At 37.1% G+C, this 72,089-nt stretch overlaps 3 protein-coding genes across 4 annotated transcripts; 1 reads left to right on the top strand and 2 right to left on the bottom strand.

The window, feature by feature from the left end:
• Positions 1 to 15,404: 15,404 nt before the first annotated feature.
• LOC145156825 (transcription factor bHLH18-like) lies at positions 15,405 to 17,149 on the bottom strand. 2 transcript variants are annotated; one of them, XM_079076059.1, is made up of 5 exons: positions 17,119 to 17,149; positions 16,932 to 17,008; positions 16,349 to 16,828; positions 15,819 to 16,205; positions 15,405 to 15,616 (listed from the first exon to the last, which is right to left on the bottom strand). In XM_079076059.1, exons 2-5 carry the CDS (start codon positions 16,962 to 16,964, stop codon positions 15,554 to 15,556), a joined length of 963 nt encoding a protein of 320 aa, XP_078932185.1. In that variant the 5' UTR covers positions 16,965 to 17,008; positions 17,119 to 17,149; the 3' UTR covers positions 15,405 to 15,553. The 2 variants fall into 2 exon arrangements, with proteins under 2 accessions (XP_078932185.1, XP_078932184.1); XM_079076058.1 differs by lacking the exon at positions 17,119 to 17,149 and having other exon boundaries at positions 16,932 to 17,037.
• A 10,253-nt stretch (positions 17,150 to 27,402) lies between these two features.
• On the bottom strand, positions 27,403 to 28,655 carry LOC145158232 (uncharacterized). The gene is made up of 2 exons (XM_079077154.1): positions 28,089 to 28,655; positions 27,403 to 27,825 (listed from the first exon to the last, which is right to left on the bottom strand). Exons 1-2 carry the CDS (start codon positions 28,653 to 28,655, stop codon positions 27,403 to 27,405), a joined length of 990 nt encoding a protein of 329 aa, XP_078933280.1.
• A 23,641-nt stretch (positions 28,656 to 52,296) lies between these two features.
• LOC145158230 (auxin response factor 7-like) lies at positions 52,297 to 53,412 on the top strand. Its single transcript, XM_079077153.1, has 4 exons — positions 52,297 to 52,310; positions 52,796 to 52,838; positions 52,952 to 53,142; positions 53,216 to 53,412. Exons 1-4 carry the CDS (start codon positions 52,297 to 52,299, stop codon positions 53,394 to 53,396), a joined length of 429 nt encoding a protein of 142 aa, XP_078933279.1. The 3' UTR covers positions 53,397 to 53,412.
• Positions 53,413 to 72,089: the final 18,677 nt, after the last annotated feature.

The following is a 72,089-nucleotide window of genomic DNA, read 5'->3' as shown; positions in this document are numbered from 1 at the left end:
CGGGTACCATGAGTTCATGGTTAGGGAAGTGGACGTGGAGAAGACCGCGTTCCGAACTCGTTATGGACATTACGAGTTCGTGGTGATGCTGTTTGGGCTCACCAACGCGCCAACAATATTTATGGACCTGATGAACCGGGTCTGCACACCGATGCTCGACCGCTCGGTCATAGTGTTCATAGATGATATCTTGGTGTACTCCAAGACCCGAGAGCAGCATGAGGAGCATCTTGGGGAGCTATTAGGAGTTTTGAGGTGAGAGCGGTTGTATGCCAAGTTCTCGAAGTGCGAGTTTTGGTTACGAGAGGTTCAGTTCCTTGGACACCTCGTTAACCAGGAGGGGATTTTGGTCGATCCGGCCAAAATCGAGGCGGTTATGCAGTGCGAGGTTCTGAAATCTCCCTCAGACATCAGGAGCTTCTTGGGATTGGCAGGGTACTACCAGAGGTTCATACAGGATTTCTCCAAGATTGCGGTAGCTCTCACTCGTCTGACGAGGAAGGGGGTGGATTTCCGGTGGGGCTTCGAGCAGCAGAGGGCGTTTGAGACCCTCAGAGAGCGACTATGTGAGGCTCCAGTCTTGACACTTCCGGAGGGATTTGAAGATTTTGTGGTGTTCTGTGATGCATGCATCACGGGACTGGGACCGGTCCTCATGCAGAGAGGATGGGTGATAGCCTACGCATCGCGACAGTTGAAGCCGCATGAGACGAGATACCCTACTCATGATCTGGAGTTGGGAGCGGTGGTATTCGCTCTCAAGATTTGGAGACATTACCTCTATGGGGTCCGCTGTACCATTTACACGGACCACAAGAGTCTGAGGCACATCATGGATCAGCCGAATCTAAACATGAGACAGTGCAGGTGGCTTGACGTGGTCAAGGATTATGACTGCGAGATCCTTTACCATCCTGGTAAAGCGAACGTGGTTGCAGACGCTCTGAGCCGCAAGTCAGCTGGATCTTCTACCCTAGAGACATGTATGAGGATATCCGTGGATTCTCTACTTGTGAGCTTGATCAGGGAAGCTCAGACAGAGGGTATGCGTCAGGAGAATTGGAAGCTTGAGATTATTAGGGGTGAGAACAACCAGTTTGTACAGGATAGCTGGGGATTACTGACCCGTTGCGGCAGGGTCTGGGTTCCGATGTCTGGTGGGGTCAGACAGACTATATTGGAGAAGGCTCATAAGTCTCGCTTCTCTATTCACCCGGGGCCACCAAGATGTACCGGGACTTGCGATTGAGTTACTGGTGGCCGTGCATGAAGCGAGAGATCGCTTGGTATCTTGAGAGGTGCTTGACCTGCAGGATGTTCAAGGCCGAGTACCAGAGGCCGCATGGAAAGCTGCAACCTCTAGAGATTCCCATGTGGAAATGGGAGCAGATCACGATGGACTTTATCACCAAGCTGCCGAGAATGGCAAAGGGGTTCGACGTTATTTGGGTCATCATGGATCGATTGACCAAGAGTGCTCATTTTCTGCCCATTCGGGAGAGCTCATCGGCCGAGAAGCTGGCCGATGTGTATATACGCGAGATTGTCGCTCGCCATGGGGTTTACCTCCCGATTTTGGCAGAAGTTCCACGAGGAACTGGGCATGCGGCTGCACTTCAGTACAACCTATCATCCGCAGACGGACGACCAGAGTGAGCGGACCATACAAACTCTCGAGGATATGTTGAGAGCCTGCATTATTGACTTTGGTGGGAGCTGGGACTCCTACCTACCCCTTCCAGAGTTCTCCTATAACAACAACTTTCATTCCAGTATTGGTGCTCCACCTTATGAGTTGTTGTTTGTACGGAGATGTCGCACCCCAGTCTGTTGGGGCGAGGTTGGTCACAGGGTAATGGGTCGGACCGAGGTAGTCATGCAGACTACCGAGATGATTCAGCAGATTAGACAGCAACTGCAGACCGCACAGAGTCGGCATAAGTGTTACGCCGACCGGCGCCGATCTGAGTTGGAGTTTCAGGTCGGTGACATGGTGCTCCTCAAGGTCTCACCCTGGAAGGGTGTGATTCGCTTCAGGAAGAGGGGGAAGTTGGGTCCCCGATACATTAGGCCATTCAGGATCATTTACAGGGTTGGCAAGGTTGCTTATCGAATGGATCTTCCGGAGGAGCTTAGTCAGGTCCACATCACTTTCCATATGTCACAGTTGCGGAAGTGCATAGCAGATGAGGGGGCAGTAGTATCGTTAGACGATATTCAGGTCTACGAGCGCTTGAATTACGTGGAGAGGCCAGTGGCTGTTCTTGAGAGGAAGGTAAAGGTTCTACGAAACAAGGAAGTACCTCTGGTAAAGGTACAATGGGAGCACAGGAGGGGATCCAAGTGGACGTGGGAGCCAGAGGCAGAGATGCGGGAGCACTATCCAGAATTGTTCGCCGCAGCAGACATCTCGGACGAAGTCTAGTTGAAGTGGGGGAGAATTGTAACACCCCGACTCCCAGGTATATTTCTAAAAGCTTTTTACTCATTTTATTAAAGGAACTCGACAAGTTGGAGGCCCCAACTTGTCGTGTAGAACTTAGTCAGCCCGCATGGATTATTGGATCTACTTGACGAGTCGGAGGACCCGGACTCGACGAGTAGTAGCTGGGAGATGAAACCATAATTTTTAGGGTTTGCACCCTATTTAAAGGACCTTAAGTCCTTACCTCCTGTCCCTTATCACCTCTTGGCGGCCAGAAAGAAACCCTAATCGCTATTAACCTTGTTCTTGAGTGTTGTGAGGTTTAAAGAGTATTTTGGTGCATTTTGTGAAAAAGGTGTGAAGTATAAGAAGCTTGGGGCAAAGAGGAGCTTGTGGATCTTACTCTACTTCATCTTGGCATCATTTTGAAGGTAACAAGTCGTTACCTTGGCTTAGCTTTAGCTAGATCTTTTCATGCTTAGGTTTAGGGCCATCTTTAGCATTTTTGGGAGTCACTTCGGGTATTGGGGGTGATCTTAAGTTGTTACTTCAGATCTGGACTCCTCTAGGTCCCAAATTCAGAAAGTTATTAGGTTTATCTAGTATCAACCCTTCACCATGCCCTAAACCCCCATTCTAGACTTGGTTTTTGTGTTCTAAGCATGTAGGACCTTGCATGCACGTAAAGTTTGCAGCTTTACGTGGAATCTGTGCCTTAGGAAGCTAGATCAATAAGTTGGATCTTTGGAGTAGCTTAAAAACGTCTGGATAGGAATTGGACTGCATGAACTCGACGAGTCGCATAGCCGACTCGACGAGTCGGATGAAGGTTGCCCGTATTTGATTCTGCATGAACTCGGCGAGTCAGTAAGAGGACTCGACGAGTCAGTTAGGTTTTCCCCGACATCTGGACACGCATGGACTCGACGAGTTGGTTGGAAACTCGGTGAGTCAGTTAGGGTTTTATGACTTTCCGAGTTCTTAAGGAACTCGACGAGTTGCTAGCTGCACTCGACGAGTTGGGTCAACATGGACTGTTGACTTTGACCGTTGACTTTGACTTTGACTTCTAGGGGTATTTTGGTAATTTGGGAATTTATGGAAGAGGATCATCGGTGGATGTAGGTGTTGGACTTGGAGCTGCATTTGGTGGAGTTTGACTTTATCACTTCGAGCTACTGGTGTCTCAAAGTATTAGACATGAGATTGATTTTGTTCCATGTCTCATATCCGCACGATATCTTGCAAAACGGGAGATTATATGATCACTTATCTTAGGGCACGTAACTGACTAGATCAGAGTTCGACATCAGCTTTGAGAGCTACAATTTGCTAATCAGTTTTGAAGGATATACTAGAAATTATAGTTATTAGACTTATCCAATTGGGAGACTGTTGGATTAGGTGTCTAAGCCCATAACTATAATTGGTATATACTTAAATTGGTAGTAGCACAATCCTTTTGGGTTGCCCTCAACACTAGCAACTAGACTGGATGATTTTGGAGAAAGAGGTTGATTTATTATTTGATTAATAAATTAGAATAAATGATTTACTAATTTGTTATGAAAATAATATATTAATTAGAAATAGTAATATTTAATCATAAATTAATTGGAATTAATTTTGGGATTAAAGAAATTAATTAAAAGTGCAGGGACTGAAATGTAATTGTTCAATAGTTGAGTAAGAGGCAATCTAGAACCCTCCATTGGCTATGGATAGTTTTATAAGCCTTAGGGTTTCTAGAATAGTCTTTGGTGGATAAGCAGGAAAGTGGATAATTATCCGGTTTAAGATAATCTTGGATGAGGGTTTATCTATGGTTTCCTGACTGCACTATATAAACAACCTAAACCCTACAATTTTTGGCCACTTGTTCTTTGGAAGACCTAGCCGAAAATTTGAGCCTCTCTCCTCCTTCTCAATCATCATCCTTTGCTAGTGTTGGGTGTGAATCACTAGAGGCGTGATATTTGTGACGCTTGCTCTCAAGGCTTCATCAACATAAGGATTTTGATTGTTATTACTATATAATAATCAAGGTATGAATCTTCTAACCCTTTTTTATGTATTTCGTTAATATGCTACGAGATTAGGGTTTTCTATTTTGTTGTTCAAATTGTATGTTCAATTACAGAAAACGTTGATCAAACATTAGGGTTGAATGCACACATAGGATTTGTTTTTTATGCATAAAACCCATCACTTTATACCTCCAAGTGATGCCAAAAGATGGTGTGATTCTGGATCTAAGGTGCTTCACTCCTCCAAGATGATCTCTACTTCCTTCCTTCTTCCTCAAAGGCATAAAACACACATACACAAACTTAAAAATGCTCACAAGGTAGATTAGGGTTTGCAAAAACGTTTTGACAGGATGGAGGCTGGTGAAAGGAATGAGAAGTAAGGCTATAATGGGGTTTATCTATGAACCAAACCCTAAAAATTAGGGTTTGCATTTTCCTCACGTACGCCCTGCGTATGAGGTGTACCCCCAGCGTACTAGGGCGCTCAACGTACTAATCCTGATCAAAATTAGCATATTGCCACTAAAGGCCATTCTAGCAACCTTCCTCATACTCAAGGGTCAAAAATGCAAACAATTCCCATACAAGGGGCTAAATGGTAAATACTTGAAAATCGAGATGTTACACACAAACTCATCCCAAGTCATCGTCTCCAGGGCTTCGCCACCCAAAACGAAGTCTACCTCCTCCCACCAATCTCGAGCTCTGTCTTTCTGAAGACAGGAAGCAAATCTGACCTTCAACCCCTCAGGGCAGAAACTCGTCCGAAAATCATTCACCATGTCCGCTAACCACCTTCTACTAGAAATAGGGTCCTTCTCCCCAAAGAACTTAGGAGCTCCACAAGCACGGAACTCGCGAAAGGAAAGAGTGCGAGCTCCCACAATTGTCATAACCTTAGTGCGGAACGCACCCAGATGCTCATCCAAAATCTCCATAATCCCATCCTTGACCGTCCCAAAGATCACAGGAGTTTGCTCCAAAATACCGCGGGTAATCTCCGACGAGATGAGCTTCGCCATCTTCTCATCAATTGGCTCAGTACCTGCACCTGAGCCTGAATCGGAACCTGAACCTCCTCCATGCGTGCTCATCACCATTCTGAAAAGCAAGAATGCAAATGATCAAAACATACCTAAATAATCCTCATCTGACAGGCTCCCTAGATTCTATGTGACTACCCTCGATTCGAGTATGGATCATGTGCTTTCAGTAGTACGAGCCCAATACTACCTTCCATACATATCCATATTTTCCTCAAGAATCATCATGAATCCTCTATGTCACCTTCTCAAACTGATACACCAAGTACTCGCTAAGCAACGCATCCGAACCTGCTAAAATCACTCCATATACTCTCCTAGGTTCCCGACCTCACCCTGCTATCAGCTGCTGAAGAACTCTCAATAATGTTAGTTAACTACTTCATGAATACAATCACATGCAACAAAGCTTAGATAATCCTTCGAGTAAAAGACTCATCCCTACAATGGTTAGACTCAGACGAGAGCTGAGCAGTAGGGTCAAATACATCACTATGAGATTATTTAACCTTTGTAGCATGCAACTTAACGTATTCATGAAATAATTAGCTCACATTAATATGAGTCCCCCAAATCACAAATCATGCAACATTTGGGCAATGGGAAAATCTAACCGACGAACCAACTAATCAAGCCATTATATACAATCATCTGAGATCCATACTAGCATGCAATTATAAAGCTCAAACAACATGAATACAAAGGCATCTCTCCTAATCATGAAATCCTGAGACGATCCTTAGCCCTAATCTAGCTTGCAAATCTCATAACACATAATATAACAAACATGTATGGGTATTCTGGGAATCACTTACTCGAGCTCGGCTGATTGCATGCACCACCCCTATCTTTTATTAGAAAACCTTATATTAAAACATTTATTTTATGAAAATTTTACCAAACCCTCAGTTTGAGTTCAGACACACCTGAGAGTATGTCAGAATCCCTCAAACCAAGGCTCTGATACCAACTTGTAACGTCCCAAAAATTGAAAGGTAAAAATTTATTTTTAATTCAACCATAAACACCATTTAACATTTCCAATCATTCAAAAGTGTAACAAGGTAAAAACAGTTATCATAGTACAATCCAAAATCATAAAGTTGCAGAAATATGGATGGATGCAGTGCAGTCACGCCGGGTCCTTCCCCTTTGTACCAGAAGTACGTGAAACCATAATCATAAACCGTAAGCACAAAGCTTAGTGATTTCCCCTAAATAACATATACCATACATACAATAGAGATTGCTATGTTCCGACCATAGTCTTTCCATTATGCCACGTGCCATATCATGGTCTTTCCTTTCCAGGCCGTGGCCAAAACCCTAGGTCTTACAGACAAGTGCCAAGAGCCACCTCCTGGTCTTCCATGCCAGTATCACAAAAACAACTAGCATACAATCTATATATATATATATATATATATATATATATATATATATATATATATATATATATATATATATGTCTACCCATTTGCAAGGGTCCGATCCCTGGTCTTGCATACAATTTACCGGGAGCCACCTCCGGGTCTTTCATACAATTGCCACGGGCCACCCCCTGGTCTTCCTATATAACATAAGCCAATGGGCCATCATTGGTGCCTTCGACCCATAGTACAGTGAGGAGACTCACCTCACGTTGCTGAATATTTCAAATAAAAGCTCGGACTACTGAACCGGAAAAATCACCGCGCTAGCATCATCAAATAATACCCAATTAATAATTGGTCCACAACCCATAACTGAAATCCTAGTCCGATTGTCCACCACCCAGGGTAAAATTCCATTTTACTCTTTTCCTCACTTGGCCCAACATCTAAGGCCCAAACCAATAGCACCAAGAAGCTCAATATGGCCCAACTTCCTAATTGGGCCCAAAACCCCTCATGGGCCTAATCCAAGAAGGCCTAAAAACAGACAACTAGGGCCCAACAAGGCCCAAAGCCGAAAATCACATCTCACGTCGTGGCCAGACCTTGGTCACGTCGTGAGAGCTCACATGGTCTGATCCCCAACTCATCACAACTCAACCTAGTCAACTTAGTCAAGGAATGACACCTGAGCTGTCCTCACGACGTGGGAAGCCTTTCTTCATGTCGTGAGTACCCATAAGCTCATCAGACACGACATCAACCGCTCCTCACGTCGTGAGACCTTGTGTCTCACGTTGTGAGAACAGTCTGAGGCGAAAAATCCAACTTTTAAGTCCTTAATTCATTAAGCCTTGAACTCTAACTTTCCAGAAAGTTTTATAACCTCTTAATACACTAGAAAGTCCATGCTTTTAAGACATATATGTCCAATACATGTCTAGATCTCATTTAGGCGCGGAGTTGAAGATAAGACATCCAACTTTCATGCAAGGTTCCAAAACTCAACCATTCTATAGATCTGAACTCCAAGACATCCCTAAGGCCCTCTTAACTCATAAAGTTGCCAACTTTATGGTTTTTTATACTTTCAAACATGCACATCCAAGAAGAAAAGTGGGACAAAACTTAGATTTATCCTTATAAAACCATAAAGATCGGAGCTTTATCACTTACAATGGTCCAGAAAGAAAGCAAGGTGATGATGATGATGATTCCTTGCAAGCCACAACACAAGACCACCTTCTTCTTCTTCTTCTTCTTCTTCTTTCCTCCTTCTCCCAATCCAAGAAAATCTCCAAAACCGCCAAAGATCAAGCAAGGATGGGCACTAGGGTTTTTCTGAGGTGAAAGAGAGTTTGGGGATGATAAGGAACCCTAAAATGAGGTTATAGATGCTTCAATACGAAGGAAACCCTAAAAGATCATGGGTTTGGGTTGCATCGCTCCTCACATCGTGAGCTCTAATTGCTCACGTCGTGAGCTCAGTCCCCGAAAAAATCTTCATGCAACCCATCTCACGTCGTGAGCTATCTATGTCTCACGTCGTGAAGATCATTTTTCTCAAAAATCCAACTTTTGACTCCTTGAAACCCTAATTCGATTCGTCCTGAAAAACGGATGTTACACTAACGAATTTCCAATAGAAACACTTCTTTATCAAAAAATGCAATTTTTATTATTAGTATTAGTAAGAAAAAAAAATTCAACTTGTATATTACTAAGAAAATAATCTTTACTTTAGAAAATATTCCTTTGCCGAATAATTAATATTAGAATTTTATTTTAATTATTAATTAGAACTAGCATTCTTGTTATTACGTATAATTATTTTCCAAATAATTCAATTATCATTATTATTAATTACTATTTATTATAATTATTAGTATTCATAATAAATATAACGACACATATTTAATAATATTAACAAACATAATAATAACGTGCACATGTATATTGTGTATGTGTATTTGTATATGTGTATACGTTTGTATATATACTTATTTAATTAAGTAAAAAAATACAAATTGAAAAACGTCGATAATAATCATGATAATTTTATAATAAATAATAATAATAATAATAATAATAATAATAAAAAAGGGGAAAAAATGCCTATTCCATTCTAGTTTTACAAATTCTTATCAATATGTTTATTCTTACTGAGAGTTGGAAAGAGGGCTGTCCCACAATTTGAAATATAACAAACTTTCAACTTTGTTCACTATTACTCATTGATTTTTTTTATTTACCCATGATTGTTATATTTTATCCTTATAACCGTCTACAATTGGTTATAATGGTAAAATTTGAACAATTTCAAATAATTCATGGGTAAATCAAGTATGAAAAAAAAATTTGTAACTAAATTTTTTTAGTTGTATTTACTAGGGGTGAGCAAAATCGAACCCGAAAATCGAAAAACAGACCAAATCAAAACCTAAGACCCGACAAAAACCAACAAATTAGGTATGAGTTTTTTAAAACGACATATTGGGTTCGGTTTCGATTTTAGAAAATGTAAAAACCGATAAGAACCAAATCGAACCAAATTTATAAAAGTGTATTTTTTTCTATACAAATTGTATATGTATATATTTATTTCGCAAAGTGCAAATTGCAAAGGAGTTGTGGGACACTCTTGAATCAAAATACATGGTTGAGGATTCTTCTAGCAAGAAGTTCCTAATTATGATTTTAATAACTATAAAATGGTTTATTCAAGATCTGTCATTGATGTGTCAAGTGTAATTGACAAACTTTCATCATCATGAAAAGACTTCAAACATAATCTGAGAACATCAAAATGAGGAACTGTCTATGGTTCAACTTGGTAGTCATTTGCGCATTGAAGAATCTCTTTGTGTGCAAGTGAGTGACAAAAACAAAGGGAAAGTTGAATCTGGACAGTCCTCGATTCATGTGGTTGAAAACAAACCAAGAAATCCGAACAACAAAGGACATGGAAAACGCAAACAAGAATATGTCCCAAATAATTCCAACAAAAAGTAAAAGGAACTGGGTTGTTGGTGGTTCTTCAAAGTGGGACATTGCAAGCGTGATTGTCGTGTGAATCTTCAACAATAGTGCTGGAAACAGTGGAGCCAATGGAAGTATAAATGGGTCCAAGGACTAAGTGAAAGAAGGTCATTTTATTACTAACCTTGATAATTCTAATCAGAATTATATTTATTATGTTTCACTTATTCCTGAATCATTCTATGTATAGGATGGTGATGTTTGCTTCGTGGATCGATTCTGGTGCAACAAACCATGTATGCAAGGATGCACAGTTGTTTGAAACATTAACACCACTTGAAGATGGATCTGTGATGCACATGGGAGATGATTTATTTAAACCTATTTGTGGTGTCAGTGTTGTTTGTTTAGATTTTACTTCTGGAAAAATCTATTAAACTTTTTGATGTTTTCTTTGTTCCTAAGATTCGAAAGAATCTTGCTAGTGGTAGTTGTTTGAATTCTGATGGTTATAAACAAGTTTATGAATCGGATAAGTATATCCTATCTCGAGGTAGAATGTTTATTAACTTTGAATATTTGAATAAGAAAATGTTTCGTTTGAATGTTATTGATAAATTGTCACCTATTCAAAATTTTGTTTTTGTGTCATCTTTTTCTTCTAAAATTGATGACTCTATGCTTTGTCATGATAGATTGTGTCATGTCAATTTTAGAAGGATGCATGAAATGTCAAAAAACGGTCTAATCCCACAATTTGACATGAATCTGGAAAAATATAAAACATGCATGCTTACAAAGGTTACAAAACAGTCATTTCCAAATCTTACTAGAAAATCGGCTATTTTGGAACTTGTATATAGTGATTTGATTTGTGTGATTTCCACTCTACTCCATCCTTGGGAAATAAAACGTATATGGTCACATTCGTTGATAACTGTACTCGGTTTTGCTATGTGTATTTGCTTAATGCTAAAAATGAAGCATTGGAAAATTTTAAAATATACAAAACTTAGGTGGAATTGCACTTGAGCAATCTGGTTAAATGTCTTAGAATTTCATCCCACATAATCCTAAGTTTCGTGTAATATGCATATATGATCATGTCTCCTTATTGTATGGTGGTAACGTTTCTCATCAGTTCATATGCCCGAGGTGCATTTTCTTTTCCAAATCGTTCTTGGAGGTCCTGCCATATGTCACAAGCTGTAACAACATACAACACTGCTCTTGATCTGTTTCTTAACAACATGAACTCACCAACCACCCTTGTACCATCACATTACATCTTTTCCAATTCATTAAATCGACAAAATTTCCCCCCAACATAGGAATGGTGGCATTAACGAAACCAATCTTGTTTTTAGCAAACAATGCATTGGTCATCTCGTTCTACCAATCACTGTAGTTACCGTCATGGAGTAAGTTTTCTCCAACAAAATTCTAGCCATGATGATTAGCGGATATAACAAAGTAAGGAGACATGATATCAATGGTCGTCTTTGTCGAAGACAAACCAGGATCAGATCCTGCCATGGTTTGGATAATTCCGGCTAGGGTTTCCAGGTTAGTTCTCATACCATGTGAAATTTGATAGAGAGAAACCATGAAACGATTTTCTATTTCATAATAATCAAAAACTGATTACACGATCTTTATATACTAAACTAGAAAGAAGGATAAGAATTAAGAACTAAGTAATTCAAAAAAAGATGTATCTAAAGACTATTCTAAAACGATTAGGTTTCAAATCCAACACTATTATACATAAATAGTTTTTCGACAACCATACACAAGATTCTACTCCTTGTTTTGTTAACATTCTTAAAGTTACAAGATTTCACGTCCGACACAATTAACAAAATTAAATCGAGCAGTTATCATCAGTTTTGAAGTAACATATACAATAATACGGCACACATGCCAAAAATGCCTTAATTAATGACAAATAGGAATAAAAACCTAAGGAATATATGCAAAGAAGGATCCTGATTGAGAATAATGAAAAAGGAAGATAAAGGAAAAAGATCATGAAAAGCACTTCACTATGCGATTGCCGTAACGAAAACAAGAAGCCAAGAACATATGATAAAATTTAGGGTTTTCTTCTCCAATTCAAGGATATATATTTTATGTCCATATACGCACGTTGATCTAACTTTACGGGTGGTCGCTTTATGGGATAAATTCACATTCACATCATTTGAATATTTGTCTCAAAAAGGTGATTCTTGAGAACTTTTAGGATAAGGCTGTCTAATTCTTTGAAGAATTTCGGAATAACAATATACTGGAAAACCATGGTGTCTATTAAATCAATGCAGATGGAATATAGTGGAGGTAAATAAATCGAAGAAGACAGGACTGTTGTCAGACTTCCCTTTTACACTATTAAGATTTTATTTCTTAAAGTAGCTTTCAAATGTTATCCTTTTTGCTTACTTTTTGACATCGATGGTTTTGGTTTGCTTTTTTGTTGGATATTATAAAATATGAATTTAGACTTGGATATAGAGAGTGCAACCAATTTTAATGGACAATCTTAAAACTAATATTTTTTTATTTTAAGTGGTTTCTTAAATATATTGAATTTCATTAGACGTGCATTATCTCAGTCACATACACCACAAAATGGCTAGCTTTGTGCAAAAAAAAAAAAAAAAAAAAGAACAAATAATTTAATACCTTTATTAACTATATATGCATCTATAGAGTAACATACGAAGAGCAACAGAGATATGAAATCAATAAAATTTATATTTGATAAATATTATTACTCAATCAGATTATATAAATAAATAAAAGTTTTACTATCTTATTAAATAAATTAATAAAATATTTTTTATCCAAATACATAAAAAGGTTTATTTATTAATGTTGATTAATAATTAAGTAACATAAATAATTACCATGAGTTTGAGTTTGCCAACTTAATCCCTTCAAATAAATTAAAATGTACACTTATTGTACGTAGTTTTAGCACGTATAAGGAAGATTCATAACAATATTACGGTAACACTAAAAAACCTAATCCTCACCTCCTCCAATAATCCCTTATGATCGACATCCACATACAAACCATAAAGGATTTTTGGTGGTTTTCTTTAAGAAAAAAATCATGAGTTCGGCTTTTCCTTTTCTTGGTTGGAAGGTTTAGTTAGTTGTCGTTTGGGTTGTGCTTGTGTGTACACCAGTAAAGATGTTCATAATTGTAGTTATATGTTTCTACACCAAAAATCACCGTCATCATTATCATCATAATGTCACGGGGTAAAATTCCAAACCTGTGCAACAATCGATAATCCTATTCTCAAGGTTTGAGCAATCATAAAAATGGGGGTAGAAAGAGGCTTGGAGCACTTGCAACTATTATTCGGACTAAGAATACTTAGAACAAACTTCAACGCTTGGAGAAAGCTTAATATTCGAATGCCCCCAAGAGATGAAGCGAGCATAAATGAAACCAACTTGTCCTTATATAGATCTTACATGGAATACCAAAATACTAGGAAAGGAAACGACAAGGAAAACTAATTAAGGGACGAGAAAGATATCAAAAAAGAAGACGATGTGTGGGTGTTGGGGTGGGTTGACTGGTTATGGTGGGATGACGAGTTTTAGGGTTTATGCGCATGTATAAGTTATCACGTTCCAATTTCAGAAGTGTGTGGGTGGCGCCCATTCTATTTTTAAAAATTATAATTGATAAATAAATTAGGGAAAAATATGATAGCAACGTAGTCATTTTATATAAGGTATGAACGAAAATAAGAAACAAAACTAAACAAGAGGTATGGTACGGGCGAACAAAAAGAATAGGACTAAACATACCGATTAACCTAATTAACAATAGTTACCTTTCGTGTAATTTACTCTTTATTATATTCTAGGGATATTCTATTCTAAAAGAGAACACAATTTGTTTTCCAATCTTTAATTAGAGCAGTTTTAATGCGAGGTTTTTCATAATTTATTATTATGCATTTTTTTTTTAAATGAGCACTTAATAGCATTGGAGATGAAAGCTTTTTATTATTTTTATTTTTTTTATTTTGACAACTCAATAAATATTCAATAAATATTTAGTGGTCAATATATTTGAACATGTAACCCCTTCTAATTTAATAATATTTCCATTAACATTTTCATTATAACTTAGTTTTAAATACCTTTTTATTTTTTTACTAATTGATTATTTTTATTAAATATTTAATAACATCTCATTTATAAAATATAGTTTTTATGATGATAATATAATATTTTAAATGTTTTTATTTTGCTTTTATAACTATAACTTAATATTTTTTTTTATTTACATAAATAATGAATTAATATATTATTATTTATATCTTCGTATTAAATAATATGTTTTGTTTAAAAATAAACTAATTAAATGAGAAGGTTTATAAAATATTTTAGAAAGATAAAGGTAAATTGATTAAATTTAACAAAAAAGCTATTTAAATAAGTTTACCATTGGAATAGTGTTTTATTTACTAATAGAATTATGATGTGATATTTATTTATAGTGTAACCATTAGAGATTTTCTTAGCTTAACTAGATAGATGAATATGTTGTAAATTTTAATTTTCAGAAATTTTAAAATCCCTCCCAAATTAGCTATGTATAAAGGATTTTGTAAGCTTTTTGGAGATATTTTGAAATTAATAAACACATTTCTCTTTCGGTTTCATGAACTATTCATTTCTCAAAATTCCGTCGGCCAGTGTCACCACATAATTACAAGAATGGGACTAATAATTCCAGAGTCCATCTTTTTTCCCCGGTTTGATTAGAATGGCCGAGAAGGCTTGTGGTTTTCTAGAAATATGTGGTGTGGAATTTGGGAGAGGGCTAGGGAGAAAGAAACTTTGTGTATGAAGAGAACACATAGAAGTGAACGGATTGATGATCGATCATGCTAGAGTCGGTGAGGGCCATGATCTGATGGATCATGCTAGAGTAGGGAACGTATGTGTCCAACACAACTTACTACCATTCTAAATGTTTTTGCATAATAAGTTTAGAATCACTATATATTTTAATGAATAACTTTTTTAATTACCAGGCTTTGGCAAAAGAAAAAAGAATAAAACCTCTAAACAATGTCTTTGAATATAAGTATATATACAAACAACATATACATACAACATGCTACCAACAAGGAAACTAGCATAATTCACAAAGCCAAAAAGCGTAGATGATCTTTTCCCAAATATATAAGACCAACGTGAAAGAACGTGAATTTCATGAAACAACACGATGGGTAAATAAAAATAGTAATTAACCCAAATCACCACAATCGAAACTCAATCTAATGAGTGTACATGAGACAACAACAAGGAACACAATGGAAAAAATACTGTCATGAGTGTCACCATGAAACTTCCATCTCCATAAGAACTGCAAAATCGGAAAATGACAGGCAGAATTTAACAGCTAGTACCGAGGCACTTCTTCAGAAGCACTTGGAGGTACCTAAACACGAGGATAATAATAAAATTTTACCGAGTAGGATGAAGCATGTTTAGGTTAAACATGTAGGCTAGTTCGTGAATTAACAAGTTTTGTCATTGAGCAGATTAACAAAAGTCCACCATAGTTATTACTCAGACTCATGTAGGGTTTTTTTTCTGAGTATTGAAAAAAAAAAGGAAGAAGAAAAGTCATGCGTCAGTGGACAATCTTCTGGTTCATGAAGTTCATATAGCTAGTTGCAAGTTGTTAACAAGATCCGTTGATGTCATGAAGAAGTCATTCGTCTTCTGTAAAAATCAGGAAAGACGAATGAGCATTAATTTGGTGTCTATTAATTTAGCACTAAATAATAAGCACGAAGTAGATTCAAACCACTTTTGTAAACTGAATCAACATAAAATTATCGCTGAAATCATATTATTAGAAAAATTAAAAACTTAAATTCCATATTTAATTAGGTTATACCCAAGAATTCAATAAAGTACATACCTTAGCAATTATGGTGATAATAATAGTGGTACTTGCAAATGGTAAAGTGCTGCTACTCGTGATTGAAAGGCCAAGCTTCTCCATCTCGTCAAACACTTTGACTAATGACACATAGTTCTTCAGGCAGTAGATTCGTACTATGACACTGCTTCCTGACATCCTCACTTCGATCTCTGGATTGTAAGGACTACGTATTTCTCCAAGATTTCCTTCATCAGAAGACCAAGAACCATCGTCATTACTACAACTAAGCTTTGATCTCTTCGCAGAGACAGTCGGTTGCATATTTATTCCCTTCATGTCTGATAATCCCTCAAGTTCCTTCACGCGACCTTGAAGTTCTTGTATATAGCTAGATGCGTCTTCTAAGATAGCTGCTTTATCCATCTACAATCAAATAGTTAACTAGCTCGTAAGGAACTACACATCCGAGAGGTTTCTTGTCGAGTTGATATTACAATAATTTATTGTTATTTTAGGGCATCGTACGAAATATATAGTTCTGATTATCAGTGATGAGATGATTATACCTTCTTCAGGCCAGGAAGTAGAGCAGACAAAGAAAGAAATCTTCGGGCCAACTTTTCTCTTCTCTTCCTCTCGGCCAGCATATGGTCTTGAAGCTGAATTCGATTCCTGATCACAGTTGTACCCTTTTTTGTTCCAGTTGTGCAACCCAATGAATCGCTTAAAAGGATGAACTCATCTTTAGGTTTTTGATCTCCGAATGATATAGTAAAAGTGTTGGGAATATTGGGAAGGGGCTTTGGCTTTGGTTTTTCATCAGTTGGAGTATAGTTGTTGTTAATATCGTTGATGCTTTTATAACTATGCAGCGTATTGATATTGATTGTTTCTTTGATAATCGATGGAGATTTAAAACCTTGATCTGCAAAAGATGGGTTCTTGCTGTTGCTTTCTGAGGAAAATGAATCAAGACTGAAGTCTGCCACCACGTAATAAGGTCTAATCATCTGAAGCTGATTGACGAATCCTTGATCTTGTATTTCCTAAAGTACAGGTTCACGAACATATGTAAATTAAATGTAACAAGATATAAATATATGTATACATATATATATAACAACTATGTGCCCGAATATGCCTGCTTACCAGTTCCGATAGCCATGGTGACGACGTATCCATTACTACAATATGTGATTGTTACGTATGCTTAGCTCCTAGCTCGGCTGCAAGTACAGAAGGACTTTTCGTTGGATCTAATACTGAACTTTACATTAGAAGAAAATATGCTGCCTTTAGAAAAAGTAAGAAAGACTGAAAAATACATAAATGGTACCTGAACATATGCTAAAGTTACGTATTTTCACCATTGGAAAGGTTTTGAATTTTAAATCCCCTCATTTTAAATTTGTAGTAATATACATCTCTACTCGCTCTTCAACTTACCTACTACCATATATAATAAAGACCAAGTTGCGTTCTAAGTTATGCAATAATATTATACATTTGTTAAAATAAATTTGTTTTCCTTTTTTTTTTTCTAATGTGGAAATATTATGATTGGTTGTGCATGCATATGCCCCTACTACAAAATGATTCAAACGAGACTTCGCAGATAACCCCGTTGTAGGGGATTTTAGAGGAAAAAAATGCTAATATTTAAACACTTTATATCATATTTTGGGAGTCATCAAATTAGGTTAAAAGTAACTTGAAAATTGACGATCCAACGGATACCGATTTGAAGTGGTGAAGTCTATAATAGAATACCATGTATTTCTTGTAGTTCAGGTACCATCCGTCGCCGCTAATGCCCGTATTTTTTGTAGTGTGTGGCCTTCTAACTATATTTAACTGAGTTGGTTCGAAAGATAATCGGGTTCAAATGGATCGGTTCAAAAGAAAATCAGTTTCAACCGAACTGATTCATCTATAATCTTTTTTTGATTAAAACCAACTTAAACGTGGAGTAAAGCCGGTCTAAAACATAACAAACTTCAATGTGTGAAATTGTGAAAAAAACATTTATATTCAACTGGATAAGCATGAAGTTTATTGAATTCCCCAAAATATCATATACCACAATATATATACATGCATACAAATGACTCACTATCTGCTAATAATATGTGTATTTTAGACTTACGACCCAACAATTTCGTCTTCAACATGGCTGTTCGTGTACTTACGATCTACATGTCATTTCGTCAACACGGGTCTATGTGTGCTTACGGCCTACACGTCATTTCGTCAACACGAGTCAATGTGTACTTACGGCCTACACGCTATTTCGTCAACACGCAGACCTATAGGCTCCTGGCCTCTTTAACCGTTCCACCATCATCCCCTATCTAAGTCTTTAATTACAACAATTACTCTACCAATTTACACTTAAGCACATAGAGACAAATTTATCAGCTTTACTCTATTAGTTCTCTATCCCAACATACATGGACGTGTATTCTAATGCATAGTATAGTGAGATAACTCACATGGACAGTTACTCAGACAATTGATAGATATTCCTCTGGCGTAACGCGTAACGCGTCTAACATGTATTAACCTAGATTGCTATAGCTTAACAGTTCCTATGACAATCTGGTAATAAAATTTAGATCCATCACTAATCCTAATGAATAACGAGAGTTCTATCAAATAAGGATTAGTCAGGCCAAACAGTTGGGAGGCAGGATCATTTCGACGTATAGCATTTCTGAAATCCAACAACAAAGCCAACGTGACCATTCTAGACACATCTCCCATAAGTAGATCAATCAACATTATAACTAGAATTACTGATAAATCATATTTATACACTCATAACAACGACTATGAATATAAATATAAGCTACACTTAAAGCATAGTAAGTAAAGCCTAAATTACAGTGAGTTTCTAATGAAACCAGAAGATTGCTGGTGGGTTGTCAAGTCCACCAAGCAAATTACACCCTTTGTTTGCAAATAAAACGTAATATAATGGTAAAAAGTGGTATCGATCCTCGGGGAAATGGTTGTATTCAATCACCAATGCAATCTAAAAGAACTATTGTAAATAAACTAACTAACTACAATTAAACTAAAAGGGGGGGGGGGGTGTTATGATTGCTTGAAAACTAAAAGACTTGAATAACTAAAAACTTGCAATTAAGTAAGATAGTGAGATGCTCAAATGTTGGGAACAATTGGTTAACCAAGGCAATTCAATACAATGAACATTTGTGTGTTTATCATTAGGATTCAACATGAAGCTTATCATTCATCCCAAATTGGTTATAGCAATCATGAAGCATGATATGCCAAGATTCCTCTTAGGTAGTATGGAGGTTGGGGAAGCCCACAACACACCTTCTTAATCAAGATCAAGGGTTTAATTGAAGCAATTGAACCCAAGAAGTTAATTAGCCTTAAGAAAGAAGGAATCCCCAATTCCTAGAGGACGTCAATGCTTACATATCCATAAAGGAGCTATGATTCATAAACTATAGATGATTTTTACCATCATAAAGCCCTTGTTCTAAGTTAATTCAATGATTCAATGCAAAACCAAAGAAATAAACTAACAATAGCTCATTCAAGTGCCAAGCTCATGATCAAAGTATTAAACAAGCATAAAAAATATGATCTAGAACCATAAACATAAGATAATTGATAATCTAGCATGAATCCTTCAAAAACCCACAAACATTCAAAGGTTTTAACCAAAGTTAACCAATATAAAGAGTTTAGCCACTCATGGCAATAGAACAACAATCACAAAAGTCTAATTTCATAAAGAAACTACCAAAAATCTTGGAAAGATGAAGAGAAATGAGTCTTGAGCTTCAAAAATCGCCTCCTACAGGTCTCCAATGGTGTCAAATCCAAGTTATGGCTGCTAGGTCTGATCCCCCAAGGTAATGGCAAGCCAAATGACCAAAATGCCCAAACTGGGCAGTTACGCGGGTACCCGCGCGACGAAAATTCCATCCGCGCAAATGTTGTTGTAATGCTATTAGTCCTTCATTCCACCACTCCATCCTTCAACTACCAAAGATTCCTTTGGTCCCCTCCATATCCATATGATTCAAATCAGCCAATCATCTTTTATCTTCAAATGTGGATGCTCCAAACCCAAAATTAATTATCCATGATCCATTTTCACAAGCCCACTTCATCCAAGCCTTTATCTTTTTAAGCCCAAATCTCCTTTGGTGGATCCGCCAAGCCCAATAGCGCCTCGAGAGCCCACAAGTCCGTCTTCACTCTAATCCACAATCGCGATAAGCTCCAAAACCCTGCAAAATTCCTCATGCAACACAAAAAGCACCCGGTACGATCCATACTAAAGAAAAATAAATAAAATACAATGCAATAATGATAAAAAGATCTAAAAATCTAAAATAAACTAATAAAATAAGGAAATAAAATAAGCTATCAAATCACCCAAGCTTAAACCTAACTTGTCCTCAAGTTAGAACAAGACTAAAATGAGCTCGGGATGAGCTAAACTAAAAAGGAAAAAGAAAGGCACCATAGAACTTGGTCAACATCAGTCAACATGGTCAGAATTAGTCCTTCATGGACCCTACGCATCTTCAAAATGTTCCCCGCTTTAGAGCCATAAACCACATTCTCAACCACTTGATGGGCGAATAGATCACGGCTGGATGCAGTCGCGGTGTGCAAGACAAAGGAAACATAGATGCGCCCAGTGGGGGCACTTTAAATCACCAATGCAGATCATAATGCACGAAGGAAAGGCGCCTCTTCACACACTATGATTCCTACATTTGTCAGGTTAAAGTGTATAGTATGAAATAGGGTTTTGCAGCGCGGCCTCCGGGCAAACATCCGGTTTCAGAGGCTTCTCCCTTGTACTGTCCTTTACAGTCTACCGTCTCACCGTCAAGGCCTTTTCTCACCAAAAATCAAAAATAAAATAAAATAATAAAAATTCTACTTAACCTAAACTTAAACCTAACAACTTAAATCTTCAATCTTGAACTTCTGTTATTTGGCCTTCAGCCTCTTTGATGCTTGATATTCAGTCTTCTTATTTCTCGTTTTTTATCTTTTTTTTTAACTAAAGCCTTGAACTTGGATTCTTGTTCTTCTTTTTGTGTTGCTATTTTTCTTCATTTTTCGTCTTTGTTTTTGTTGCTTTTCTTTAATCTTCTTCATTGTTTCTTTTTGTCTTCACTTTTCCAATTTCTTCATTTTTTTTTGTTTTCTTCTTTGAAGGTCTAAGGAATTTCATCATGTAACAAATGATGGAGGCTAACATGAACGCCTAATGATCATTGATAATGTGCCAAGATCAACTAAAAAGGGTGGGGAATGACTCAAAAATGGGTGTTACCGAAAAGACTTGGTCCCAAAAGATGTGAATTGGGGGACCCACTTCAAACTTCATCAAGCACCTCAATGCAAGGTGTGATAAACAAAATCTATCTAACTATCTATTCTAGACCCCTAGAAAAATGATAACCTATCCTAAAAAGGCGTTGAGAATCTAACTAAGCAAGGCTCGGACGAGACTCGGGAGTACTAAAGGGTACTCCCTCCAAAACCAAGATGCGAGTCTTCAATATCTTCAATGTCTTCATAATGCCTTACCGGGCTAATCTTTGCTCGCACACATTGGCATGACCAACCACATCCCTCCGCACCTAGACCCAATCAAGCTACCTGCATCTGATCCCCACACAAGCGGTCTTAAAATGGTCCGTGAGGCTTAAAACGTGTCCCACTTATCAAATACAAGGAATTCCATATCAAGACCCGGGACCAATCTATGATTCAGTACTTATGACTCGGTGCTCTGGTACCTGTAGGGATGAGAAGACAAGAGAGAACAAAAATACATGAACTTAAACTAGGATGCATCTAAAAAGTATGAAAATTAGAAAAGAAAGAAAGAAAATATGCATTATTTTTGAATTTTTCATGCAATTTTTATGAATGACCTAAATGAGTTACTCTAAATGAAACTATATACAACCTAAATGCAATAAAAAAAATAAAAGATAAAGATTACCTCACCCCAAGCTTAAAATTAAGCATTGTCCTCAATGCTTAGGATGAGAGTAAGGAAGGATCATACCGGGATCAAGGTGGAGGAGGCCCACGAGGGGGGTAACCGTCGTCGGGCCGAAAATGATACCAAAGATCCTCCATGTAGTTGTTGGCGCGGGCTTGCTGCTCCTCGATGCAGAGAATGGCTGTTGTGTTCTGGTTGCCCTGGAGGCGCAGTGAGGCAAGCTGACTGTAGATATCAAGAGGGAATTCGTGCTCGGGATCGGGCTCATTGTGTTGCTGATAGGAGTGGTACTCATGTTGCGGCTGAAAATGTGATCTCGAAGGCTGATCATAGTAAGGTGGTGGCAATTGTCGGATCGGGAGGTCATAATGGTCTTCGGCCTCAAATGGACTACCAGCATTGGAATTGTCGACATGCATTTCATCATCATCATCGTGTAACTCTTCAGGCAAGAACCAAGTTTCAGGCTCGCTGGTGGAAAAGACGGAGATGCTAGGATTAGGCAAGATGTAAACTGGCTCCTTGACATGATTGAGCCAAGAAAAATGGTTATGACGGGTAGGATGAGGCATCAGTAGTTCCATCCGGGTGAGGGCTATGCAGTCAAGGAGGTAGAGAGGTGGATCATCCACTGGCACATACTCAGACTCGGGAAAGTGAAGGCCCACACCCAAACCAATTAGGGTAATGAATCCTCCGATGCAAATATCGCCAGTGGTCTTCGTGCGAAGGCTATCACACTTATCCAAGAAAAAGGTGGCGAAACCGGGGCAAGACCAATGTAGCTGGCTCATGCAATAGAGGAAATAGAGCTCGACTGTGTTTATTTGTCCCGGCTCATGACGAGCAAAGATGGAAGTTTAAAGGATTCGGTCGGCGATTCTCCAGCAAGGATGGATGATGTAAGGATCTTTTTGGCAAATTGGATTGAAGTTTGGAAGGCTTGTTATTTGAGTCCAAAACTCTACATTAGGCACGCGTTTGAATCGAGTCCACTGATGGCTATAGATGTCGGTGTTGAAGGGACTGTATGTGCCCATGATGGTGTTGAGGGTGTCGTATGTGAGTCGGTGCTGCCGACCCTGGAGTTTAAATGTGAGCACCCCTGCTGCGTCATCCCGTGCATAAGTGGAGAGGAACTCTAGTGTGGGTTGTTGGTAAGTACGCACGGAAAGATCGAGGAATTCTTGCCAACCTATGTTGAAGAACAGTTGTTGCAAGCAATCGTCAAGGCCAAGGTGCGTCATTGAGTCTTAGTGGTAAAATTTGGTGGCTTGAATTGCACGTTTTTGGAGGTTTGACCGGAATTGTTTGATTTATGCACTCGTGAGGACAAGGTTACCCGCACGATCGGTATTCTCGGTTGACGCTTTTTTTGTGGATTGCGAGGATGAAGCCTCATGGGAAGAACCATGAGAGGCGTGAATGGTTTTGTCCCTTGCCATTGTACCTGTTAATAAACCTAGCAAACACAAAAAACTTGGCCAAAATTATCCCTCACACTCGCCTCACACCAATCCAAACAAACTAAATAATAAGAATATAAACCGGGCAAATATTCCAAACTTGCAATTTGGCACAATTCAATCAATTCAAAGCAAACTAAGTGCAATTCAAATCAATCTAATGCATACCACAAGCTAATTGAAATTAGAAGTTGAATGCAATAAAATTAAAAAAATGTACCAAATTCGTGTGTTGAAACCCAAAAAGAAATTCGCTAAAATCGCACCCCAAGCTTGAATTTGACCCGAAAGATTGAATCTTTTGAAACTCTGGTGAGAAACAAAAATTTTGAAATTTTTGGTCAAAACTAGTGGCGGCGGCCGGCGGCGGCAACAGACGGCGAGGAGATTTTCCCAAATTAACAGTAGATCGGCGTGTGGGAGAGTGTTTGGTGAATAATGCCCCAAGAAATTTTGAATTTGTTGGAGATTTGGCGTCGGAATCGTAATTTCTTCGGTTTTTCGGCGAGCACGGGAATGGCGGTGGCGGGGGGTGTTTTCGGTGAAGAAAGGTAGGGTGTGGTCGGAATTTTGTGGGGAATTTGGTGGTGGGGGAGCGCCGGCTAAGGGAGCAACGGGGAGGTGACGGTTGGCGATTTACGCTTTTCCGGCGAGCAATTTGGGTGAGATCGGGGCTGCCGGCGGCTGGAGACTGCCGGCGAAGGGAAGGGCGACGCGATGGCGGGTTGGCAGCGCTGACGGAAGCGCTGGTCGGAAGCAGCGGCAGCGAAGCTCGTCGGCGATTCATTGTTGACGGGAGTCACAAAGGGGGGGGGGGGGAAAGGGGTTTGGTCCGACGGGTTGCAAGGTTGTCAAAAGGTGGGTCTTAAATGATTCGGGCATGGGTCGGGGTTTCGGGTCGACTCAAGGGTCGGATCCGGGTAATTAGTGGGTTTGGAGCGGGTTACCGGGTGGGGCGGGTGAGTTGTGGGTAAAATGGGTCGGCTGCGCAAGGAAGGTTGCATTTTGTTCTTGGGCGCGCAAGCATATGCGAGGGTGGAGTTAGGCCGCACAGACTAATCAGATGCGATTCTAAGTTGTGGAGGTTGGAACTCGGAACTTGCGCGGCTGGGGGCCGGTCGCGCAACGTCTGCGCGGGTACCCACGCAAATTTCGAATTTTTTTCATTTTTTCAAACTTCACCAAGATCATTGCTAGACTTCCAAATGCTTATTTTAGACCAACTTCAAGCTCAGAAACACCCAAAACTTCAAGCAGAGATTATTTATTTACAAACGCATTTATTTAACGTCTTTGCCAAGACTTAGCCCCGTTTCCGTCAACCTTCGTAATTCGGATTTTCCAATGTTATGTTGTCAAATTCTCCTGTGTCAAAGCCTTCATAAAATGGTTTCAAGCGATGCCCATTCACTTTGAATATTTGATTTGTTTCCAAACTCTTAATTTCAACCGCACCGTGATCAAACACTTTTATAACAATAAAAGGTTCGTGCCATCGAGATCGCAACTTTCCCGGGAATAGCTTTAAGCGTGAATGATAAAGATGAACTTTTTGGCCCGGAATAAAATGCTTACGAGTGATGTGTTTGTCGTGAAACGCTTTTGTTTTATCTTTGTAGATGCATGCATTTTCATAAGACTCGTTCCTCAACTCCTCGATTTCTTGAAGTTGCATCTTTCGGTGCTTTCCGGCTTCTTCAAGATTGAAATTACACTTTTTAACTGCCCAATATGCCTTGTGTTCCAATTCCACCAGTAAATGACAAGAGTTTCCATAGACGAGGCGGAATGGAGACATACTAATTGGAGTTTTGTAGGCGGTCCGATACACCTACAAAGCATCTTCTAACTTCAAGCTCCAATCTTTTCGTGTGGTGTTGACCGTCTTTTCAAGAATTTGCTTGACTTCTCTATTTGACACTTCGGCTTGGCCATTCGTTTGTGGATGATAAGTGGTTGATATCCGGTGTGTGACACCATAGCTTTTCATCATGGCTTCCATCATTTTGTTGCAAAAATGAGTGCCCCTATCACTCACCAAAGCTCTCGGTACACCATATCTTGCAAAAATGTTTGACTTCAAGAAGTCAATCACAGTTTTGGAATCATCATGCCTTGTAGCCTTTACTTCAACCCACTTTGATACGTAATCAACCGCCAAGAGTATATAAGTGTATCCGGAAGAGATAGGGAAAGGGCCCATGAAATCGATTCCCCATACATCAAAGATTTCGCAAATGAGGATAGGGCTTTGAATCATTTCATGCCTCGTGGATACGGTTCCCGTTCTTTGACATCTATCACAACTTTTGCAAAATAGATAAGTATCTCTTGGCATTGTTGGCCAATAGAGTCCACATTCTAAGACCTTTCACATGGTTTTGTTTTGACCAAAATGTCCTCCGCATGCATACTCATGACAAAACTTCAATATTGATTCGACCTCATTTTGATGAACACACCGCCGTATTAGTTGATCCGGACAATGTTTCCAAAGATAAGGATCGTTCCATACGTAGTATTTGGAATCACTCTTCAACTTGGCTTTTTGGTACTTGGTAAATGCGTGAGGAATTTCTTTAGTAACCAAGTAATTCACAATATCCGCATACCATGGGATGGTGTTTGAAATGTAAAAGAGGTGCTCATCCGGGAATTCATCAAGGATAGAAGATGAGGAGTCACCAATATTCAACCGACTTAAGTGGTTCGCAACTAGATTTTCGGCACCACTTTTGTCCTTTATCTCAAGATCGAATTCTTGTAAAAGAAGAATCCATCGAATCAGCCGTGGCTTGGCATCTTTCTTGGTCATGAGATACTTCAATGCGGCATGGTCGGAGTATACAATCATTTTTGTTCCGAGAAGGTATTGCCAGAATTTCTCCAAGGCGAATACAATGGCTAGAAGTTCCTTCTCGGTGGTTGAGTAATTGGCTTGAGCATTATCCAAGGTTTTGGAGGCATAGTAGATGACATGTGATGCTTTGCCTTCCTTTTGACCTAAGACCGCTCCAATTGTAAAATTGCTTGCATCACACATTATTTCAAAGGGAAGCTCCCAATTTGGAGGTTGAATTATTGGAGCGGAAGTGAGCAAGGCTTTGAGTTTATCAAAGGCTTCTTGACATGCAACATTGAAGTCAAAATCAACATCTTTTTGGAGAAGGAGGCACATCGGACGTGTAATCTTCGAGAAATCTTTGATAAATCTTCTATAGAATTCCGCATGGCCCAAGAAAGATCTTACTTCTCTAACACATGTTGGGTAAGGAAGGGTTTGGATGACATCAATTTTGGCTTTGTCAACTTCAATTCCCTTTTTGGAGACGATGTGTCCCAAGATGATGCCTTGATTGACCATGAAGTGACATTTCTCAAAGTTTAACACCAACTTTTTCTCAATGCACCTTTTCAAAATCTTCTTAAGATTATCCAAGCATTCATCAAATGAATTGCCATTCACTGTGAAGTCATCCATGAATACTTCAATTATATTCTTAACATACTCGGAGAAAATGCTCACCATGCATCTTTGGAATGTGGCGGGGGCATTGCATAATCCAAATGGCATCCGCTTATAGGAAAACGTGCCAAAGGGGCATGTGAAGGTCGTCTTGTCTTGATCTTTGGGGGCAACGGGTATTTGATGAAAAGCCAAGTATCCATCGAGGCAACAATAATGTGAATTGCCCGCCAATCTCTCGAGCATTTGGTCGATGAAAGGAAGAGGAAAGTGATCTTTTCGTGTGCTTGAATTCAACTTTCGATAATCATTGCATACCCTCCATCCATTTTGAACTCGAGTGGGTACCATTATTCCTTTGTTATTCTCAACAACCGTGATTCCCGTTTTCTTGGGAACCACTTGAACCGGACTAACCCACTTGGAGTCGGAAATCAGGTAAATCATATCTGCATCAAGGAGTTTGATTATCTCTTTCTTGACAACTTCCATCATGGGAGGATTTAATCGTCTTTGAGCTTCCCTCCTAGGCTTACAATCATCTTCCATGAGTATCTTGTGAGTGCATACATTAGGGCTTATTCCCTTAATGTCCGCTATTGTCCACCCTATGGCCTCTTTATGATCTTTCAAGACTTCAATCAATTGGTTTTCTTCAAAGTCTTTCAATTAAGAATAGATGATCACCGATAGAGTTTCATCTTGACCTAGATAAGCATATTTCAAATGGCTAGGCAAGACTTTCAATTCAAGTGTGGGTGGGTGGATTATGGAAGGTGGCATCTTGTTTGGAGAATGAAATAAGGCAACTTGAGAAACATCCTTTTTTGTCGAGTTGTTAAGTTCTAAAGTCTTCACAATCTCTTCAACTTCGGAGTCCAATGTATACATATCCAATGTTTTCTTCAAACTTTCAACATCAAAACTCATGTTGAGCACCATCTTCAAAAGATCCCCATGTGATAACTCGAATAATTCTTGGGTGATTGGCTCAATCACATCAACCCGATATAATGGAGAAATGTTGCTAGGGTATCTCATGGCTTCAAAGATGTTGAAGTGAATGATCTCTCCATCAAATTCCATTATGATCTTCCCATTATGGACATCAATAATTGTGTGAGCGGTATTCATGAAAGGTCTTCCAAGAAGGATCATAGATGACTTGGAAGGGGTCTTCTCTTCAAGGTCAATGACATAGAAGTCTGCGGGAAATACTAGTTGATTGACTTGAACTAGTACATCCTCCAACACACCTCTTGGAAATACACTTGACTTGTCCGCTAATTGAATGATGACTCTGGTTTCTTCCAAAGGTCCAACATTGATAGATTGAAAACCGAGTATGGCATTACATTGATTGAGGCTCCAAGATCTAACATGGCACTTTCAACATGCAAGTCACCAATGGTACAAGGAATAGCAAACATGCCCGGATCCTTGCATTTGGGTGGAAGCTTCTTTTGGATAACCGCGGACACATTGGCATTGACTTGAATTTTTTCATTCGCCTTAAACTTCCTCTTATTAGTGCACAAATCCTTAAGAAATTTGGCATAGCGCTGAATTTGCTTTATGGCATCCAATAGTGAAATGTTGATTTGAACTTTGCGGAAAGTCTCAAGAATTTCTTTCTCTTCCTCTTGTTTCTTTGAGGGAGCCAACCGGGATGGGAAAGGTGGTGGTATGACCAATGGCTTGATAGGCTTGTTGGAAGAGTCGGGTTGATCAATGTTGGGAACAACCGGTTCCTTTGAAGTAGCTTCAACCTTTGGAGGATCAACAATAATAACATCATCTTCTTCTTCTCTTGAAACTCTTTTGGGGTTGCTTTCTCCAAGGGTTTTCCCACTTCTTAAAGTTATTGCACTCACATTGGGATTTTTCTCGGTTTGAGATGGAGGTTTACCCCTTTGTTCCATATTTTTGAGAGCGGTGGCCAAGTCTCCAATTTGTACTTGAATGTTTGAGAAAGTGTTCTTGGTCTCTTGTTGAAATTGGATTTGGCTTTGAGCAAGAGAAGTGACGAGTTCTTGAAGGCTCATTTGATGGTTACCACTTGATTGGCCGTGTTGTGGAGGTTGTTGGTAATTTGGAGGGTTATAAGAAGTTTGTGGATATGGAGGTTTTTGGGAAGGATATGGCGGATGTTGGGGTCTCATCAAAATGTTTGGTGGATTTTGCTTTGGTGGGTATGGATTGTTTGGGTTATTCCTCCAATTTGGGTTGAAATTGTTTTGAAATCCCGTGGGTCTTGGTTGACCTTGATATCCGCCCATTACATTCACATCTTCCGGTTCACTTCCAAGTGTGGGACACTTATCCGTGTAATGCCCCGTCATGGCACAAATACCGCATACCATCAATTGTTGACCACTTCCCACCACCATTTGACTTAGCACATTAGTCAAATCCAAGAGCTTTGATTCCAAGTGTTGAGTGTTGCTAACTTCACCAACCACTTGTGGAGAATTTCTCTTCATTTCATTTCGAGTCCCAAAGTTCCTTTGATTTCGAGAAATGGTTCCAAAAAGTGATCTTATCTCTTGAGGGGTTTTGTTGAAGATGTCACCACCACTTGAAGCATCAATCATCCTTCGATCTTTTTCATTCATACCCTCATAAAATTGTTGAAGAAGTAGTTGTTCGGGTATGTTGTGTTGAGGACAACTTATACACAAGTTGTTGAATCGCTCCCAAAAATCATGAAAGGTCTCATTCTCCCCTTGACGAATCCCCAAAATGTCGCTTCTTTGACTTGATATCCGGGAGGTGGGATAAAACTTGCTATTGAAGGCTTTGAGTAACTCTTCCCATGTGTGGATAGATCCCGGTGGTAAGTTGAATAACCACTCTCTAGCTTTATCTTCCAAGGTGAGCGGCAAGGCGGTTAGCTTGAAATCATCCAATGTCACGTTTTCGGGCAACATGCTAACACATATCATATGAAAGGACTTCAAATGCCTTTGAGGATCTTCTCTATCCAAACCATGGAACTTGGTGAGTTGATGTATGAAACTTGACTTCAATTCAATCCCTTGGCGGTTTGCGGGATAGACAATACCAAGAGGTATGTGAGTAACATCCGTCTCCATCATTTGTCGAAGTGTCAACTCTTGAGGGGGGTTGGGTGGATTGGGGTTATTGGGATATTGTTGCATGTAATTGGGTGGTTGTTGGTAAGGTGGATATGGGTATTGTTGGTGATTGTAGATTGGTGGTGGATAAGGTTGGTAGTTAGGGTATTGGTAGTTGGGGGGTTGTTGTTGGGGGTACATTGGGTTTTGGTACATTGGAGGGTGTTGGTAATTGGGTTGATTTGGGTAATGTACTTGTTGTTGAACTTGAAAAGCATTGGTTTGAGGTTGGTTGTTGTGGTGGAATTGTTGGTTTTGTGGTTCTGGTGGTTGATAATTGGGTTGGTTTTGTTGAGGGGCTTGATTCCAAGGTGGCATGTCTATAAGAGGTTCTTGTTGTTGTTGTGTTGGTTGATGGGGTGGTGTATTGGCATCTTGATTGTTTGGGTTTGGGTTGGGATTGTGAGGTGGAGTGTGATTCATGGCTATGTAGTTTTCAAACGGAATGTCTTCAAAGGAATGACCAACAATTGGAGAACACGGTTCGGTGTCGGTATCACTTGAAGTGTGAACTTGATCGTCTATGTTGATTAGTGGAGAAGAGGAAGAAGCTTGAACTAGTTGTTGTTGCTTTGCTTGTTTGGCTAACTTTTTCAACCTTTTTGCTTCTTTTTCAATTTCCGGATTGTAGAGTAGTTCACCGGTTCTTGTAGACCTAGGCATAAACAATCAAATAACAATAACCAAATTTCCCCGGCAACGGCGCCAAAACTTGGTGGGTTGTCAAGTCCACCAAGCAAATTACACCCTTTGTTTGCAAATAAAACGTAATATAATGGTAAAAAGGGGTATCGATCCTCGAGGAAATGGTTGTATTCAATCACTAATGCAATCTAAAAGAACTATTGTAAATAAACTAACTAACTACAATTAAACTAAAAGGGGGGGTGTTATGATTGCTTGAAAACTAAAAGACTTGAATAACTAAAAACTTGCAATTAATCAAGATAGTGAGATGCTCAAATGTTGGGAACAATTGGTTAACCAAGGCAATTCAACACAATGAACATTTGTGTGTTTATCATTAGGATTCAACATGAAGCTTATCATTCTTCCCAAATTGGTTATAGCAATCATGAAGCATGATATGCCAAGATTCCTCTTAGGTAGTATGGAGGTTGGGGAAGCCCACAACACACCTTCTTAATCAAGATCAAGGGTTTAATTGAAGCAATTGAACCCAAGAAGTTAATTAGCCTTAAGAAAGAAGGAATCCCCAATTCCTAGAGGATGTCAATGCTTACACATCCATAAAGGAGCTATGATTCATAAACTATAGATGATTTTTACCATCATAAAGCCCTTGTTCTAAGTTAATTCAATGATTCAATGCAAAACCAAAGAAATAAACTAACAATAGCTCATTCAAGTGCCAAGCTCATGATCAAAGTATTAAACAAGCATAAAAAATATGATCTAGAACCATAAACATAAGATAATTGATAATCTAGCATGAATCCTTCAAAAACCCACAAACATTCAAAGGTTTTAACCAAAGTTAACCAATATAAAGAGTTTAGCCACTCATGGAAATAGAACAACAATCACAAAAGTCTAATTGCATAAAGAAACTACCAAAAATCTTGGAAAGATGAAGAGAAATGAGTCTTGAGCTTCAAAAATCGCCTCCTACAGGTCTCCAATGGTGTCAAATCCAAGTTATGGCTGCTAGGTCAGATCCCCCAAGGTAATGGCAAGCCAAATGACCAAAATGCCCAAACTGGGCAGTTGCGCGGGTACCCGCGCGACGAAAATTCCACCCGCGCAAATGTTGCTGTAATGCTATTAGTCCTTCATTCCACCACTCCACCCTTCAACTACCAAAGATTCCTTTGGTCCCCTCCATATCCATGTGATTCAAATCAGCCAATCATCTTTTATCTTTAAATGTGGATGCTCCAAACCCAAAATTAATTATCCATGATCCATTTTCACAAGTCCACTTCATCCAAGCCTTTATCTTTTTAAGCCCAAATCTCCTTTGGTGGATCCGCCAAGCCCAATAGCGCCTCGAGAGCCCACAAGTCCGTCTTCACTCTAATCCACAATCGCGATAAGCTCCAAAACCCTGCAAAATTCCTCATGCAACATAAAAAGCACCCGGTACGATCTATACTAAAGAAAAATAAATAAAATGCAATGCAATAATGATAAAAAGATCTAAAAATCTAAAATAAACTAATAAAATAAGGAAATAAAATAAGCTATCAATTGCACTGGCAGAACTCCGACCCGAGAGTTTCTATTAGCCGAGCATAGATGCCCAGAGCTTCGTTAAACTAAGATACTCTGAATTCCAAAGAAAGACCTCGAAATCCGCCCTTAGAAGTTGAGAGAAAGCTTAGAAATGGTGTGGAGAAAGAATGAGTAGATGAAAGCAATTTGTAGTCAAATTCGGGATGCACACCATGCACATGGTCTGGTACGCCCCGTTCACTTAGTTGGGGGTGCTAACGTGGCGTCTTCTAGGTGGTGACATGTGTCGGCAAGCTGGTGGTGTGTCAATGTGCGCCGCGCACCTTTTCGGTGCGTGTGTCTACGCGTGCAATTTAGCAGATTTTCAAAAATTCATATCTTCTTCATACGAGCTCCATTTTTTACGTTCTCTATATCCACGTGTAGCTACCGACGAGATATACAACTTTCATTTAGACTCCGTTAGCTAATTCTCACCTTATTTTTAAAGATATATTTTTAACAGGCTTAGACTGTTAAAATCCATACAAAAATCAAAACTCTCTCATACGATATTCGTTCTCGGCTGCCTTTATATCGACAGATAGGTATTGACGAGATATTCTACTCTTATTTAGATTGGTTTTCCTGACAACCAACCGATCTTAATTTCAGTTTCTGTGTCACACACTGCTATGCTGAAACTTCTAAAAATCATAACTTCCTCATGCGAAGTCAGATTTGAATGTTCTCTATATTATAAAAGTGTTTAATCGAGTATTAGAATCAAAATCAGAGTAAAAGATGAACAAGAGGTAAATAAGGTCTGGTTCAGCTCATATTACTTCCAATGAACACGAGTACAAAATGATAGTAAAAGTGGGAAAACTCTACTATCAACTCTATGTTCAGCTCCTATTTATAGGAGGCTGAAAGTACAAAAAATACTAAGGCTATACTTTAAGCTTCGTTAAAAAGATGCCTTAGCAAATACATAAGGAAACATACGAAACAGACAAATACACAGACTTCGACATATTACAAGATATTTCGACTCTACAATCTCCCCCTTTGTAATCATGTCGAACTTCTCAATTCGTGAGAATCTGTGCAGCAAAGTGCATCATCCTTCGTATCTCCGAGTACCATGTCATTATCTTCCTTAACTCCACTTTATCTCCACCATTGTTCTTCTTGCAATTATTCATACGAACAATGAAGTTCATATATTGCGAAGTCGTATATCTTTCTATCTCTGAAGACTGGAATAAAAACCTCTTAGCTTTTCCATTCTTATCTTTTCCAGCAAAGACCATTCCAAAAGGCTTTAAGCATATCTCCCCATCAGCATATTTCTTCAGTTCAGCTTGAGTCTTCGACAATTCCATAGCAACTTTCACTTCCTTTCCCATTGTTGATGCTAACTCCACATCAGTCAATGCTAGACAATCATAGTAATTGTCTATGAAGATTTTGATATGGGCAAGACCAAGCCTCAAAACATCTTTTCAGTCCCTTGAAGTTGCGAAGCCTCCATGTCTTTCAAAATTAATGCAACTTGAATCAGGTCATTCAAGTTCATTAGAGGAAAATCAGCAACCGAGAAGTCACATACTTGATTGTTCGTTCTTACAACATGATACCGAAAATTATGTATCATATTCTCGAACATCACATCCTTTGTTATACTGACAACCTTCTTGATCTTCACTAAAGACCATATTTCTTCTGGTTCTTTTCCAACAACTGCATGAAACCTAAGTTTCATATGGATATAATCATCCTCATTGTCGAACTTCTCAACTATCTTGTACTGAGCCATGATAAACATCATTTCATTCACTGGAAAGTCAAGCTGACTCATATCAGTGTTAGTGATAGAATAGCTTTTCTTAAGCTTTTTCTCAAACGCATACATGTGATTGTAAGCAACTCTTGCTTCAATATTCTCATAACTGTACAACTTCTTTGGATCTCCCTTTTCGATACTAGGTGGATCACTTTCACGATGTCTTAGTATGCTCTGTATTTGCCTTTGCTTCTCCATTTCAGCTTCAATTTCGGCCGTCTTCTTTTCTTTCAATTTTTCAATCACAATCCCCTTACCTTTTCCATCATCTTCAGAAGGTTTTGGTTTAGAACAACTTGAACTTCCTCCTCCAGTTGTTGGACCAATTACGATTCCTTTCACTATTGGTTTTGTTGTTGTCTTGATAGATTCTGTTGTATTCACCTTTGGAACTATAGGTGTTGTGACTTGAGTAGATACAACTTTCGTTAATTCACCAGTAGTAGTAACAATCTTCTCAATCTTTTTCGACTTATCAACCCCTTTTGTAATTTTCGAAGATTTGCCTTCTTGAATTTTCTTTTCTCCCCCTTGCACCCCTATGACAACAGGTGGGGCACCAGTGGGTAACATGTTTGCAAACTTCGAAATTGGAGCAACAGCCTTATGAATGGCTTGATCCAAACTGTGTAACTTCTGAGTTAAAAACTCAGGAGTTAAAAATGAATTCGGAGCTGGCTTCGATACTAACTCTTTCAGTTCACCAAGCAAAACACCCATCTTTTCGAAATTATGAGCATCTGTTGTATCCTTTGCGTCAAACTTGGGAGTTAATGCTTGATACCATTCAACAACCGTTCTGACTGCAGCCGCTATAGTGTCAACATTCGACTTGATTGTCGAATAATTGGAATTCAGCTCACTCAGTTCTTTGGAAACTTCAACCTTCAACTCCTCAATTTTTCGATTGACATCTTCCCGTACTGTCTTGACATCTTTAACAAAAAGAACATGTTGTTCTTTTGTTGTCAAACGAAGATTTTTGAGTGCAGAATTGAACGAATCAGTCTGAGCTTTGACCCTCAATTCGTTACTTTTATCCATAAAATCCAATTGCTTCTGCAGTCGAAGCTCTACAGCTTTGAGCATCACATCAACTTCTATCCCCGACACTGAATTCTTTGCTCCGAAATCAGTTTGTGATTGAAGAATAGAATTGATTTTGCGATTGAGAATCTTGAACTGCTTCCCCAACATCAGCATATGATTAGGTATGTTCTCCTCTTCGGAATCAAATTCCAAATCAGCAAATGTTCCTCCGAAACCTCATCCATATGTTTCATCATCGGAATTTGGTTTTGGTGGATCGGTGGATTGTGATGGGAAAAGTGTAGTGAAGGGTTGGTTTAAGACTTGATCGAAAGTTGGTGAAGGAGTGGTAGTGGAAACGGGTTTAATAAAAGGTGGAAGTGAAACAAAAGTACTTGAAATAGGTTCAGGAATACCTTGAGATGATCGATTAACACTCACCACAATGTGTGCATCAGTATTAGATACGTTTGCAACAATTGGAGAAATTGGAACCGTTTCAGGAATTGATTTGGCGAAAATAATCTCGATTGAAATTGTTGTTGTTGGCAACGAAACATTTTCAAGGATTAGTGGTTGTGAGATTTTTGGGGAATTCGAACCCAAAGGTGATTCTGGAATCATCTCACTATCTGATGACTCTTCATGAACCACCATCTTTCGTTTCTTTCTCTTCTTGTTGATATGCTTCGCCACATCCTCAGTTCTTCACTTCTTGGAGGATGGTGAAACTGGTGCAGGAATCTCACAAACTTTCACTCCTTTTCGGTTAAGCTGAGGTTTGCGAATAGTTGGAGATTGATCTTCTGATGAAGTTTGTTTCTTAAAAGAGAAATTCCTTAATCTTTTGAACACGCCAGATTTCGAAGGGATCAATTCCCTCGAAGAGTCACGAACAACCTTCTCCTTAGGCTTCTCAGTTTCAATTGCAATCTTCTTAGGAGACTTGGTCTTAGGTTGTTTCTTAGGATTTTCTTGAACAACAACCTCTTCAGGAACCTTCTTTGACTTCTTCGACTTCTTAGATGACCCTTCACCACTTATTTTCAGCAAAATCCCTGTTTCGACTGAAGGATTAACATGTTGCAAGTATGCCACCAATACAGAATTTGTTGGATCAACTTTCTTCAACATCCCATCAGCAATTCGAGCAATATTTGGGAATACTTCTGAATCATCTGCAACAGTCTTTGGAAAATGATACTTCGCGAATTCTGCCTTAGCCTCATCAGCAGGAACTGGAATACCTTCTTTCTCATATACATACTTAAGAACCAAACTCCAGTAACGTGCACACGAAATTCCTTTTACCACATTCGTGTTTTCCAGGCTCTTGATAAACTCTTTCTAAATCTGAGTAGCATAATCAATATTGAGATCATAGTACAACCCTGCTACTATATCATAGACTTCCATCCTCCCCTTGTCAAGCCCTACACTTCGCCCAGTTAAACAACGAAGGTATATCCCAAACAAAAAATTCCATATGCAAGGAAGACCAGATTTCTTGAAATCACTGATCTTAAAGAGTGGTGGCTGATGACCCATCTCGTTAAACATGAACATAACTTGATCAGCAGTAGGTTTAAAGAATGGAGGTGAGTTTGGAATTACCAAGATTTGAGTAAACAACTTCTTCGTGAGTCGAATTCTCTTGTCATTCACCATATTGAATGTGATTACATCAGTGGCTTTGCTATAAGAAGCAGTGGAACCAACCATTGATAACAATGACAACGGGACTTCAAAAGCTTTAAACATCGCAGTTGCGAGACCTGAATGTTGAAGAGCAACAATCAACATCTTGAGTTCTTCAGGATACATTGTCACATCTACTTCAACTTGATAGTTGGTGCTTTGAATCTTCATAAGTGGTTGAGATGCAATTTCGTCAGTAGTGGTGGTTGGATCAGCCGCCATTGATTAGGGTTTTGAGAAATTATTGAAGAACAAAGAAATTTAGGGTTTTTGATCGTCTGTGAATTTGAACACACAATTATAAAAGGAGATAATACCTTCCTTTTATATGTAACCCCTATTTAATTCCAAACGTTTTCTTGAAAGAGTAAGCCACGTCTGTCCTTGAAAGTCGCACCACTAGCCGTTAAACGCGCCATGTCAGATAAAGTTCCTTGAAAGTCGGGCCACGTTGCCAAACCGTCACTTCAAACTGTTCGTGAGTACTAAGTGGATAAGATCAAAAACCTTCGGCATGGAGGTTAGGCTCTTTCGTCTTTGGGATTAGAGACGAAGTCATATGCCAGACTGTCGAAATCATCAGCCTAAGTTGGTAATACTCAGAACCTCAAGGATTTCGTGAGTGCAGTGTGCCAATAGAATAAAATAAGAAGCAAACTAACGAAAATTTGGGATCTGTGATGTCGAAAAATAAAAATTCGACACAAAGGCAATTAAACCCCGGGCAAAAGTTGCTTCGTTAATTATCAAGAGATATAATCAACAGCTTCTGTATGTTCCCGTGAATTTCAATCGAATACTTGTAGAGAAGTATCGAAGGGCTTCTTTTTCAAGGCTTCGTGGGTGGCTTAAAAATTTCGTTACATATCAACCTAAACATAAGGTGAGTAATTGTAACCGAAATAACTTGTTTGACCAGTGTAGTCAGTGACAAGTATGCTTTGATTTAATTTGAAAGTGACAATTGAAAGAATTGATACTCCCACGAAAATCATATTCAAAGAAAAATTGTTTTCAGCTGGATCCTCTTGGGTAACAAATGTCGTGGGTTTCGAACATTTGATCAAGACCACTCATAACGAAAGAATATGATTTGGAGCATCGAAAATTTGGTACTGAAACAAATGTTTCGTGAAAATCTGGAACATAGTTCCCCGTCAATTCCTTAAATGATTTTGATAATGTTGGTTTCACTTTCATCACGGTCTCATGATGTTAGATCATTAACACAGAAGTTTGATATGTCTAAGTCATGATTGGTTTGATCAATGACCTCTTGGACATACGTCATTGTGTGTGAAATGTGTTAGAAGTTTGAGATGAAAAAGGTTGTTTCACGAATTCAATTGTACCTCTGTTATGCTTGGATTAAACAGAAAACTCTTAACTCATTTGAGAAGAGTTAGGTAGCTCAGTAGACTAATGTGAATGCAAGCCTGATTGGGAAGAAATTTTTGTAATGAAAAATTTCATTAAGGCTTTCGAAATCACACATTGAGTCAATGGAGGCTTGAGTTGACATGCTGCAGCATGCTTCTAGGGACATTCTAACTAGTACAAAGTTTCGAAAATTTACCTTACCCTAGAAACGCAAGCATGACCGTTGTAAATTTTTCGTGAATTCTGCATTAAGAAAGAAAAGACAAAGTACAAAGTAACAAAAATCTTTTTGGTCTTTTATGTTTTTGAAAAGAAAGAAAATATTTTTGTGTTTTTAAGTTTTTCGAAAATTAAAACAAATAACAAAAATAAAATCTTTTTGGAATTTTTTATTTTTCGAAAAGAATACAAATTAACGAAAATATTTTTGGTTTTTCCAATTTTTCGAAATTAAAAAATAAATGAAAACTTAAGAATGTACCAAACTGACGAAACTTTTCTTTCCCAAAAGTCGAAAACGAAGCGTATCGAAGCGCTGAATATGAACAGTAACCTCTGGATGGTTAATACTATACACCTCTGAACCATTCAATAATGCCTCTGAATCGACACTTTTTCATTTGCTTTGTTTGTTATTCTTTCGAAAATAGTCCTGGAACCGAACTTGCTTCAATCATTCCCAATCCTATCAAAATCCGAATAAATGATTTTTCGTCCAATGCTATTGTAAAAATATCAGCAAGCTGATTAGTTGTTTTTACAAAATGAACTTCAATATTGCCATCTTCCACATGATCTTTAATGAAATGATAACGAAGTGCAATATGTTTGGTTTTCGAATGTTGTACTGGATTATGACAAATGTGTATATCACTTTGTAAATCATAATACAATGGAATCTTTTTCATATTAATTCCATAGTCATGCAATTGACTCTGGATCCAAATGATTTGCGAAGTGCAAGCAGCAACTGTAACATACTCAGCTTCAGTAGTAGAAATTGCAACACAAGTTTGCTTTTTCGATTGCCAAATTACAAGCTTCCCATCTAATAATTGACATCCTCCACTTGTACTTTTTCGATCAAGTGTACATCCTCCCAGATCTGCATCTGAAAACGCTTGAATGAAAAATCCTGATTTCGAAGGATACCACAATCCTAACGAAATTGTCCCCTTGAGATAACGAAAAATATTTTTCACTGCAGTCAAGTGTGGTTCTCTTGGATTTGCTTGATACCTAGCATAATTACATACAGAAAACATGATATCAGGTCGACTTGCTGTAAGATAAAGCAATGAACCTATCATACTCATGTATAAAGTAAGATCAACAGCAGGTGTGTCTAACGAAGGATTTAGCCTTGTTCCGACTGTCATTGGTACTCTTAACTTCGTGCTATTTGTCATTCCAAATTTTTCGAGCAAATTCCTGGTATATTTTTCTTTATTGATGAAAATTCCTTCTCTGCTTTGATGAATGTTTAAACCAAGAAAATTATTGATTTTACCCATCATGCTCATTTCGAATTGGCTTTTCATCAAACATTCAAATTCACTAGACAAAGCAAGGTCAATAAAGCCAAAAATAATATCATCGACATAAATTTGAACAAGCATTAGATGATTCCCAACTTTCTTTCGAAATAATGTGGGGTCAACTGATCCTTGTTTAAATTTCGATTGTTTTAAGAAACTGGTAAGAGTTGCATACCAGGCTCTTGGTGCTTGTTTTAACCCATATACTGCTTTATCTAAAATATAAACTGATCAGGATATCTTCATTTATGAAACATGGAGGTTGTTCAACATAAACTGTTTCTTCGAGTTCACCATTGAGAAAAGCACATTTCACATCCATTTGATAAACATCAAAATCTTTGTGAGCTGCATAAGCCAAAAATATTCGAATAGCCTCGAGTCTTGCGTCAGGGGCAAAGGTTTCTTCATAATCGATACCTTCTTGTTGCGAATATCCTTTAACGACTAATCGTGCTTTATTTCGAACAATATTTCCATCCTTGTCGGTTTTGTTTTTGAAAATCCATTTTAATCCGACAATTGAAACATTTTCAGGCTTAGGAACTAACCTCCAAACCTTGTTTCTATCGAACTCAGCAAGTTTAGATTGCATTGCAACAACCCAATCTGAGTGTTCCATTGCAATCTTAACTGTATTTGGTTCTATTTTCGAGATGAAAACATTAAACATACAAAATTCTTGACGAGCATTCAGTACCTCATTCTTTGCACGAATTTGAGCTCTAGTCAAAACTCCATCTTGTGGATTCCCAATGACTTGTTCTTTTGGATGATTTCTTGTCCATTTTTCCAATGGTGGATATGTTGGATCAAAGTCCAAAGGTGCATCTTCGTACATTTCTTCATTTTCGGATCCTGCAACAGAATTATTATCATTTAGTTCATGAAATTCATCATTTTCATCAAGATTTATGGTTTCAGTATCATTATGCTCCCCCTCGACATAATTGTCATTCTGATGCTCCCCCTCGAAAACATCATTCATACTGCTCTTCTCCCCCTCGAAAGGATGCTCCCCCTAAACAGTTGAAGGTATATTTAAGTGCTCCCCCTCCACTTGAGCATCTAGCATACTTTCACCATTAGTAGTCGTATCTGATGTGATTGTCGAATCATCAATATGTTTCGAAGATTCAGGAGTTTGATTGTCTTCAGCATGGACTTCAGCATCTGCAGCCCTATCTGGAACACCAAAAATTAAATCATAATCAAAATCAGATGAATTATAACTTTCAGACTCATCATTTGATTAATTAAGAATTGGTTTTTGTTCGAAATTTTTTTCAACTTGTTTCACATAGTAATCATCAAAAGTAAGATTAAACGTTTCTTCAACTTTTCTTGTTCGCTTATTCAACACTCTGTATGCAACCGAATTATTTGAATATCCCAAAAATATTCCTTCATTAGCCTTAGCTTGAATTTCGAAAGATTATCTTTGAGATTCATGATAAAACCCCTGCAACCAAATACATGAAAGAATTTGACATTAGGTTTTCGGTTATTTATGATTTCATACGGAGTTATATTGAAACGGCGATGAATAAAGGATCGATTCTGAGTAAAACATGCTGTCGAAACTGCTTTTGCCCATAGATGTTGAGGAAGATTCGCATATGTCAACATTGTTCTTGCTGCTTCGCAAAGAGACCTATTCCTCCTTTCAACCACACCATTTTGTTGTGGTGTATATGGCGATGAGAAATTATGCTAAATTCCTTTCTCATTTAAGAACGAATCGAGCATGTTGTTTTTAAACTCGGAACCATTATCACTTTTGATTTTACGAACATTTCTTTTCAGACTTGTCTCAATTTTCTTGATAAATTCAATCATTGTTTCAGCGACTTCAGATTTTAACCTGAGAAAATACACCGAAGAAAATCGTAAAAAATCATCAACAATAACCAAAATGTATCGTTTCTTGTTGAGAGTTTCAACAGTTGATGGTCCACAAAGGTCAATATGCAGAAGTTCCAACGGTTCAACAATTTTCGAATCTATGACAATTGGATGTCTTTTTCGATGTTGTTTTCCTTGTTCGCAAGTTACACATAAAGTATCATTGTCAAACTTTAGAACAGGTAAACCTCGAACAAGATCATCTACTACCAACTTATTTAGATTTCGAAAGTTTAAATGTGATAAACGTCGATGCCACAACCAGCTAACATCAGATGAAACTTTCGAAAGTAAACAAATTGAGGGTTTCCCAACAATAGGGTTGAGGTCAAGAGTGAACATATCGCCATATCTTTTTGATTTCAGCAATACTTCGTGTGTCTCAACATTCGAGATGATACTTCCTTCTTCGTTAAACACAACTTGATTGCCAGTGCCCACAACTAGTTGTGAAACACTTATCAAATTATGTTTAAGACCTTCAACATAAGCAACACGATTCACTGTAAATTTGTTACTTTGCCATAACCTTTAAATTGACACTTATAATTATTTCCAAACTTCACTACTCCTGCATTTTCCAAACTCCTAAAATCACGTAAATTCTCCTTTCTTCCAGTCATGTGACGTGAGCAACCACTATCAATGTACCATTTCTCATCATATTGCTCGTCACTCAGTACCTGTATTCATTAAAAGAATTTAGGTATCAAAGGCTGTTTGGGTCCTTGGTCATTAGCTTGAAAAAGCGAATGAAATTTAGAACCTAAAGCCCAATTTCGAACTTTGGTTTTGAAAGAATCAATTAAGTCGACATCATCAGTTAAAGATATCGAAACATAATTTTTCGATAGTTTTGGACTTTCACTGACTTTCTTCTCGTGCTTTTCAATGTGTTTTTCCTTTGAGATTGGTTGCCATTTTTGAACTGGAGTATTTGATTCTTTCAAAGATGAACTTCCAGATGAAGTATCATTCAAATACTGTTCATAGGCCTTCTTGATTTGATGTTGAGAAAACTTTCCCGATTGATACTTTTTCCCTTTTTCTTCAAGCCAATGATTGATTGTTTCCACCCCAGACGAACCTTTTGTGTACGAAACTTTAGTGGCTTTGTGTGCGGATGGATTCGGAAAATTTGGTTTTTGTGGAGTAAACTTTGCAGATGTTGTAGATTTATCACTCACAAATGTTTGATTGTCTGCAAACTTTCGAACGTTTTCAAATTTTCGAACATTCTCAAATTTTTGAACATTGTCAAATTTTCGAACATTGTCAAATTTGCGAACATTGTCAAATTTTCGAACATTGTCAAATTTGCGAACATTGTCAAATTTTCGAACATTGTCAAATATTTCTAACATTTTCAAATTGACGAACATTAGCAAAATTTCGATTTGTTCTATTTGAAGAAAATCGGTTTTGATCGTTTGTTGGTTTTGGAAAAGATGAATTTGAAGTTGAAAACTTTTGTTGGATTTTTGAATGAAAATTTTGTTGTTGCACATTTGTTTGAAAAGTCTTTGAAGATGTTGATTTTGAAAACTTCGTTGAAGAGTTTTGAGTATCAGACGAAATTGGTTGAGCGGGATTTTCCTTTTTATCCGAAGGAGTTGAAAACTTTGTTTGTACTAATTTAGACACCCCATTTTCATATATTTTCTTGTTTGGTATTTTTGATTGCTTTTCATTTGACACTGTTTGCCAAAAAAATTTCTTGCGTGCCTGTCTTTTCGAAATTCCTTTTTCATTCGAAAATTTTTCAACAAGATCCTTAAATTCTTGTGAATTAAGTTTGAAATTCTCATTTGTTTCATTAGATTCCTGTTTCAAAATCTCTTTTGTATTTTCTTGTTTATCAACCCATTTTCTTTGTGGTTTTTGTCTTTGAAAAACATACGAATTCTTTGTTAGATTGTTTTCGACAGTGCTTTGGTTTGAAAAGAATCCTTCGTCTGATGTTTTCTTGTTATCATCTTCGACCATTTTGTTGAATTCCGATTTGATGTTTTCAACATTTCCAGTAGTGACAAACACTTGATTCGGAAATACAACATCATCTGAACACTTAAAATTTGGATACACAACTGTATTTGTTTCCAAGTAATGAGCACCTTTGTCAGATAAGATTTTGTCGAAATTTCCAGTGTCTCCAAACACTTGATCAACAACAACTCGTGGAATGGATGTTTCATTCGAAACATTCTTTTCTGGCTCAGAATTGTTCGAAACTTTTTCTTCATTCTCATCATCACTACTATCTGTTTGATTGTCTCTTACACTCACATGATCAAAGTCACAAACTTTCGAAGTAGAGGGTCCCTCAACCATCGAATCATTACAAATTTCTTTACCTTTTGACTTAGATGTGACATTAACGACAGATAACTGAGAAGAATCAATACTTTCCTCCTCCTCAATTTCACTGATTTCGCTAAAACTATCAGAATTATCATCAATATCAGTAAAATTAGATTGAGAGTCAAGTTTCGAATTCTCAGTTCTTTTCAAAATTTTGATTTGTTCACTTTTGGTCAAAGTATCATTCACTATCTCAACAAGTTCATCAACATTCAAATATTCGTCTATCTTAACAATGCCATAAGCAAATCGATTATCAGGCACTTTATCGAATTCTGCTATGGTTTTCTCACAATCATAGGACAAACTATCAATTTTCTCTCTTTCGAAAACAAGAAAAGGCAACAATTTCCTATGTTGTTCTTTGCTAATGTCAGATGAATGATGCAATGAAGTCAATTTAGCATATAATATTTTTTTCTGAATTACAGTAAATGTTTCGCTGAGCAAGTAACATTCGAACTTCATTATCTAGACATTCCCTATCATTATTCACATTATTCAATTGCAATTCCAGATACTCTACTCTACTTCTTTTCGAGTCTAGCAATTTTTGGGTCTCTAGCAACTGGATGTTCAATTTCTTAGCTTCATTACTAGCAGACACCACAATTGTATCAAAGTAAGCAACAGTATCATCAAAAGAAATTATTTCAGAATCATAAGCTTATAAAGGAATGTTAAAAGACTGAAGAATAGCACGTACCTTGGTTATCATCGGTGATTTGTCTCCTGATTTGGTCATGAAACAACGACCAGTCACCATTTCGTCCTCATCCTCTTCAAATTGTGCGAACATAGCCCCATGCGTCGGATTACGTATCTCTTCATCATCAGACCCTGAAGATCAGATCTGATATGTACCATCCTCCTCGCCTTCGCCTTGTGCAACTAAAGACAACCCCTTCGTCTTTGCACGAACTTCTTCCAATCTTTCAACATAATAGGATTTGTCCTTGACCCTATTCTTTTTCTCTTCTTTCTTACGAAGCATACAATCAATAGCCAAATAATTTGCTCCGTTGTAGTAATGACAGTCAATGACCGAGTCTCCCTTAAGTTTCTTCTCAATTTTGGCTTCAGTTGCCTTCACATCATTCTTCTCGAATTTCTTCTTCTCCTCACCCACAGACTTATTAACAAAACTTCCTTTCACATCACTCTGCTTCACCTTAGGATTGAAAGGTTTCTTGAAAAACTTTTTAACTCGGTTGTTCGAGTAAAAAGCAATCACTTCATCATCAGAATTCATTAGAAAGCCTTCTTCATCAGAATCATCTTTCTCAACAGCTTCTTTCTCAGACACTTTCGAAACAAGAGCTAAAGGACCTCCCAAAATCAGTTTCGATTCTTCAGCCATCTCATTCACTTCACTTTTGTGAGTTTTCAACTAATTATACAAATCATTCAGAGATGAAGTATCGAAGCTTTGTTGATTCTTCACCATCATGCTGACACTTCTCCAGTCCTTACGAAGTCCCGTCACAAAAGTGAGATTAAACTCCATTGATGACCTTGTGATTCCATAACGATTGCATCTATAGATCAGTTCATTAAGACGATCATAGTAAACTTCAATTGTTTCACTCTCTTTTTGTCTGAACTCTTTCAGCTCCACAAGACTCTGCTTAAAAGAATTTATCTTCGTTTTCTCGCTTCCCTGATACTTTTCCTTAAGAGTATTCCAAATATCCTTTGCAGTGTTACAACCACGGATGTAATTGTAAACAACAGGTGGCAAGGCACCTCGTAATTCTCTCAAACAACGCTTTTCGTTGTTCTTCAGCCTAGTGGATTGATCAGTAACTGCAGGTGCTGATCGAGATGATCCAATATGTTGAACATTTGATGGAGGTTGAGCGATCCCTGTAATGCAGCTCCAGAGTTCCTCGTCCAATCCGTTCAAGTAATCCTCCATTCGATCAGCCCACTGATCATAGTACTCTGGAATCAACATAGGAATCTTCGTAGAAGATCCTAACAGATGAGAAAATGAAGTCATCATGTTCATGTTGAAATTCGCCATTAATGTACGGATGAGAATTTTCAGAAAAACTTGAAGAAACTTGAAATTGAATGAATGAATTGATCAGAAACTCAAAAACGATTACTCGATTACACAATTCAAGCGCAGAATCAAATCAAAACTGTAGATCAGAGATGATTTTCAGAATCAAACAGTGCGGAAACTTTTGAGACAAACTTGCGACTCAAAAACTAGAGATTCAATTGAAAATCAGATCTTAGCAGTAATGATTCCTGCTCTGATACCAATTATAGAAGTGTTTAATCGAGTATTAGAATCAAAATCAGAGTAAAAGATGAACACAAGAGGTAAATAAGGTCTGGTTCAGCTCATATTACTTCCAATGAACACGAGTACGAAATGATAGTAAAAATGGGAAAACTCTACTATCAACTCTATGTTCAGCTCCTATTTATAGGAGGCTGAAAGTACAAAAAATACTAAGGCTAGACTTTAAGCTTCGTTAAAAAAATGCCTTAGCAAATACATAAGGAAACATACGAAACAGACAAATACACAGACTGCGACATATTACAAGATATTTCGACTCTACATATATGCACGTGTTTTCTTTTTCGATTACTACGACTTTCATCAAGACTATTTATCCTAAATAGTCATCTATCAAAACGTTTATTTACGTAACTGGTTGTTTATACTATAAGACGAAAATGGGATGTTACAACTATCCCGCACTTACAAAGTATTCATCCCCGAAATCCTACTCCTAATGCACCTTAAGAAAACTCCTATACTATCCTACTGGGGTTTCACGAGATCAAGTTAGGATCTAGCCGATGTTGCTGCATCGAATTCATCCCTCCGTAATTATTTGGCCATAGAACTTCGTTTTCTACCTTAGACGTTCTCCCAGAATCCTCGCAAAGTCTTCCAAAACCAGGAATTCGTTTGTCTGGACTTCAAAAATTTACATGTTACGTTTGACGATCGGCTAGACTTGAAATGTCGACTTGTTATGAGGTGATTAACTATGGAATTTTATCTATGACATACTAACGGAATCCATTTTTAGTAACATGCCTCTAAAAGACTTATGTTATATCGTTAAAATGCACATGAACGTAGATTATAAACCGTTTAATTTACCTAGTTCAGGTGTTCCAACATCTTGAATTTTAACCAAAACTACTATAACGAGTTTACTTGCTTGAAAACACTAGAACCAATACTCTAATTTTGGCAACAGACTCAAAATAAGGCTTGTTTATCTTCCACCCTACTAGATTATTTGAACACTAGGTCTCCTAATATCCCCCTCGCAAGGCTCTAACTACATTACCTATATCGAGGTATAACTATGGTTCGAGTAATTCGTTCACGGTACATCGTGGCACTTATCTAACTACTGGGATTTTGATGCCAGATCGCTCTTGTCATTACCCCCCCCCCCCCCCGAGTGTTGAAGACTCATGATCAACCCTTCGGTGGTCTTAGAGACTCACAACCATTGGCTGACAGTCCTAAAGGAACCTAATCATCCTCCTTCCTTGATATCTACTTAACACAACATATCTTTGCTTTTTTAACTTTTGAGACTATAATTGATTTAGAGGTCCTTAATCTACATTTTATGGGTGTTAAAGTCTAACTTTCGCCCTATGTCAACCTATAAACGTTGAAATTCGATCCTAGTTTTCTATTAATTCTTACGCTTATCGACTAAAGGAATAACTACACTAAACATGTAGTCTACCATGAAGCCAAAAATAACACTGAAATATTACCATATGCTTAATGGGCATATTCCTTTTCGAATGGTTTCCTCCTATGGTTCTATAATCTTACTTACGAAAACACTCTATCCTTTTGATGTCGATCCTACTGTTAAAATCCTTTGTCATGGGTTAACTAAATTCTTACTATGGTTGAAATCAAATCTCTAGGTATGGTGTACCCCTTGAGTACTTGACACTCTCTATGGAAAACTTTACTTACCTATTGGATTCTTGATCCTCTACTGCGAGGATAAATCCTACATCCTCGAAGGCACGTACCTATATGGTTTTCTTGGCTATCTAAGTCGCACCTGAGAATTTTGCAAAATATTCTAAATCCTATCAGTTATTTGGAATGAAATACTAACCTTTCCTCGAGAAGCAAGAAACTCATAGCCTATGCGTAATTTAACAGAAGACTTCCTTCTTTTGTTACCCGCTTAACGAAAAAGAAACTAACAACTTCCGCCTACTCGTGTTGCTACTCTCATGCACCTTAACATCAAAATCGAAAGTCGAACTACTTTTCACACTCTCTCCTTAAGAGTTGGTTCTCCCCCACTTGGGTTCGTCCCATCATCTGTTGCTGCTCGTAACTAGCTGAAGTATAAGTTGGCCTTGCATACGCAAAATGTAGCTCCTTTTGACTTTGAAGAAATCCTGGTTGTCATATCTAATGACCTTCGACATTCTCTTCAAAGTGATACTACTTGTGCCTACCAAAAGGGGTATTCTTGCAAGGCACGACCAAAACATGATAAGGTCATGACAAGCACAATTTTGTCTTGAAACGTACTAACTCACACATATAACTAATTAGTATAAGGGGGTATCCTAACGTAATCGAACTACTAACAACTGGTGAATCTATATGCCCAAGAATCATTATTGAGTGATATTGCTAATAACATATGATCCTATAGGGTCACACATTTATCAGTTAGCACATTTTGTATATTTATTATTAATATGATTATAAGAAATAATATAAATTTTTGTACTTAATTAGGGAATAATTTTTGTTTTATGAAAATAATAATTAACAGAGAGTATAACTAGTTATTATATCATATGGTATAATAAAATTAGTCATGTACAAAGTTTTGGATACTTTGGTTAAACATGATTAACGTAATGAGTTAACATACCATGGTTAATAAACTAGAGGACAATTTTTGTCTTCTTTCTTAAGCATGGTCGAAAAAATATATAAGCATGTCCCACCTTTGTTCTCCATGCTTCTAAAAGCTAGTGAATACTTTATATTATAATATGGTATAACTTTACTTTTGCATGAAGTATATAAAGGAGTGTTTGCTTGCATTTTTGGTGACCTTATTTCCCTAAGAAATGGCTTGAAAGTCGTAGGTATCCTCTCCTCTCTTCTTATTGTCTTTTGAAGATTGTTGCAAGAGTTAGATGCTTAAAAAGGCTTCTCCTTTAGTGCTTATTTGATTTAAGCACTTAAAGGCTTAAGAACTACTTTGTACAAAAGGAACTAGAATTCCAAATGCCTTAATCTTGATGGTGGATAGTTGTAGAGAAGATCATATTCTTTGATCTTTCCATCTTCATCAACACTCCAAAACCAAGTGGGTTAAAATGCTCCAAAGGTTGTCATTCTAAAACACTATGTGAGTTTTTTAATATCATTCCAACCTCTACAAACAGATCCTAAATGTTTTGGTTTTGTTATAAACTTAAAAACAAACTAGTTATTTTTATAAGACTTCCGTTGCAGTTTTTATGAAAAATACACTTATATTTTGTACCAAAACCCATGAGTGGTATCCAAGGTTCTAAGTAACGTAAGGCATGAATCGGCGGTAATGTCAAGCCTCAAGTTTTTACGAGCCTTGGCGAGCCACGTCGTTTGTAAGGCGTGACTTACGGAAACAATTTTGTATATAATTAATAATTTTATATGTATTTTCTACTATTAGTCATTTTTATATACATATATGACTTAAGGCGGAGAGTACAAGCCTTTGAGTCATGACGAGCTTTTTAGAACCTTGGTGGTATCAGAGCCATCTTTTATATGTTAGAATGATTTTTTTTGTTTGATAATCTTTGGTTTTTGGAAAATAAGCATGAATTTTTTTTGGTTAAAAAAAAGTTCATATTTGTCTTCTTTGGCAACTTGTTTAAAATTGTTTATTTTTATATATAACCATTTTTTCATGCATTTTGGTTATATAAAAATTGCCTTAGAAAAAACAAAGAGTTGTTTGTTGTTATATTTAATATATTGTTGTGTATAAACAAGCCATATGGAATTTGTGTTGTGTTTGGTTGATATTTATTTATTCATAAGATGTAATAGAGAAATAGGTATTTTTATTTATTTATTTATTTTATGTAAAAAAATTAGTTAGACTAGTTGTATTTATTTTTAAATGTTACAAGATGAAGAAATGACATCTTTGAAGATGACTTAACCATTTAAGACTATAATCCCAACCATCAACTTGTACTCTTGATTTTGGGATTAATTATAGTCTTAATGGTTTAAGTGTTACAACCTTCACAACATGAAGAGTTAAAGTTATTTTGCAAGAAAGAGTTGACTTGGCAAGTGGGAGCTTGAAGACCTTTTGAAGTGTCCCTTAATTCCTTTAGGAAAGATTTAATAATTCTTGTGATAACTCACAAAAATTATTACTAGACATGGCTTGGTTTATACACATTTTAAAGCATGCATGTGATGTTTATTTTATGTTATTGTATGTTATGTTTTATATATGAAAATGAGTTTTACATGTCAAATAATATTTTAACATAAGATAATATCAATTGGAGTTTGAGTAAAAGATATTTAAAATATAACATAAGATGTTTATAAATGGGTATTTATAAAAATGTTTTTACCGGTTACCGGCTAAAAATCGATTTTTTGTTAAAAATAGTTTTATTGTAAAACTTATAAATACCCAACTTTAAAATATTTGAAATGGTTTAAAATATGTTTAAACATTATATAAACTCTATGTATTTATAATAAATAAGGAGTTTTTATTAAAAAGACTAAAATCAGTTTATAGAGTTATAACGACAAATAATAAAACTAGTGATTACTTTTTACGTCGAAACTTAATATATGATATTAGTTTTTTGAACATAACGCAACATGTTGATATTATGTTTTATGCATGCCAAATGAGATTTAAAACGTAAATATCATCACCCAAGTTTTCGTTTATGAAAATATGACTTTTATCATAAGATGTATAAAGTTGAGTTTATAAAATATAAATTGAGTTTATTCTACAAATTCATAAAGTAATAAGCTTTTGCTTATAAAAGAGAGATTTAAAATTGAGATTTTAGAACTCATCCAAAACTCCATGTCTTAAGAATAAGTTGAAATTTTTATTATGACTATTACCAGTTCTTAAAACCGCTCTACGATTAAACCTTAAAATATCGGACTGTAGTTTATAATTGATTGCGGCAAATGGTAAATAAAATGAAGTTTTATTTGGTACCTTAAGAACCTTATTACAAGTGATATGATTTTTAAAAATATACATGAATTGTTTGATGCATGCAATATTCATGAGACCATGTTTTTATAACTATAATTATAAAACATATATAAAACCTTTTTTGAAAAATGCAAGTCATTGTCGTCCTTTTGAAGAACACTCGGTGTCATTTATATGGTCTTTGTGGGCGATGGGTCACATAACCACTAGGATTGTTTTATGATGTTCGGGGTAGTTTTGTAGTTTTTGGTGACTAAAGTGTCACTTTGTCACTGGTTAGTTGCAATACTACAAGTTGTTTCAAGTAGGAAGACTTGATCGGAATCTTGTGTGATAAATGTCACCTAAGCATGAAAGATCGGATGCATAGATGGGATCAAACATGCCAAGATAAGCAATAGTTGTTTGGGATCCCATGATCTAGGAGTTACATATCTTATGCAATTGGTAATCGCTACCTACCGAGTTTGATTAAGTGGATGGGATAAAAGGATCACCTACCATTCATTTGTTTCGTTACTTGGATACTAGACTTTAGAAAATTAACGTTTTAGAAACTATAAAAGGTATTAATTTTTAAAGAATTAATATTGAAAATATTAAATGAAATTCTGTCAAATTTTGTAAATAACTGTTAATACTTTTATGCCCTAAAAAACCTCTCTCTTGTTGAGTTTCAAGAGATAGTAACATTTTATGGTTATAATTTATATAATTGGTATAATACGTTGAGGTTCTTCCTTAAGGATAAATAGAAATTATATATACTGAAAGATCTCATTCCTGAACAACCTATGCCAACCACATTACTAGATAACAGCCCTTTAATGACGCGCAAACAACGACACGCGCTGATAGAGGAGACGCATTTGTGCGTGCCCTAAAATATAATGTCAGTTTTGCAAAATTTGAAGGAGCGTCGTTGGTTCACGGAGCCCCGGGGATTCCTCGTCTTCAGCACCTACACCGCTATATCTCTTCTGCAACGTTAAATTACACGTATTCCCAACCGCGCTCACGACGTCGTTGGTTCACGGAGCGCCGGGGATTCCTCGCCTTGGGATCTCCGCTTACTAGCGAAGGTGGTTTAGGGGAAGGAAAATGGCAGTGATGGGTGGGTTCAATCCTTTAGATTCGCTTCTAATCCCACCTCTATCTCATCTAACATTTTTCGATCTTACAAAGAAGAAGACGACTCAACCGGCTGAAACATAGGTCGGAGTCGGTAGAAGAATCCCTAAATGATGTTCAAAAGGTAATTGGTTTTTGGGTTTGCTTTCTCTCATCTCCGGTGTGAAGGTTTAACTTTTTTTCATCACTATTTCCCATTTTTGATGTTTAACTAATCGTTTTTATAATTTCTACAAAATAATTTCTTACTAGTTTTCCATTTATCCCAACTTCATCTTTATCTTCTCTAATATTAGGTCTTTTTATTTGAAAATGTGATTTCAAGAATGACGACCTTATATTCTTTTTCCATAACTGGAAGTCTAGAAGGATTGTAAGCTTATCTGAATTGATATCTTTTCTGTTTTGTTTTTGGATATGTCGTAGAAAGAAACTTCACAATTGACTTGTTTCATGATTACAGTATTTGTTTGTTTTTTCTATTTGGTTCTCTCCTTCATGGCTTCCAGACTGTTCATCTGCTCACTGATGACTGGTCGCTACTAATTTTTGTTCTTAAAATCACTAGCAGGTTTTAATATTTGGTATCTTGATTATTAATCAAACTAGATCTTTTTTGCATCAAACTCAACGTGTCCGAACATACACAAAGGTAAATAGTAAATAGTAATACTACATATTTTTTGCATCAAAACATATTTTGTTGAAGTTGATTTATGTAAATTTTGTGACTGGGGACTTATATCAGACACTTGGTGTGCGTAGGTTCAGAAACGTGGGTCTGTAGAAAGAACTATTGACGTGACACGTTATAAAGGGTATGAAGAGCTTAGACATGATCCGGCGCGTATGTTTGGTATTGAAGGTCAATTAGAAGATACACAAAGGACTGATTGGAAACTTGTTTATGTTGATCATGAGAATGATATATTGCTTGTTGGTGATGACCCATGGGAGTAAGTCTCTAAACTTCATCTTCTCCTTCTGTAATTCTTTATATGGTCATGACTTTTACCTTTTTGTTAACAGAGAATTTGTGAGCTGTGTTCAAAGCATAAAGATATTGTCGTATTCTGAAGTACAACAGATGAGTTTAGATGGGGATTTGGGTAACATGCCAGTCCCTAATCAAGCTTCTAGTGGAACTGATAGTGGGAATCCATGGAAAGGGCAATATGAAGACAACTCAGCTGCATCTTTCAACATGTGAATGCTTTATGAGGTGTGAGGGCGTATCCGTCTTTTTAGATTCCGAGGGATCAATGAAGAAGAAGTATGTATTCTTGTAGGATTTCTGATATAGAGTTTACTGTTAGTGGTTAGTGGTGAGTGTGCTTCCCAATGCTAAATATGAGGTGAATGTGGCTTGCTTTCACCCTTCAATGGCTATCATAGTTTTTTCTATATAAAGATGAACAAATCATCATTTAAATTTATGATTTCAACTGCTAATTTATGTAGTCAGATCACATGCCTATATTGCTGATGTTAATTGTTCTTTCCTACAGACCACTTAGAAAAATTGGAGCGACTTTTGAATGGGATCTTTGTACTAAAATAGTTCACACCACGTGCAAGGGACTACCTACTCTTATGCGGGGAGTGCATCTCCACCTAGTTATAGCAGTTGAAGACCAAGTTATAGCTATTGAAACTGTGAGGCAAGATGATACTATATATAAGTCTTATAAAAAAGGATGCAAGTAGGATCAAAACCAGTTCCTAATACAACATAGCAAAGACCCAAAGCTAGTTTAAGGACAAGTTTACCTTCTATCCAGCCACAGCCTGAAGGGTAACTTTTTTTTTTTATCTTTTTTTTAAAACACTAAAAGCATTGTTTACATTATGTTTATTCTCAGTTTCTGTACTTATTCCCATTTTACTTATCTCTTAAGAACCTACAATTTACAATATAGTAAATTTGTTATATCACCAAAACCATTTTAAAATCATGCTTTGTGGTTGTGGGACATTGAGTTATATATTCAACAGGATGTTTATATGTTAGCAGCATCAAAACAGTGAATACTCATTGAAGGAATTTTCAGGTCAATTCCCTTATTTATATGTTAAAAGACCATAATACCCCACGTTATATTTTAAAATCGTAAGTGAGAGATTTATTTATGTGATTGCAATGGGACATTGAGTTATATATTCAACAATTTTGTTGATGCAAGAGCGTTTAGTGAAGTAGTGATGGAGGCAAAAGCAGCAGGTTACACTGAGCCAGACCCCAGGGATAATCTTGTTGGGACAGATGTAGCAGAAAGTTTTTTTTTTATTTTATTTTTTATTTTTTATTTTCTATACAAATATATAAATAAAAATCTGGTATTTTAAATTATAAATTATAAATTATAATGGTGAATCAATATTGTAGGTGATAATTCTTGCTAGAGAACGTGGTTTAAATCTTGAACTTTCAGATATCCCTGTTCAGAGCCTTGTGCCAGATCCATTAAAGGTAATGTAATTTTTTTTAATTTTTTTTAATTTTTTAATTTTATTGGGTTTTTGTTTTCTTATTTTTACAAAAAAACCAATATGAAGCTTGCACACTGCATAAAAGTAAATAATTTAGGATAACAGCTCACTGCAGCAATCTCACATTTTAACCCAACCCTAATGTTTATGGTTGATTGTAAGTTCAGGTTGTTATGCAAGCTGGTAATGATGAGCTTGAAATGCGAGGAAGGTGCAGTGTAGGTCAAAATGTTTGCCATCATCTCTAATTGCCCATTCCCATTGTATTTTGGATTGAAGGAATTTCACAAATCCATTTTCAATTGATCTCAGGTGCTTGCTTCACTTATCATTAGATTGACATTAGCAAACCTTTTGCCTTAACTGTGGAATACTTGCACTTGATGAACCAACCACCTCTATCATACCATATCATCTTGTATTGTATTGCATGTTAAGTTACCGATTTGCCATGTGCAGGTTCTAACAGCTCTAGCAACCTCCTTCCATGCCCTGCAGCCTCTCAAAGTTCCTGCATTCAGGTTATTCTTTTAGAAAGGAAATTGTCAAAGGAGATTGTTAAAGGAGAATTTAGTCATGGGTTTCTTTTAATGTTGTACATGTTTTGTTTTCTATAATAAATATTAATGCAATATTAGCAATGTGTTACATTTACTTACTATTGGAATGATTATTTGTATTTGACATATTAGTCCAATAAATTATCTTTATTGTTTGTGGTATTTTATTTTGTATTATGAGACTTTTGATGTGTTATTTAATTTGAAAATTAGTAAATCTATCAAAAATATATAATTTTAAAAACATTTAAAATTATGACACGCAAAAATGTGTGTCGTCTTCCTTTATGACCGGGGTTTCCTTGATACGCATTGCGTGTCATAAACACTTGCGGCGTAAGGTTACGACACGCAAATACGTGTCGTCTTCTTTTATGACAGGGCCTTCCTTGATAAGCATTGCGTGTCATAACTGCGCGTCGTAAATGCGTATCATAAATGCGTGTCGTAAAGGCGCGTCGTAAATAGATGACGCGTAAAAGCGTGTCGTCTCTCGTTATGACAGGGCCTTCCTTGAGACGCATTTGTGCGTCGTGAAAGGCTGTTTTTCTAGTAGTTCTAGTCATTCTGATCATGATGCTTTGGTGGAAGCATTATTGTGATGATGTTGATGTGTCTCACATCATACTGGAACAATTGACCTAGACTTGTAGAAAGTCTTGAATAATTATGAAACATATCATATGTCTCATCAAATAAAGCATATATGCAATCAGAATATTAAAACGTGCTTCAAACCTGTTCAATCATTAAATAAAAGGAAGATATAAGAGATTCTGTCCTCTAATAGACCAATAGTTCAGTTAAGGGAAATATAGCATAAACCTAGAAATCAAGAAAGGATCAAAATGATTAGTGTTGTTTCTATTGTGGAAGAGACTGGACACTTAAAGAGGAACTGATCCTCTAATCTTAACAAGTTGAGGAAGTCTGACTTGACCAAGACGTAAGATATCTATATGATAGAACTGTTTATTTTTCTACCATTCACTTGAGTATGTTATACTTCATGAGACACTAATAAATGATATTATGTGTTGATGATTGGAAGAAATAATCAACTGATTAAACAAATAGTATTTCATGTTGATGATATAACAAGTGTTGTTATAGTATGTATTTGAACAATAGATGTTTTTGTACCTATTCTTATAGGGACGTGTAACTGTTGTAAACTTATGAATAAATCTATTTTTACTTATTATTTAATGGATGTTCACAATCATGATCTATAACGATGTATTTTGTGTAAATAATATTTTCTCATAATGTTATTTATGAAGTAAATCTATAAGCTTTCATTAAATTGATAGTTGTGATCATAACACCTAAATACTCAAATGATATTTGATTTAAACTTATCTATGTCATAATCATCATAAATATATAAATATGAAACATATATACCAACTTCAAACGGATGAAATTTTTTAAGACAAATGATCTTGATTCATTTGATATATGTGAATCCTATTTATATGGGTTGATGATTTGCAAGTATCTTTATCTATTTGTAGTTAAAGAACGAAAGTCTTGACAATAATTATACATAAGTGATGAATATAATCTTTTCAATCCATGAATAGATTTTGTGATAGATTCTTAATCAATTTCACTGACGAATTTTATTCGTTATTGTTGAAACTTTTGATTTGCTCAGATTGTTTCATAGTGAAGATTGAAATAAAAGTTAATGAGACCATCAGTGATAAATAAAATGAGTTATGTAAACCAAGTCGTCTTGGAACATCTTGAGAGTTATGGAATCGATTCACAACTCATTCTGTCAAAAACGCTCACTCGTCATTAGTATCGTTCTGGTGCCACATGATCACCTGGTCACTTGGATCAATCTTTTGATGTTCGAGTTATCCTTCATGTTCTCTAGTGGGATAGGGTGACTTGGCCACTAGTTTAATGTTGATAGTATAAGTTTTTGAAGAGGATAAAACATAGACCTTGGAGTCTATTATATGATGTTTTAAAAGACTATTTTTTGTATAATGTTTTTGGAATTATGCTTGCTGCAACCAATATATATATATATATATATATATATATATATATATATATATATATATATATATTTCCAACTAAACAAGTAGATTAAATACTTTCATTAGACTAAGGATGTAATGGTTTATCCTTATCTAAAAGGTATGGAGTTATGAAGTTTGTGTTAAACAATAAGCTTAACTCACTCTAACATCAACTAACTGCATTTGTGTGGATTATCTTAAATTATTGTTTAGGATGAAGTTTCTACAATCCCATTAATTGTCATTCCAAAAGAAAAGTGCTTAGAAATTTCTCTTTCTAAGTGGGAGCAATATGGAACTTTAAGAGCTAAAGAACAATAAGGTAAATGCATCATATAACAAATTTTCAACTGTTGTTAGATCTACTCAATAGTTTATCAGAAACTAATGAAACACATAGAGATGCATTCGTGTATGATTATCAAGTATGGGATTGATTAATCTTCCTCTATATATTATGAATGTAAAGAGTAAGTGAGTTTTCAAAGGAGAAAACATACATGAATGAAAATCTTTTCAAATTTAAGCTAACATCTCGAAGTAAGAATCTTCTTTCTAATAAGTTAATTGCATAATGTGATTTCATTATAAATCAAGATGACTCTTATGTCTTTTACAAATTTATTGGGAGCATAATAACATTCCTAGTCTTATATATGATCGACATACTAATTCTTGGAATAAAGATCTATGTAGATAGATCATGGCAACTTAAAAGATTAAGTAAAATTGCATTAATTGTCAAGGATCTTAAAGAGATTAAAATAAAGAACTTAAAAGAGTTTTCTTGCATTTTTGGTAACCTTCTTTCCCTAAGAAATGGCTTGAAAGTCGTATGTATTCTCTCCCTCTCTTCTTCTTGTATTTTGAAGATTGTTGCAAGAGTTTGATGCTTAAAAGTGCTTCTCCTTTAGTTCTTATTTGATTTAAAAACTTAAAGGCTTAATAAGTATTTTATACAAGAAGGAACTAGCATTCCAAGTGCCTTAATCATGATGGTGGATACTTGTAGAGAACATCATATTCTTTGATCTTTCCATCTTCATCAACACGCCCAAACGAAGTGGGTTCAAAGGCTCCAAAGGTTGTAATTTTGAAATACTCTTTGTTTGTTTAAATATCATTCTAACCTCTATAAATAGATCCTAGATGGTTTGGTTTTGTTATAAACTTAAAAAATAAACTTGTTATTTTTATAAGACTTTCGATGTTTTTATGAGAACTTCTACCAATATTAACTAATTATAGAACAGACAGGATTATATTCCTATAAAATCAAATAGTTTGTTGACTGAAAGATTTGTCACTACAACGGTTAGACACATATGAGAGCTCTGAAATAGCGCCAAATCAGGCAATCTAAAACTATTTAATTTTGGGAGCATGCAACCTAAATATATTTATCAAATAACTAATTACTATTAATATAGGTTCTAAGCAACCATTAACAAGCAAATCTTTAAGTTATAAGGCATCTTAATGTATCAGGCTGTTCTAATCGGCAATTCTTGAAAAGATCCCTAGCCTACATACTATCATGCATTTCTAACATCTCATATATCAAAAAGCATAACAAATATGGATATTTTGGGAATCACTTTCCTTTCTGAGCTTTGTCTGACTGCACGCATCACATTCTCTCCTTTTTGTATTATTCTTTTTATAAAAAGATTTATTAATTACTAAGTTCCTTAGTTTGAGTCTGGAACCCCATGAGTGTTCATCTAGTTCATTCAAACCGGGTCTCTAATACAAACTTGTAACGTTCCACATTTCAAGGAAAAAAATTTCATTTTTATCTATTAAAATATATCAGAGTACGATTACATTGTGCGGAAACATGTTTCGAATGCATGTGTGTACAGTTGAACCTTGCCCTTCACATGAGTACCTGAAAAAAATATTTATATTCAACTGGATAAGCACGAAGTTACTGAATTCCCCAAAATACCATATGCCACAATACATATACATGGATATAAACAATGGCTCACTATCTCCTAATAATATGTGTATTTTAGACTTACGGCCCGACCATTTCGTCTTCAATACATGTCTTTGTGTACTTACGACCTACATGTCATTTCATCAACATGGGTCTTTGAGTACTTATAACATACACATCATTTCATCAACACGAGTCTATGTATACTTACGGCCTACATGCCATTTTGTCAACAAGTAGGTCAATAGGCTCCTGGCCTCTTTAACCGTTGCACCATCATCCCCTAACTAAGTCTGTAATTATAAAAATTACACACATAGAGATACAGTTTAGATTCTACTAATAGAAGCATAATTATACTTTCTACTCTACTAGTTTACACTTATGCACATAAAGACTAATCTATCAACTCTACTCTATTAGTTCTATATCCTAACATACATGGACATGTATTGTAATACATATTATATTGATATAACTCACCTGGATAGCTACTAAGACGATTTACAGTTATTCCTCCGACGTAATGGGTAATGTGTCTAACAGGTATTAACCTAGATTACGATATCTTATCAGTTCCTATGACAGTCTGGTAATGAAAGCTAGATCCGTGACTAATCCCAATGAATACCAAGAGTTCTATCAAATAAGGATCAAACAGGCTTGACAGTTGGGAGGCGGGATCATTTCGGCGCATAGCCATTCTAAAATCCCAACCAAGCCAACGTGACCATTCTAGACACCTCTCTCATAAGTAGATCAATTAGCACTATAATTGGAATTACTGATAAATCCTATTTATACATTCGTAACAACAACTATGAATATAAACATAAGCTACACTTAAAGCATACTGAGTATAGCCTAACTTACAGAGAGTTTCCAATTAAACAGAAGATTACGCTGGCAGAACTCCGACCCGAGAGATTCTATTAGACGAGCCTAGATGCCTAAAGCTTCGCTAATATATAATACTCCAAACTCCGAAGAAAGACCTCAAAATCAGCCTTTAGAATTTGAGAGAAAGCTTAGAAATGGTGTGGAGAAGGAATAAGCAGATGAAAGCATTTCATAGGAAAATTCAGGTTGCGCACCACACACAAGGTCGGGTTCGTGCCGCACACTTCTTCAGGGTGCTGACGTGGCATCATCTAGGTGGTGACATGTGTTGCCAAGCTGGTGATGTGTAAGTGCGCGCCGTGCAACTTGTCGACGCGTGTGTCTATGCATGCAATTTAGCAGATTTTCAAAAATTAATATCTTCTTCATGCGAGCTCTGTTTTCGACGTTCTTTATTTCCACGCATATCTATCAGCGAAATCTACAAATTTCATTTAGACTTTTTTGGCTAATTCTCAATTTACTTTTAAAGTTATATTTTTAACAAGTTTAGACTATTAACACCCGTACAAAAATCTTAACTCTCTCGTGTGATATCCATTCTCGACTGTCTTTATATCGACGGATAAGTATTGATGAGATCTTCAAATCTCATTTAGATTGTTTTTCCTAACAATCAAACGATCTTAATTTTGGTTTCTTTGTCACACACTTTTATGTTGAAACCTCTGAAAATAATAATTTCCTCATGCGAAGTCAGATTTGGAAGTTCTCTATTTGCACGAGTTCATTTTTCTGATTACTACGATTTTCACCAAGAATATTTATCTTAAAAATTCCTCTATCAAAATGTTTATTTACGTGATTGGTCATTTATACTATAAGGATAAAATTGGGTGTTACAAAGCGCCATCTAGCAAGCACAAACATCTACTTTTGATCATTTTTTGGACCATTGTAAGTCCTCAAGACTCCATATTTGTGGTTCATTTCTTCTAGATCTAGAAGTTAGTATATACCGGTCTATCAATTGAGTTTAAATGAATGGTTGTAATAAGGTTACCAACTTTATTACTTTCTAAGGTCCCTAGAGTGTTATATGTTATGGATCTAGAACTTGGGAGTGTTTTGAAGGCATGCATGAGATTCAACCCATTTTTCTCACATTTTTGACCTAATATTGGAAGGACATGCATGTCTATAAGTTGGTATTTTTATGACTCCTTGGGATGTTAAGAAGCTTTCTGGAAGATATGGATGCACTTAATGGATTAACAACTTAATCAATTAAGCTATTTTGCCAGATTCCATGGCATGGCATGATGCTCGCCATAGCATGATGGTAGAGTTCTCGATGATTGTTTTATCATGAGGCTGCCACAACGTGGTCATGTGTTAGCCACAGCATGATGGTTGACCGTTGACCACTGACTTTTGACCAATTTGACTTTTGGTTAAATTTGAGGTTTTCAGCTATAGACTGATGATTACCTCTAACTAGTGATTACGTGGTTCGTAGTTCCAGCCTTTACTTCTTTGTGAGTTATGGCGTATGTGTCTGCTTTCGACTATAAAGTGAGTTTCCTCAATATAATATATATTAGAGTATGTGCTTAGGGTGATAGGATGTGCGTAGACTGTTGTATGCTATTAGGCAAGTATACTTGTATATTGTTTCATATGATGATTATTTGTTTGTTATATGTATTATGTATATCTCGACATATCTAAGAGGAGTTGAGGCATCCATCTTTGTGCGGATAGTCAATAGTGTGGGTGTTATAGCTTCATGTTGGAGGCCAACAAAGGGTAAGTTGTCGACAAGACCAACATTGAGTGTTGCGAGTCTAGACATTCGCATCGGTCAGATTGATGACAAGATCAGCTAGAGTGTTGTGAGTCTAGACATTCGTTGGGTTGGTGTTGACTCGGTAGGATGTATTATTATGTGTATATTGTTGTATGTGGTATTTTGGGGAACTCACTAAGATTTGTCTTATAGTTGTGGAATAAAATGTTTTAGTTACTTTAGATAATTGTGGGAGGGCGAAGGATTGACTCTACACATTCATCAACAACTTTTGTGATTCCGGATTTGTCATGACACTTTAATTTTCGATTGGTTGTATTTTGAACATAAGAGATTTTATTGATTTGGGTTTTATGAAAAGGACGTTTATTCCTAATTTAAAAATGAAAAATTTTGTTGTGAAAAATGGGACATAACAAGTTGGTATCAAAGCCCTGGTTTGAGAGATTTGGATGAACACTTGAGTGATTCCAAACTCAAACTAAGGATCTGAGATTTTTTGCAAACCTTTTTGAAAAATATAATTGTAATAAAGGAAAATGTGATGTGTACAGTCAGTCGGAGCTCGAGGAAAGTGATCTCCCAAAATATCCATACTTGTTATATTATTGTTGATATATTAACTGTTGGATATCCATCCTACTGATAGGCTAAGGATCCTACTCAGGAAATACATGATAGAGTTTCATGATTATGTGATGCCTTGTAGCCTAGTAGATTTCTTGTTTTCACTACTAGAAGACTATATTGAAATCGTTAGTTACAAAGTGAATACTATATAATTGTGCATAATTAGGATTCTATAGCCTTATAATTCCTAGTTTAGCCTTGCTTCCTGTTCATTGTTTGGTTTTGGATTTGGGGTAAAATCATTTATTCGACCATCTATCAAATCTTGGATTATGTACAACCGGTACATACGAAGCAATCATCGACGTTGGTAATGATTTCTAGCGACGTGGAAACGTAACCAAGAAGAATCCTAGGACGAGTGTCTATGAGCTTATAGGTAGCTCTTTGGAGTGTAACATCTGGATTCTGACGTATGAATTTTAAAAGTATTTTGGAAGATTTGGTTGGCCACGACGTGGTGAATGTATCACCACGATGTGGAAAAGCTTGCTTAAGCTCATGTTTTTTAATGAGTGCCACAACATGGCAATATGTTGGCCACAACATGGCAACCATTTTATGCAAAACCCTAATTTTCGGGTCTTATGCCCTATTTAAAAGAAGTGATGGCTAGGGTTTCCCCCACGTCAGCCTCCATCACCTCCAAATGACCCTTTGGCTAAACCTTAGGGCTCTTGAGGCTTTTGAGCTCACTTTTGCAAGTTTTTGGTGGTTTTAAAGGAAGAAGAAGAAGTTTTGGTGCTTAGCTCCTCCAAGCAATCTCTCATCTTCCTTGTGTGAAGCTTCTGGACTTGTCGTATATCCTCAATCTCTCATCTTTTTGTTGCGTGCTTCATAGATCTAGATTTTATTCCATATTTTTCTCCATTTATGAAGATAGAGTGGGTGGAAGAGATAAAGTTTCTAACTTTATGATTTTTCTGACTCCCAAGAACATTATATCTCAGAGACCTAGAATATGGTTGTGGTTTGGGGATTTTGAACTTTAGGTTATATTTCATCCTTTGACCTAGATTTTGGAAGGACATGCATGAGGCATGCATGTCCATAAAGTTTGCATTTTTAGGGATCATTAGGTTCCTGAAAACCCTTATGGAAGTTTTGGATTGAAGACTTTAAGAATTAAGTGCTTAATGGTTGATTCCATGCATTAAGTTGCCTTAGACCTTGGATTTGAGATATTGGCTTGGAGGGATGTCTTACTGGATAAAGTTGGAAACTTTATCCATTAATACATTTGGAGGAAACAAATCTGAGTTTTGGAGCCCATGAAATGGATGGAAAATGGCTTAATTTGTTAAGCTATTGAACCCAATTTCCATGACGTAGCGTTTGGCTACCACGATGTGGCGAGTGGGGAAGGTTTGCAACTATTTTTTCCTTATTGTGCCACGACATGACCAATAGGAGGTCACGGAGTGGCAACCCTCTAAAGTCTACGTGGACAGTTGACTTTGACTGTTGACTTTTGACCTAGGTTGACTTTTGGTCAAAGTGATAGTTTTATGGTATAGACTAAGGTTGGACCTTGTTTGATTGTTATGTGTATTGTAGAACTGGTTTCGTGGTAGTTACCTATGGTTTATCTGACTTTGTGAGACAAGTGAGTTTTCTCATTATAGTGTGTAGGATGCTAGTTGTCTTTGTGATACTTGCATGGAAGACCCTGAGGGTAGCCCGTGGCATTTTTACGAAAGACCATGGGGGTAGCGCATGGCACTTGTATATAAGACAATGGGGTAGCTATGGAAATACAAGGAAATACCATAGGGGTAGCCATGGAAAAGGTATGAAAGACCATGGGGGTAGCCCATGACACTTGTATGCAAGACCAAGGGGTAGCCCATGGCAATATATGTATGGTATGTGGTATTTCGGGGAAGTCACTAAGCTTTTGTGCTTACGGTTTTTTGGTTTGAACATTTTCAGGTACTTCTAGTTCCAAAGGAAAGGGCCCGACTTGACTACACAACATTCCCCGCTGATGATTTTCTGCATAATGATTGTTTTGTACTCTGATGATTATGATACATTTTTACTGTGATGGGTTCTTGGGACAAATATTATGTGATTTGGTGAATTAAAAATGGGAAATTTTATGTTTGTTTTTGGGATGTCACATAGAGCATGTAGGTGTGTGTATGTGTGTTAATGCACCTAGTGTGGTTTAGTTTAGTGACTTGGAACTTTGGAATATATTTTGAGTCAACTACCGATAGGTGTGGAAGTTAGTATGGGCTCGTACTACTGAAAGTATATGATTCGTATGAGAATCAGGGAGAATCCCAAGGCTACTAAGGAACTAGTAGGTGAGTGCATAGGGTGTATATGCACTATGGCCTGATAATTGAACTTTTCCATTGTCTGTTTCAGAATGGTGAGTACCAAAGGTTCAGGTTTAGGCGTTGGCGATCTGGAGAGGCTGGGTACGACTGATGAGGAGATCTATAAGATCATTGGTGTCGAGGTGGCTGCGAAAATCAGAGAGGCAATACTGAATATGTTTGGGTCTATCAAGACCATGTTGACCATGATGTTCGACAAGCACTATGGTGTCATCATTGAGGTTGCCACTGCCGCAACCACTGCACCCATTACCGCTGCAAGACTTCCGGGAGGTGGATCGATGCAGTACCGGGTGTTCAGTAACATGAAACCCACAGAGTTCAATAGGGTTAAGGACTCGATTGCTTCTATGAGGTGGATCTTTGAATTTGAGGGATGTATGTGTGATCACCGTTATGGATTGGTTGAGCCGGTTTGGGGATTTGATTGATTGTGAGCGGTAGTTAGTGGTAGTTTATACCCCAAGTGGGGGAAACCTAACCATCTACAGTAAGGTCACTAGGTTTGGTTCGACTTTTTGTTCTGACGACAAGGCTAAACAATATCTTCAACATGGTTGTTCGAGTTCTCGCTTATGTGGTTGATACCCGAGAGGATAAGAAGCGCTCGATCTCCGATGTTCCAGTGGTCCGCGAGTGCCTGGATGTTTTCTTGGAGAATTTACCTGGTGTGTCTCCAGAGAGGCATGTTGAGTTCGGGATCAAAATGATTCCTAGGGGTGACCCCTATTGCTAAGGTTCCAGATCGTCTTGCACCACCCTATATGCAGGAGTTATCCTCTTAGCTTTAGGAGCTATTAGGGAAGCAGTTTATTCGATCAAGTAGTTTGCCCTGGTGAGCACTGATTCTGTTTGTGAAGAAGAATGATGGTTCTCACTGTATTTTCATAGACTATCGAGAATTTAATAAGTTGACGGTGAAGAACCATTACCCACTCCCTAAGATTGATAACCTTTTTAATCAACTGTAGGGTGCATCTTGGTTTTCCAAGATCGATTTAATGTCAGGGTATCACCAAATGAGAGTCAAGGAGGAGGATGTGGAGAAGAAGACCTTTCAAACTCGGTATAGCCATTATGAGTTCGTTGTGATGCCATTTGGGCTCACCAATGCACCAACAATGTTCATGGACTTGATGAACCAGGAATTTAGGCCGATTCTTGAGCAGTCAGTTATTATGTTTATTGATGATATTATGGTCTATTCCAAGACCAAGGAGCAACATGAGAAGCACCTACGAGAGATTCTTAGATTTTTGAGGAAGCAAAGATTGTATCCTAAGTTCTCCAAGTGTGAGTTTTGGTTGTGTCACGTTCAACTAGGACACCTCATCAATAAAAATGGAATTTTGGTCGATCCGGCCAATATCGAGGCGGTGATGCAGTGGGAGTGTTGGATTAGGTGTCTAAGCCCATAACTATAATTGGTATGTACTTGAATTGATAGCAGCACAGTCCTTTTGGGTTGCCCTCAACCTAGCCACTGGACAAGGAAATTATGAAAGGAGAGATATTAATTTATAAGATTAATAAATTAATATATATATATATATAAATGATTTATTAATATGTTAATGGATTAATATATTAATTAGAAATCATTATGTTTAATTAATTGTTAGCCAGAAATTAATCAGAATTGAGTTTGGGGTTAAAAGAATTAATTATAAGGTGCAGGGACTAGTTTGCAATTATCTAATAGTTGAGTGGAAGGCTCTAGAACCCCCTTGGAAGAGGGTGGACGAAATCTTTAGGGGAAACCCTAATAATTTCGTCCATAGGGGCTTGGATAAGGCCCTTGGGTTTGCTTAGGCCCTAAGCAAAGGATAACTAGGGTTTCCCTTAAACCCTAGATCCCTCAGCTATATAAGGAGCCTCCTGGTTCATGTTTTTGGTCACTCTTTCTTTTGAAGAAACCCTAAGGCCGAGATTTTGCATACTCCCTCTCCCCTCTCTCTTCTACCTTCCTTCTTGCTAGTTTGGGTGTGATTCCATTAGAGGCATTACACTTGTGGTGCTAAAGCTTCCAAGAAGATCAAGATCAAGATCAAGGGAATATCAATTGTTTGCCATAACAATTGAAAGGTATGTAAACCCTAAACCCTAGTTTGTTAATTTCGAAATTAGCCTCTCTCCTCTAGGGTTCTTGTTTTGCAATTCAAAGTTGTATGTTCAATAGTTAAAACATAGATCCAAAGTAGGTTGCATGTGAACTTAGGAATTGTTTCTAGTTTATTTGTTTTACCTAAAACCCATCAGTGGTATCAGAGCCATTGTTGTTTTAAATTGAATTGCTACAATTGTTGAATTGCAAATTAGGGTTTATAGCTATTAAACCCTAAAGGCCAATTTTTCGATTTCTAGGGTTTTGGATCAAAGGGTTTTTTCGAAAACCCTAGCCTCCAAAGAACCCTAATCGAAATTAGGGTTAGGGTTTTGAAAACCCTAGCCTCCTCCCTTATGAATTTCGAAATATGCTAAGAGGATAACTAGGGTTTCTTGTTTTTGGATAATTGTTACTTAATTAGATTAATTGGATAATTATCCTTACCCTATTTTTCGAAATTAGAGGGATAAGGATTAGGATTAAATTAATTGATTAATTTAATTAGATAATCCTTACAAGATTTAATAATTTGATTAATAGTTAATTAATAGATAAATATTAAATCTAGTTAATTGGTTTATTTAAATTTGAATTTAACAGCTTAAATTTCGAAATTTATATAAACCCTTGAAGTTTTAAAAAGTTTTAAAACACACCTTATATATATATTATAATTAAAGGTTTAATATTATATGTATAAGAATATGGTCAGTCAAATCGCTAGTATGCCTCATTCACAAAGCTAATATATAAGGGGGGTATAAGGAAACTGCCTATAAAATGGTAGTTGAATGGGTGTCCACTCTCACCCACCGCTTCCTTGATTAGTGGAGGGTCGTTAGCAGAACGGATTTGATAGGACAACTACTTCTCATTAAAAGTATAATGATATTAAAAGTACTAGAACATTATTTTCAAAAATCCCAACTCTAGTTACTTTAGGAAAAATGTGAAAAGTATGCTAATCCATGAAATTGCACATTATGCTTTATTGGTCGTTAGTGGAGCGTGTGTGGTTAACCAGCACACTAAAAGGCACTAATAAAGAGTAGTAATGGGTATCTCATAATTGTCATTTTGATGGAGCGTGTGTGGTTTACCAGCACATCAATAGTTAATGATAAAGACAATGAGGTTACCAAGCACATTTGCATGGTTATTCACATCTTGTTTGTGATCCTCGGCATCCCAGTCACAAATAGAAGAGCATAATCTGAGATTAAAACATGCCATTGAATAGTTTCAATGTATCTCAAAAGAATTAGGAATTTCACTTCGTTTGTTTCGTCTAATGGTGGAATTGGTGAATCGTCATTCACCTACCTTTATGAAATTTGCACTTGGATCTCGGCATCCCATTTCTGAGTTGTGAATCTTCATAGTTGGATCCTAACCTTGATATTATATCTTTGGGTTATTTTATTAAGGTATCTTGAAATCTAACTAAAACTTTTTTTTTCTCAGATGTCTACTCCTGGAAACACTTCTGCTTCGTCCTCCTCCAACCAAAACTTCTCTTTGCTCAATATCTGCTCCAAAGTCGTTATGGATGGCTCAAACTATAACGATTGGATGCGCAACATCAAGATGGCTCTTCGTTTCGAGAACAAAGAATATGTTCTTGAAAAAGAGCTCAAAGAGCTTGATGAGAATGAAGCTACTCCTGAAGATCTTGCTGCCTACAAGAAACATTACGATGATGCTACCAAAGTGGCATGCATCATGGTGGCAACTATGTCCCCAGAACTGCAGAGGTACTATGAGGACTACTGGCCTTTCGAGATGAACAAGGACCTTATGGAAAAGTACCATAAGCGAGCTCGTCAAGAAAAGTTCGAAGTAGTCAAGTCACTCATGGCTTGCAAGATGAAAGATGGGGAGTCGGTTGTGTCACATGTGCAAAGAATGCAACGCTACATAGAGCGTTTGGTCAAGCTCAATATTCACTTTGATGAGGAATTGGCCATTGACATGGTCTTGAACTCACTTCCTGAATGTTATGGTCAGTTTATTCTAACTTACCATTTGAACAATACTGAGCAGACCTTGGCCCAATTGCACAACTTGTTGCAGACAGCTGAGGCAGGGATGAAGGGTAAAAGTATACCCTCCACACCTACGAGTGCCCCTGTTTTGGCTATTGGACAGGGAAAGGGGAAAAAGAGGAAAGGTCCTCCCAAGCAAAACTGGAAGAGCAAGGCTCAAGCTGGGTCATCTAGTAATGGCCCAAAGGCTAAGCCCAATGGTTCCACTCCCCATGTTTCTGATCCAAAAGAGGCAGTTTGCTTTTACTGCAACCAAAAGGGGCATTGGAAGAGATCTTGCCCACAATATCTGCAAGATATCAAGGATGGCAAAGTGAAGCCATCTTCGGCAGGTATTTACACTATTTCTGCTAATAACTCATTATCTTCTCGTTCATGGGTCCTTGATACAGGATGTGGTTTTCATATCTGTTCTGATTTGCAGGGTCTAAAGGAAAGTGAGGAGATAGAGCGAGGAAGGATAAACCTGATCATGGGAAACAGAAAGTCTTCACCAGTAACCAAGATCGGAGTTTATCAGCTTCTGCTTAGTAATGATGTTAGATTAGATTTAATAAATTGTTGCTATTCGTCTGAGATGACGAGAAACATTATTTCATTTCATGCATTGTTCAGACAAGGTTTTACATATTCTTTTAATGATTTGAATAGTTCAATTTCTGTTTATAAGAATGGTGTTTTTATGTTTGAAGCTTTGCCTTGTAATGGTGTGTATGAAACAGTGACTTGTGTTGATAGCCTAGGAAATAGTGTACTTAATATTGACTTGTCTAATAGTGTAGACAAGGCATGCTTGTGGCATTGTCGTCTTGGACACATTAACAAGAAACGCATAGCCCAACTCCAAAAGGATGGAGTGTTGGAATCATTTGACCTAAAGTCAGATGATATGTGTGAATCTTGTCTTTTGGGAAAGATGACAAAATCACCATTCACAGGGTCTTGTGAAAGAGGTGAAGGTCTGTTGGATCTCATACACACAGATGTGTGTGGGCCCTTCAGATCAACTACAAGAGATGCTAATCGATTCTATGTGACTTTCACTGACGATTATAGCAGATATGGATATATCTACTTGATCAAGCATAAGTCAGAAACTTTTGAAAAGTTCAAAGAGTTTAAGCATGAAGTCGAAAATCAATTGGGCAGAAAGATAAAGATACTTAGATCCGATAGAGGCGGGGAGTATCTTAGTATCGAGTTTAACGACTATCTGAAAGAATGTGGGATAGTCTCACAATTGACTCCTCCTAGGACACCACAGTTAAATGGTGTAGCTGAGAGGCGTAATCGAACCTTGTTAGACATGGTTCGTTCTATGATGTGTCGGGCTTCGCTTCCCATTCACTTCTGGGGGTATGCCTTAGAGACAGCCGCCCACATCCTCAATCTTGTCCCTACAAAGAAGGTTGCCAAAACACCTCACGAAATGTGGACAGGGAAAGTTCCCTCGTTAGCACATATTAAAGTCTGGGGTTGTGAAGCTTTCGTAAGACGAGAGACTCACGACAAGCTAGCAGCTAGAAGTGAGAAATGTGTTTTCATTGGTTACCCAAAGCAGTCTTTTGGATATTTGTTCTACAGGCCTAGTGAAAACGTGGTCTTTGTAGCACGAAGAGGAGTCTTTCTTGAAAGAGAGCTCATATTCAAAGAGGACAGTGGGAGCACTATTGACCTTGAAGAAATTCAAGATTCAGCCAATGAAGGAACCTTAGATGACACTAGCACTCAACCAGAGGAAACAGTTCCTGTTGAACCAATCGATAACTCATTACCTCTTAGAAGATCCACTAGGGTGAGTGTGCCACCTGAGTTGTATGGTTTTCATATTACTTCAGATGGTGACACATTCATAAGTGACAGAACACTGGTAAACTTAGATGAACCAGTCACTTATAAGGAAGCAATGGAAGGCCCAGAGGCTTCCAAGTGGAAAGAGGCAATGGACAGCGAGATTAAGTCCATGTATGACAACCAAGTTTGGAATTTGGTTGATAGTGCACCAGGTCGTAAGACAGTTGGGTGCAAATGGATCTTCAAGAAGAAGACAGACATGGATGGAAATGTGCACACATTCAAGGCTCGACTGGTTGCAAAAGGTTTCACTCAAACCCCAGGGGTTGACTATGATGAGACCTTCTCGCCAGTGGCTAAGATTAAATCTATTAGGATATTGCTCGCCATAGCTGCCTTTCATGATTATGAAATCTGGCAGATGGATGTCAAAACTGCTTTCCTTAATGGGAAGTTGGCTGAAGATGTTTACATGAGTCAGCCAGAGGGTTTTGTTGATGCAAAGTTCCCCAATAGAGTGTGCAAGCTTGAGAAATCCATTTATGGATTGAAACAAGCATCTCGCAGTTGGAATCTTTTCTTCCATGAAAAAGTCAAAGAGTTTGGTTTCTCTAGAAGTGAAGATGAGTTCTGTGTGTATATCAAGGCTAGTGGGAGTATAGTAACTTTTCTGGTGTTGTATGTCGATGACATATTACTCATTGGTAACGACGTTCCAACCTTGAAAGAAGTTAAGTCTTGGCTTGGAAAGTGTTTTGCCATGAAAGACCTTGCAGAAGCTGCCTATATTCTTGGGATTAGAATATTGAGAGATAGAAAGAAGAGACTAATTGGACTTAGTCAGAGCACATACTTGGATAAGGTACTAAAGAGGTTTAGTATGGAAAATTCCAAGAAGGGAGAGCTACCTATCCAGAGCAATACCAAATTGAGTAAGACTCAATGCCCGAGTACAAATGTTGAAATAGATGACATGAGTCGTGTACCTTATGCTTCCGCTGTCGGATCGATCATGTACGCTATGACATGTACTCGCCCTGATGTGGCATTTGCTTTGAGCATGGTCAGTCGCTATCAGGGAAACCCAGGTAGAGCTCATTGGATAGCAGTTAAGAATATACTCAAGTATTTGCGAAGGACAAAGGACTGGGTTCTTGTGCTTGGTGGCAGTGATACTTTGAGAGTAGATGGTTACAGTGATGCCAGCTTTCAGACGGATAGAGATAACTTCCGTTCTCAGTCGGGTTGGGTATTTTTACTGAATGGAGGAGCAGTTACTTGGAAGAGTTCCAAGC

The sequence above is a fragment of the Lactuca virosa genome, chromosome 2, assembly GCF_052849685.1.
Source record: "Lactuca virosa cultivar CGN04683 chromosome 2, Lactuca_virosa_CGN04683_v6, whole genome shotgun sequence".
NCBI classification, from domain to species: domain Eukaryota; kingdom Viridiplantae; phylum Streptophyta; class Magnoliopsida; order Asterales; family Asteraceae; genus Lactuca; species Lactuca virosa.
Note: the sequence above shows the minus strand (reverse complement) of the source record. Positions and strands in the feature narration are given on the sequence as shown.

Excerpts from the sequence above, each read along its gene's own strand:
- LOC145156825 (XM_079076059.1), bottom strand. The coding sequence starts at position 16,964 with ATGGATACGTCGTCACCATGGCTATCGGAACTG. Across the intron at positions 16,829-16,931 it reads CACCATGGCTATCGGAACTG|GAAATACAAGATCAAGGATT; the intron begins GTAAGCAGGCAT and ends CCTGTACTTTAG. Across the intron at positions 16,206-16,348 it reads TACTTCCTGGCCTGAAGAAG|ATGGATAAAGCAGCTATCTT; the intron begins GTATAATCATCT and ends ATTTGATTGTAG.
- LOC145158232 (XM_079077154.1), bottom strand. The coding sequence starts at position 28,655 with ATGGAACAAAGGGGTAAACCTCCATCTCAAACCGAGAAAAATCCCAAT. Across the intron at positions 27,826-28,088 it reads ATCTTGGAGCCTCAATCAAT|ATCATAATGGAATTTGATGG; the intron begins GTAATGCCATAC and ends CATAATGGGAAG.
- LOC145158230 (XM_079077153.1), top strand. Across the intron at positions 52,839-52,951 it reads GTGTCCGAACATACACAAAG|GTTCAGAAACGTGGGTCTGT; the intron begins GTAAATAGTAAA and ends TGGTGTGCGTAG. Across the intron at positions 53,143-53,215 it reads GTTGGTGATGACCCATGGGA|AGAATTTGTGAGCTGTGTTC; the intron begins GTAAGTCTCTAA and ends TTTTGTTAACAG.